General features: G+C 37.8%; 1 protein-coding gene across 2 annotated transcripts; it reads right to left on the reverse strand.

Annotated features, from left to right (window-relative positions):
- Positions 1-10,078: 10,078 nt before the first annotated feature.
- On the reverse strand, positions 10,079-41,077 carry LOC142344368 (RAB11-binding protein RELCH-like). Of its 2 annotated transcripts, XM_075395961.1 has the most exons (10): positions 40,723-41,077; positions 40,353-40,538; positions 39,734-40,287; positions 25,355-26,492; positions 16,083-16,267; positions 15,200-15,600; positions 14,296-14,536; positions 11,590-11,947; positions 10,948-11,408; positions 10,079-10,684 (listed from the first exon to the last, which is right to left on the reverse strand). In XM_075395961.1, exons 1-10 carry the CDS (start codon positions 40,979-40,981, stop codon positions 10,130-10,132), a joined length of 4,338 nt encoding a protein of 1,445 aa, XP_075252076.1. In that variant the 5' UTR covers positions 40,982-41,077; the 3' UTR covers positions 10,079-10,129. The 2 variants fall into 2 exon arrangements, with proteins under 2 accessions (XP_075252076.1, XP_075252077.1); XM_075395962.1 differs by lacking the exons at positions 39,734-40,287; positions 40,353-40,538; positions 40,723-41,077 and adding an exon at positions 27,912-28,205.
- Between the last annotated feature and the right edge of the window lie 26,321 nt (positions 41,078-67,398).

A 67,398-nucleotide genomic window follows, 5' to 3' on the forward strand; every position in this document is an offset into this window, starting at 1 on the left:
ACCCGTTCAATTAAAATCTTTGGAAAAACGGCTTAAGAAAGACCAGCCTTTAAGAAAAAACTATTCGAATATAATCAAAGAGGAGTTAAACAAGTACTACGTAGTAAGGGTTAAAGATGCTCATGAGGTGGAAAGTCGCTTGTAACGAGAGCGCTACTTACCACACCATCCGGCTGTTAACCCAAACAAGGTTCATAGGGTACTAAACGAAGCAGCTAAAATCCATGGCGCATCTCTTGATAAGTCATTACTCACCGGTCCTGACTTGATATTAAACCATATCTACACATGCGGTCCAGACGACATCCATTTGCCGTATCTACCGACATCGAGGGAATGTTCCTCCAAGTTGGAGTTTCACCATTATCAGCCATCATTGCACTTTTTCTGGCGGGAAGACCCCACATCAAATGTTGTGGTACACCAGTATACATGCCACATTTTCGAGACAAAATTTGCCCACCTGCGCCAACTACGCACTTCAGCGCACGGCAAGTGATTAAACTAAGGAGTTCCGGCAGTGCTCAAATCCCAGTAAATGTAGTAAAAGGTGGTTGCAATATCTCCCATAGCAAACTTCTCCGTGGAGCTGAGAGGGCTTCACCATGTAAATCCCCTTCAATAAAAACGTAAATCATGCTTGCGCAATCAAAGTAAACTTTCTAGTGGGCAATCATCGAGTAAGACCACTAAAATGTCATGGAAGGCCTCCTACAGGTGACCGAATTGCATTTGGCTTATTCGTCGGGTAAAGATACCACGGCTTTGGTTTTGTGCGATTCCGCTTGTAGTCACTCTTGGGTGTCCAATAGTCTAGCGAAAAAATTTGGTTTGCACGGTACAGCATTGAATCTAAGTCAAGGGTATAAATACCGAGGAGGTTGTCGACACTAAGTTGGTTGAACTGACCGCAACACCACGCGATAACCAAGCATTTGAAACACTTTAAGTCTGTCCTTACGTGAAGGGACATTTGAATGTAAATGCCGACGTGATAAACATTACAGGACTCCAAGAAACACCCGCACCTAGCAGTTCTAGACGCGGTTACATATTGCTATGTAAACATTGAGATGATACCTGGACAGGACGTATATCATGTCATCCTCCCGTTTAGAGTACTTCGCTGCCGACAAGAAGTGCTCGCGCTTCGCTTGCCCATAGGTTGGGTTTTTAGCTGCCCTCTACCGTCGTCTTCAGGGTCAGTCTCGACTTGTTTTAAAGCTTAAATAGAGCAGGATTTTGAACTCGCTAGTCAGGTAAAATCTTGGTACGACATGGAGCCATATGGCGCACTTAAGCATGTAGACCCACGATAAGCCGCGGATGCACGTGCGCATGATATTCTAATAAAAACCACAGTGCATAATGGACAGATATGATGTCGGAATGCTATGGGCCGAAGGTAAAATCGAATGGCCAACAATTATTTTTCAGCACCCGTTCAATTAAAATCTTTGGAAAATCGGCTTAAGAAAGACCAGCCTTTAAGAAAAAAGTATTCGAATATCATCAAAGAGGAGTTAAACAAGTACTACGTAGTAAGGGTTAAAGATGCTCATGAGGTGGAAAGTCGCTTGGAACGAGAGCGGTACCTACCACACCATCCGGCTGTTAACCCAAACAAGGTTCGTAGGGTACTAAACGAAGCAGCTAAAATCCATGGCGCATCTCTTGATAAGTCATTACTCACCGGTCCTGACTTGATATTAAACCAATCTACACATGCGGTCCAGACGACATCCATTTGCCGTATCTACCGACATCGAGGGAATGTTCCTCCAAGTTGGAGTTTCACCATTATCAGCCATCATTGCACTTTTTGTGGCGGGAAGACCCCACATCAAATGTTGTGGTACACCAGTATACATGCCACATTTTCGAGACAAGATTTGCCCACCTGCGCCAACTACGCACTTCAGCGCACGGCAAGTGATTAAACTAAGGAGTATCCGGAAAAGCGAAAGCCGTTCTTGAACTTCTACAGGGAGGACTGCTTAGATTCATTGGAATCGCCCAAGGGGGACCTCATTAGGTCGAAGTAATTGGTACATCTTCTCCATCTAAGTGGGTTTAAGGTTACTAAATTTGTTAGCATTGTGCCAGATCTGACTGACCGAATTGACGGGTCTGCTCAATCCACAGAACCGAAAGTCATCGTTTCATCCAAGGAGGAATCAACGCACGTGCTTGGGCTTAATTGGAACCACAACAACGATACTCTGTTGCGAGCAGGTGTACTAACAGCGCCATCACAAAAAGTTTAACACAGTTCTTGGTCTTGAGTCTCGTGTCAAAGGTCGACAACCTAATTGGTCTTGTCGGACCGTTTATTGTGGGTGCTCGGTTAATCTCGAAAGACTTTTGGCGTGTCAATGGACAAAGTTGGGATGACAAGTTACCCAAAGTCACAGTTGACAGATTTCATCCATGGTGTGTTGAACTTCCGCAGTTGGCTAAGATCACTATACAAAGAAATTTTTCAGGCAGGTCGGTTTTTTTCATACAAACAAAGATCACCGCACAATCAACTAAAGTCTCCTCAACTGGGCTGCCCACCCAGAGTATTTCAATACAAAACCTGCCTATTTCAACAAACTTGAAACCCAGTACTGAATCATAATTTCATCAAAACAGTTGGTCATTGTTACCGAGGAAATAGCAAAATGAGCAACGCTCTATTTGAAATGAGCAATCTATCCAACCAGAAAGAATGCGTAATTTTTTTTAACCATGTAAGCCTTATATCCGTTCTATTATACGTAGAGAGCGCAGAAAAAAAATCTTATAGACTAATTTTTGTTGAACCTACTAAAACACCAAATAGATTGCGCTCAGTTTAGGCTTAAAATTTTTATGTTTCAAAAATGCTTCTCGGTAATCAATCTTAGACTAAGACCTGCCAAAACGATGTTACTACATCAGCCGGTTTGAAGCACATTGCTTGACTTTACGTTAAACACAGTAGACTTAATCGCGGCTTACTCATTGAATTAAACAATGTCCCATTAGACCGTTTTCAGCTAGTCATGTCCGGAAAAAACCCAGAGCAACAATTCAAACCATTCAGAGTAACTTCATAGAAAAACAGTACAATGAAACTTACCAGAAAGATTAAACTACCTAAGCATGTCAGAAAAGCATGCATTTTATAAAGACACTAACAGTTCACAGCTACATACATACTGTTGATACTGGATAATGACATGAAGTAATTGCGGTGCTTACGAGGTGCGTTTGGGTCCCCTTTCGGGTGCAACGTGGGCATAATTGTATAATCAGAGCAAGTGCATTCTCCACCTTCCGGGTCACTTTAGCAGGTGTGTCATAGATCTCTTGGGTCACTCAGCAAGTGTACTCACGATCACCCGTCCGTGTCACTTAGATGTATTCACGATGTGCCGGGTCACTTAACAGGTGTATTCTTGACCTTCCGGTTACTTTACGAAGGTGTGTTCACAGTCTCCAGGGTCACTTGAATGCAATTAGGTGTATTAACGATTTACCGGGTCTTTTAACAGGTGTAGTTGCGATATTCCGTGTCATTTTTCAGTGTATTCACGTTCTCTCGGGTCACTTAACAGATGTATTCATGATCTCTCGCGTCACTTAACAGGTGTATTCGCAATATCTCGGGTCACCTGATAGGTGTATTTTCTTAGCAGCTGTATAATGTATAATAAAATCTGACAGGTGTCAAGAAATAATGATCCTTTACATTGTCTTAAAATGAAAAGTTGCGAAGAGCTGCATACCAGCTTACCCAAAATCAAAAACCAACACCAACGAAAACGAGGAAGTTCGTTATGAACACGTTGCCAATCCCTGCTCCCAACCTCTAGATGACACAGGAAAAAAGTTGCCCCGTATGCTAGTTACTATTGTTTGAGCCAACTAGGGGGCAAAAAAAATCAATTAACTATTAGAAAAGAACTGTAGTTGAACTGCATCACAGAACATGAACCAATCCATTTGAATGTTATATTTTGCAATTATTCGAGACATTACTATATGACTAAACTATGGGCCAAATTCAGCAATGAACTTTTAATTCAGCATTCTGAGAATCAATGAAACTTTTATGTTTACAATTTTGTGTTCATCATTTTGCCATTATTTAATACTATTGCTGTTGTTGTTTCAAATTTATGTAGTTTTATCCGTATACTAGCATTCTGCCATTATTTGCAAAGTCTCGCCTTTCCGCTGATTGTACCTCTATTCGATGTATATTTACCTCTGCATCGTTGTTTCAATTAGCAGTAGTGTGGCGTAAAGGTGTGAATATGACTGGTGGGATGTAGTATGATGTCAATATGCCTGTGGCGTGTAGTATGATGTGAATATGCCTGTGGTGTGATATGTGATATGCGTGGTGTGATGTAGTATGTGAATATGCCTGTGGTGTGATGCAAGTAGCACTGAAACAGGTTAAAAACAGCCTATCATAGGTTGCCAATCAGAGCTGAAACACAGTAGGCTGATAATTGCACAAACAATTCTGAACAGATCGAAATCAGAACTACAATTTTACTCCAAAAAGACTGAGGAGTGTACATTTTTGACATGACCAGAATTTGTACAAGTGTAAAAAGGTTTATATAAAGTTCCTGGATTTAAAGTTGTTCAGTACTGAAAAACTGTGCGTCCTCAGCCGCGGTAGGCACTACCCAATGTAATGCTGGTCCCGCAAAAATTAAACAAATTTAGGAATAGAACAAAAAAATCGGGATTCTTAATTAAACAAGAAAATACCGGAAAACTCACAGATCTGAAAAAACCCATAACCCCCCTTAAATTTTCCCCAACCTGTCACGGTAAAACGCACCATTTCTCAAAAATGAAAAACGTTCTCGGGAAAACCCGAGCAAAAGATACCAAGTCCAAACGCTAGAAAACAACAAATTTTGCCAGAAAGGCTTGATATATCTGGCTTTAAACATAAGAAATTGTTACTTCATTACAGATCTCTTCATCACGCACTTCTCCATCATAGTCATGTGCTTAATAAAAAGAATCTTTTCCCATTCTTATTTGTGTCACCTGCTTATAAAAAACAGAGCTGGGGGTTACATTGACGAGGGTCCACAAGTCCCTGCGGGCGTGTTGATCTCTTCATCAAACCAAAAAATTGCTTGCGAAGAAAACTTCTTTACTCATCAGAGGATACGTGAGATGTTATATTCTTTACATTACCGTAAAAAAAACTGCCAAAATTTTCAAACAAGTGAAAAATTAGATTGAAAATACAGTCTTTACACAATTACTCTCCAAGCGCTTAACCTCAAAAAATTACCGTTTGCTAAACTCCATTTCCTCTTAAAAGCGGCCATGAACCATGAATGAACCATGAACTTTTCCTACAGAACGAAATATTTGAATAAACGAATAGAACGAAAAAATTCTGAACCTGCCTATTTCAATATTAACTTGTAGACAGAAGTATAGAGTACTGATAGAGAACTAATAGAGTACTGAAACAGAATATTTAGATCAAAAATTGGTTATGTAAAAAAAACCGAGCAAAAATTCAAACTGTTTAGAGTAATTTCATAGTAAAAACAGCAGTGAAGTCTTCAAAAAAATATGAAACTACATGAGCAATTCGGAAAGCATGCAAAATGCATGCATTTTGTAAAGCCACCTTAACAGCTAACAGCTACATAAGTACATACTGCTGCTGATACTGGATACTGACACGGAGTGATTGCGTTGCCTACGGGGTGCGCATGGGTTCCGTTTTGGGTGTAAAGTGGAGCGTGAGTTCACATTGTAAAACCAGAGCAGGTGTAGTATCGACAATTCGGGTCATTTTAGCAAGTGTGTTTACGATCTTCCTCGGTCACTTAGGTGCATTCACGATCTTCCGGGTCACTTAGGTGTATTCACGATCTCCCGGATCACTTGACAGGTGTATTCTCGACCTTCCGTGTCCCTTTAGCAGGTGTGTTCACGATCTCCCAGGTAACTTAGGTTTATTCAGGATCTCCCGCGTCATTTAACAGGTGTATTTGCGATCTTCCGGGTCACTTAGGCGTGCTACCTATCTCCCGAATCACTGTACAGATGTATTCACGATCTTCCGGGTCACTTAACAGGTTTATTCATGATCTCTCGTTTAACTTAACACTTGTATTCACAATATCTCGGGTCACCTGATAGTGTGCTTGCTCTCTAAACAGTCGTATTATGTAATATAAATTCTGATCGGGTGTCAAAAATGATCTTTTTAGTGTCTTCAAAACGTGGCTGATCCCTGCTCTCGACGTCTGGCACACACAGGAAACATAAGTTGCATTGTACATGGGCCACTCTTATTTGCGCCAACTAGGGGCCAAATTCAGCAATGAACTATTCGAAATGAAATGTGGTTTAAGTAAAACTGTGTATTTCAGAATGTTTCATTCGAGTCACTACCATTTGACTTAACTATGGGCCAAATTCAACAATGAACTATTAGTTCTGCACTCTGTGATTGGATGGAATTTTTTGTTTAAAAATTTTGTGTTCATCATTTTGCCGTTATTAAACACTGTTGTCGTTGTGGTTTCAATTTTTTGTTTTATCAGTATACCTGAATTCTGCCACTATTTGAAAAGTCAATCGCCTTTCTGCTTATTTTACCTCTATTCGATGTATATTTACTTATGCATCGTCTTTTCAATTAGCAGTAGTGAGATGCATTATGTACAATTTCTGGATTTACAATGGTTCAGTACTGAAAAGAAGTTGCGATCTTTAGTGTCTTGTTAGCTTCTAAGGAAAAAATGTTCTAATTTTTGAAGATATTGCGAAACACTTGTATCAGTTGGTGTATAAAACTACGACATTCCATTAGACATTAGAATGCCAAAAGGCTTTGCAAGAACTAAAAACAGCGCTAGTATCCGCTCCCTTTTTAAGGTTACCAAATGAAATGGATCATGTTGTCCTCTGTACTGACGCATCGCTGTGCTATCGCTGTACTGGCATCGGAGCTGTGCTATCTCAAAAACAGAAAAATTGAGAAAATGCATATGCTTAGAGAGCTTTGCATCAAGGTCGAAGAAACTACTCTGCCACAAAATGTTTATAATTGCTGCGTGCTGTGTTGTTTACATCATATTTCACAGAACTTCTTTTAAAGGAAAACTTTCAAGATAACTACTGACCATCACGCCCCAGTATGGCTTTGATTGATCAAGCAAGATCCCGGTGTTTTCTCTAGGTTATTTTGAGTAACAATTGAAAAATCTTGTATAAATTAGACCATGAAGCAGGTAATGAGCATTTGTGTAGATAATGTAAGCATCATCGTGATGTTTGCAGAGTGATTTTTACGCAAAATCAGGAATAAATGAAACTATTTTTTAGACGATTCCATAACGAGCTAAGCGAAATTTGAAAAATGGTCTCCAAGTGTTTGCTGGCTAGTTATGACGCTTCCATTAACTATTTAATGAAATGTGACAGAACAGTTCATCATTTCTATTTTCAAAATGGGTTGTGCGTAAATAGAGTGCTACGTATCAGCATGAATAATGTTCTGGGCCACTATTGGCTTTTAAAAAAATAGTTAAATTCAAGTGAAATGAACAAAGTATATTTAATGGTTCAGTGCTTATTCCATCTTCCACTTTTTGTCTGGGGTAGAAATAAGATAATCAATTCCTTCTGAGTTCGTAAGTGCAACCATTACTTTTGCCAATCCGATGAAACGACGCCCACGATTTACTGTCTCAACTTGTATTGGCGTAACAGAACATTCAAATACGCCTCCATTGGGCTATTGTTCAACTAGCTGTTTTTGATCAATCTAATTGCGTTCCCAAAGCAGTCTCGGTGAGAAAATGGTATTGTCCATCAGCTTCAGAGTCAAGACGACAATCTGTTAAGTTTAGTGAAGTCCACTAATGTCTGATTAGTTAGGGAAATATTTTCTTAGAAATAGCTAAATAAGAACGGGCAGTGTCGGTCTCGATAAATTCATTTTTAGAGGAGTCACAAATTTTTTTTAAAAAAAACACACAAGTTAGTGCTTATTAAACTGACATATTGAAGAATTAAAATTATAGGTTCTTTGTCCACTACTGAACTCTTCCTCATTTCTATTTCATAAATCTGTCTGGAAAGTTCGTTGAGTTTCTCAAAGAAATCATTATCGAGCAGTTTGCAGAATGCTGCTCCAGGGATCTATTTAGTTCGACTATGACAACTCCTGTCCACATTTTGATACCCGTACGCTCTATTCCCAATAAGTTTCATGGTCTCAGCAATCACTGTAAAGATTTTGTTCTTGTCTCTTTCACGCCAAGCAGTAACAACCGATTGCACAGAAGACTCAAAACTCTTAACTGGTGTGTACTGTAGAAAGAAATGAACCTTCTTCAAATTGAGCCCATGTTTCTAATAGAATAGAAGCAACGGCGTTATGAGAGAAACACGCTGTAATTTCATGCTTGAAATTAATATGAGACTTGTTTGGGACATGATTTTTATCCATCGCAAAATTGAGCACATCTCAAACATCGCCCAGGGATACGTAAGGTTTTAAAAAGGTAGAAACTTTGAGAGCTTCTTCAAATGATCTGGTACTTCCTCCTCACAATCTACTACACCAAAAAATTGTTTCCTTAAAATCTTGATCTTCTCGCATGGGAGTAACAAATGGAAAATTTTCAGACGAAGTTTTCCGCATCATTCCTATTTCCGCGAACTCATGTCCACCAAGTAGATTCCCAAATCTCGATATCCCGAATTTTTTATGTAATCACGTCCATACTCATCCTTTGCACGTCTTTGCAATCCATTTTCAAAATCTTCAAGTAAAAGGTTCCACCGTTTTTGACATGCACAGGCATCCCAGTGCCTCAACTGTACCGCAGTGCGCACAGACAACAACTTAATAGGACCAATTTTTTTTCTGCCTGGCAGTTAACGAATGAAAAGAATTCTTAACTGAAATTGATATCGCCCAAAAAGTGAGGAGAAAGTTCATTTCAATCTCACGTAATTAGAAACGAGATTTTATAAATCGTTTTAAGCCGACACTAGAGTGAACGCAGCAACTAAAATTTCTTTCAGTGATACAAATGCGAGAAGAGTAAGCCATATTATTTTTTGACAATGAAGCTGATAATTATGCCCGACATAGCTCAAATTAATTATGACCAAAAACTTTGCGCTCAACGGGATTTCTGATTAAATCACTCATTTGTTTCTCAAATGCCAAATATATCAATTAGCCAAAAAAAGACTGCATAAAACCAGTTGAGTACAGTCCCTCTATCCCAACCTCCATTGAGATTAATTCCATTATCTATTAGCTTAAAATATCATCTTGCATCGATGCCTTCAGTGATAAAGGCCCGGCAAAATACCGCTGTTGCTAGGTGTGAAAAAAAAACCATGAGTTAATTGCATTAAACAATAATGGGCAATTTTTCTGTAAATTGTGAGAACTATACTGTGAATGTCAATAGAATGTGTGATGGAAACTTCCCGTTAACATTCTTGCATCACCTCGCTTTTTACATCTCCCAAAAACAATGCGAAGAGAACTCATTTCATTGAATATAACTTTGCTTATAAAGTCGAGGAGCAAGAATATTAACAGAATGAAATAGTTAAATATGATATGCTTCAAAGAATTGATAAACTAATTATATCTACACACTTTTAGCTGCGTTGATTAAGAGTTTCGCTAAGGAGTCTGGCATCAGTACGGAATGTAAAATAAGATCAACGAATTAATCGCTAAATTTAAATGAAAATTTGAAATGATGAATATGATGAAATAAACAACTCAAAACAGAATGAAAAGCACCAGAAACCGTTTAGGATCAACAGCATACTATATTACATTAGGATTGGAAAATGTTTCCTTCCCCCTATTTCTTTTCAATAGCTAACTTTTGGGAATACACGAGGCTTCCTAATTTTTATAGACCAGGCGGGTAAATTATGATACTTTCTCTAACCTAATTCTGGTCCATTGTCGCAGTAGCTGCACCTGGTTAGACCTTCGAACCTCCTCACCTAGAGCTCAGAAAACACTTTCTAGCCATGACAGGGTATGTATCATTATCAGGGCGTAAAATATAACTTTACTGTGGAAGGAAACAATTCCAGGAAAATAAATTACACAAAATTACTTCGCCAAGCCTTTCAGCTTACTGAACAGATTGCTGCCTTCGGACTTGACAGTACTGGACGAACTGGCTGCTTTGCCACTGTTGGCATTAGACCCAGACACTGGGATTATACCGACCTGGATCTCCAGCTGACGAATCAAAGCGTTGAGAGGTTCCACGTGCTCATTCAGGTTGAAAGAAATGCATTCCAATTTGAGCTTTGAAAGTGCTGGCAACAAACTGGCATTTATAACTTCGTTTGGGTATTCAGAGCACTGCTGGCACACGGTTGAGTAAAAGTTGAAAAGATGCGCACACAACCGGCTAACTAGGACACGTGAGGAGCTATCGTTGCTTGATTCCTTTGGACCATCAATGGATGTGATTGAGGAACTGTCGCTGGAAGCATTGCCAATTGTATGAAGTTGTTGCACTATATGCAGCACTCGAGTGAATATGTAGTCGTATCTGATAGACTCTCGTACTGAACTGTGTGCTATTCTACTTAATGCACGCACTGTTTCCGCTCTGAGGGAGACATCGTCTATCATACTGTCAAGTTGCATACACACCTTGAAAAATAATTCACGTTTGGTCTACTCCATTGATACTAAAATCAAGAACATTTTTAAGGGAGTGCAGCTTAAGTTCAATTTAATTCTCAAAACACTTTAGTTTTAAACTTCTGCTGTCTTGAAAAATTTTTACTGTTTCATTCTCCATGTTGGATGGTATTACAATCAAACGGGCATTACTTCCTCTGAAGAGGGAAGGTAAAGTTTTTATGCAAATTTTATTATATTATACAATGGACACTGAGGACAGAACTCCTCACCTTGTCTGTATTTTCGTGTGTAGTTGTCAAAGCTAAAACACTGCAAAAGCAATTGACAGTTGCAACTCGAATCGTCCAATCAGCATCACCTGAGAGTGTAATCAGTGCCGGTATCACTCTCTGCGTCAACAGCAAATCATCCACTGTCCGCGTGAACAACTCCAGCAAATGACATACTGTCAATTTCATCTGTGTCGAGGCATTTATGATCGATGAACAAACTGACTCGGTCAGAGCAGGTCTGTAAGAGGGATTAGATAGCAATGCTATGGTAGCAGCACGTAAGCTCAAGAGAGGCGCTCTGTTGACTGAATAAATGAAGAGCATCTCAACTAAAAATCCTCCAATAGTTTCTTTCAGTTTTTCACCTTCACTGCCGTCGTTTAGCGTTGTGGCTCGATTGGTATCCTCGTCTATAATTGTTGATAGGACTCCCGCGGCGTATACAGGCACAAGAGATCCTGTAAATCAATAATCACTGATGAGTTGCCATGAAGCTACGCTGGAAAGTATCCAGATAACGTCGGCAATCAACGACCGATACCGCATACACCAAAAAGCTCCAAAATAAGCAATTGGAATCGTGCAGTGCACGTGCACATATTTTCTTTTGTCAGAAACCCTCATACATTACATACTTACCATTTAACACAGAGATGAACTGCGAGTTATTGAAGTCCTGGCCCTCAGTAGCAGTTATATCAAAACTGAACTTCGACTTGAACAGAGGCACAAACTTAGCCACGGTGAACGGTCTTCCAAACACAGTTGATAGTGAGTAGCAAACAGTAGACATGCTATTAACACAGGGCACAGCATTCACATCCAAAAGTAGTAATATCTGGACAAGTCTGGGCAACAGTTGTGTCTGGACCCAGTCCAGCTCCGGCCACACAGGATGTGTAGTCTCCTTCAGGTACTCATCAAATGTGTGAACAAGATACGCAAGATGAGACGAATCCGATACCATAGATCTGACATCTTGCGCAGAGATTGCAGCCTAAAATAGGATTGTGTTTCTTAGAACGCGTACAGGTTTCCTCTTAAGTTGTACTTTTTTTTAAAAAAAACGTGATGAGTCAGCAACTTGCGTGGTTATGACTCTTGGCTAAGTATGACCTCAGTCACGCCATTTCAAACTTCAGGTCATTCTTAGGGTGGATGTCGTCAAAAAAACAAAGCCGGCATATTGCCAGCAAAAAGCCGCCGTTAACGCGCTAGACGCACATCGGGATTGAAACAAAAAAGAAGAGATTGAAATTAACAAAAAATTTTCCTAGTCTTGAAAATGTTTCTAATTCAGTGCGCAGTTTCAGTTAGATTCTAAAACTAAACTTACCTCAGCTTCTAAATTTAAGGGTATTAAGCTTGATACTAATATCAGCTTTATACTAATATCTTACAAACTTCAGCAAGAGATTGAATATAGATTATCATTGAGGATTTTCTTAACTTCAATCAACAAAATTAAAGTTACAGTCCTTTAATCCGTCCGAGCGACTAATTGTTTCGACGAGATTATTAGTCAATCGAACCCTGTGAAGAACCAGGCCGGCGTAAAGCTCGAGGACCAGGCTGTGATATTTCGGTTCCTCTGAGATTCTTGAGCAGCCGCAACAGCCTTGTTAGGGCCAGGTTTGAGCGCTTTTTGCACTATCATCCTCCACTAGGCTTTTGGCGCAGATTCTAGGTCATGTTTTGCTCTTGCCTTTGCGTGCAAACGTTTTAGGTGTGAGGTCTTTCTGCCGGTTCCGGTTTTTCTTGCCCCTTTTTATTCCGCAGCCCCCCTTATGTGCTCGGCACAAACATTAGGTTTTGGTTGTTAGGGCTTTGCTTTTGCCCTGGTGTGCTTGGGCTCGAGGTTGATGGTTTAGTTAGATCATTTCATACATTTCTTTGCTTTTGTGAAGCTCTCCGTTTTTTGTATATTTAAATTTCAAGAGTATTTGTGTTTGCATAGGATAAGATGCGTTTCTAGGCTCTTGCGCTTTTTAGAGTTCAGGTGCTATTAATTAGCGTTATTATTCCGCTCATTTGCATTTTTTGCCGCTCATTCCTCAGGTTGAGCTCCAGACCCAAACTTACCTCTGATCAGACTATAATGCCCCAAAGCGGTTATGATCAAACTATCATGCTCTCGAAGCGGCTGTGATCAGACTATCTTGCGCTCGAAATGGCTATGATTGGACTAACCAGCACTCGGAGCGGTTATAATTGCGCTCGAAGTCGCCTCTGATCAGACTCAAGTGCGCTGGAGGATGCCTCTAATCAGATCCAAGCGCGCTCGAACCCGCGTACGATCAGACCCAAATGCGCTCCAATCGCCTATGATCAGACATTCCAGACCAAAGTGGCCATCTCTAGGAGGAAAATATTTGTTCTGTACCTAACCTGGGTACTAACCTGCTCCTGATACAAAGCCAATTGTTACGCGTAGAAAAACGTAATACCTCAGGATGTGTATATTGTGACACAACATTTGAGTTATTCAAGTAACCGTCAGCAGCAAAGTTTACTTCAAAAGGTCGCCAAAATCTTTTATATTAATATATTAAAATATATTAATATATTAAAATCAATTCGTCTTTAGAAAATATCCAGTACCCCATCTTCAAGCCCTAAAGGTTTATTGTCCCTTACTGCTGACAGGATGTCAAAAAAATTTATAATTGTAGATTTTATTGAAAAGTCGCTTAACTTCTTGATATTCAAAAATTCGGGTGTAAGTCTGCATCAACACATGGCAATCAGAAACTGTTAAGCACAATTTTTGTAGCTGTTCTGCTAAAAAACAGAGCCACCTAAATTTCCTTCTGCTCATAAACCACGAGGAGATCAATAATAGCCCTCCTTTGCTACACATCTAAGATTTAAGAATAACATTAAAGCAGAAATCAATTCAAGCTATGTAAAAACAACATTACCCATATTATCCTTTGTCTTCGAGAATATACTACTAAGAAATGAAATTTCGAAGATCCGAGAAACATGAACGGTGAAACACTATACAAATTACTTATTTTGCTAATAAATAATGCTAAGAAGTTAAAGCACAACAGATAAAAACTCTGCATACTGTATAGTTGCGATGACTTTGCAATTGCAGAGAAATTTTCTGCTAGATTACAGCTCTGCCGTAAGGACCAAATTTTCTCCACTTAATTACATTACAATTCTATGAATCAAAGTTACCTTTTCCTTTCATGCTCCCCAAATTCGTTAACATAATTAGGCCACTTACAAATTGGGTTGCTATATGCGAATTATTATGTTTATCAAGTCAGCCTATCATAAGATAACACGTTCAACCGCTGATGAAAAAAAATTCAACCAGTAATTATTCATCACCTGAGGAAATCTCGAGAAAATCCTCAGCTCTTCTGACTGTGACAGAAGCAACTCTTTGGCTGGTGGCGGTTTGCTAGCAAACGGCGAAGTTAGAACCACTTGTAGAAATAGGAATGGCATGAATGCTTCCACAGTTGCACAATAACAGTTGAACTTCGTTTGAAAGTCGGGCGAAGATTGAAGCCCATTTGGAGCAGTAGTGAACGCTGTCTGATTCATTGACTGTCGCGAAACCCCAGACCTAAAAAAGACTTCACTAAATTTTTGGAATAATTTCATTTAATTGATTCTTCATCGCATAGATATTGACGTGTCATTGACATTGTCAACTACGACTACGTAACAGAAATCCAGTTTGACTCCTTCAGCTCATTTAGAGCAAAATCTAAGTACTGCCGTTTCTGTTGGTGGGACCGAGGATACATCAGATAAAATGTTTCCAATACAAGAGCCATAAATTGTTTAATAATCACAAGCAAATAAAATGAACTAATCTGTTTTTTCTCCTCGACAAGTTTGTCATGAGACTGTGTTCTTAAATAATTATGCATCAATATAGCACGTTCTCTTCCAATAAAATGCACCAACCGCAAAATCTCTGAAGTAATGGTTAAGTGACTCTGCTTGAAGTCACTGAGAATTTCTGGTGTTTATCGAGAACCGCGAAGCGGTTCGAGATATTAAGTCAGAATTTCGAAGCGACTTCTGCAGAGTCACTTAACCATGCTTAAAACACGAAACGCGCACGCTTTAAAATAACGAAAGTCAAAGACATTCATCTTCTGGCTAAGTAGCAACTTCTGGCATTTTAACTTCTGGCACTGCAGAATTTCGGAATTTTAAAATGCGCACGTGAGTGTTTTAATTATAAATACCGAGGAAGGCAATTACACTTTGCACTAACTCTATTGATATGTTGTCTTCTGTTACACTTTCTTGGTTGAGACTAGTGACTGTCTCATTTAGTAGATTGTGCATGTGTTGGACCACAATGAAAATGGCACTCTGTAGAAGTTGCTCATCACTCGGTTTCCCTTTCTCCTTTCTTAACTCAGAATCCCTCTCTACATGGTTCTCCCTGTCTTCAGTAATGGATCCCTCGCTTTCCTTCCTTTTCTCTGAATTTGTGCTTTTTATGGCCCAGTAAGCAAAACAGGGAATGAGGAAATGTCGAACCGCAGTCTGTTGGGTCTCCATTGATGATTGTATGTGCGTGAGAATGAGCCGGAGATAGGAGTCGAACTTGTGTTCACTTTGCATCAGGCACAGAAGAAGAGCCAGACCTCTCAGAGCGCAGGACACCACCTACGAATCAAAATCAAGCCTTCCTCATATAGACAAATCAACACGTGTAATACTTATAAGTAAAGAGCTTTTTCTAAATTTCCGGCCAAGTAGCAAGATTAGCTCTGAAATATTCAGTTGCTAAAACAACGCAAACAATGAAACTATCAGAAAAGTTGCATAATTCCAGGCTCTCATTGTCTTTCACACTCCATACTGAGACTCCATGTCAACAATGCAATAACGCCTCGTTATGGATACAAACGATTTGCACCAGCTAACGTAACTCTACATTTCAATCATACGTGGTCATAACTATGGCATCCTATCTAGCCCAACCATAGACGCTATATGTTCTGAATTTTTCAACGAAACCAGAAAATAAATGTAATAGAGAACAACTCAAGGGTTTTCTATAGATCGCCAGACAAGCAGAGTTTGCCTCCTTTTCAATAGGTTTCTTTAGCAATTCTCAAGGGAAATGTTACAAATATACTACCAACCATTTGCTCTTTATCTTCCAGGAGTTGTGTGAGGATAGAGTACACGAGGCTGCATGCAATGTCCCTGTCCATATATGGCAAGAGGCCAGAGGCTGTCTCGGCCACCAGGATGCGTCTCTCAACATGCTTCTCACTCAGCTGACCCCAACAAAGAGGCAGTAGTTCAGACTCCACACGGGCTGCGCCTAATCATTCAAAAATTGATTCTCCATCTCTATACATATTTACTACTCATGATGTGAAACTTTATTTTCGTTAATAAATGGTCCCCCAAACATGTGCCTTTAAAGTTAAAAAAACCACTGGAATTCCAAAGACAGATATAGTTAGGGCGAAGGGAGTGTATGAGCAATTTAATGAACGATGAGTTAGGAAAATGTATCAATAAACGTATTTAAAGTTGGGTAACATTAACTGAATCTCTCCATGATAGGCTCCCATAACATATGAGAAGTTGGACTTAAAGAAATTGGCCTTGATTTTTTTCACAGTTTGAAAGTTAAGATTATTACTAATTGGATCGGATAAGACAAAGTCATTCCAAGATTTTATAGCTCTGGCGAAAAAAATTCTGAAGGTAATGTGATTTGTATTTGACGTCGAAATGGCAAAAAATCACCCGTGTTTTTTTGGTATTGCAGTCTATGAGCCACTGCCACTAAGGAAAACTTGACATATGTTCGAGAAAGTGCAAATAAGTGGCCTCATGAAACCTCAAAAGTTATTCAACTGGAAGTGAGATGTGTCATATTTTCTACTGCTGAAGACTTATTACCCAGTTTAACTGTTTCTTTTAAGAAAATGCCTTATGCTACTCAATGAGACATCACAATAGCAGAAATGACTGACAACTAGAACATTTATAAGTCCAATTCTTCTATGAACTGGGAAACAGCTCGATTGCATAACCTTTTCTTAATCCACACGGCATTTTCCGCTAACCATTTTTCCATTCCTCTGGGTAGTCTAGATCTTTGTCAACCAAACTTCCGATTTCACTCCATTTTTCATGGTAAAAATTTCACCACTACCAGCTATAGAACAAGTGTTGGTTAAATAATTTGTTCGATTTTTTTTTAAAAATTGAAGGACTGCTTATATGTTTAGACTTAGAAAAGCCAGATTAGACAGCCACTTTGATAGAAAGCAGCTGGCTAATCTTTCAACAGAATCGTCAACCTTTTGTTTGCTATTTCAAGATCTGTATTGGAAGCTAAACCAAGGCATCTTGGTACTGAACACAGTTGCATTGATTATTGATGTGATTACCCAAATCAGTGACGTAAAAATTGAAAGTAAGGGGTCAATAGAGTCCCTGATGGGCACCCTGGTAGACCGTCCAGTCAAATATTTTTAGCAAAACTTTCTGCAGTCGGTGCCGAGTAAAGCTCTATCAATTGAAGAGCACTCTTTTGAAAACCTTATGACAGCATTTTTCGGTAGCAATTCTTTCTGTGCAAGACAGAAAGTTTCACATAGTTCTTTCCTTGGTGGACAAGGGTTCGACAGTGTCTGATAGATCACTATCATGAGGCAAAAAGACGAGAAAGCCATTTATTGGCTGTATTTTCAAAACTCATACAGTAAATGACACGGAGACGCAATGATAATTTTGCACAATGATCTGACACTCCGCATTGCAAAATCAATTATTATTGACTTAGTTTGAAACTTAAAATAGCAAGTCACGCACCTTAAGGTTACCGTTTTTGCAGCTCGATAATTAGATTTTATTTTCTCAACCAGATATTTCAACGGAAAATATGAAATAGCTCGCAAATGCCTGAAAATAGGCGCCGTTGATTTGGTCGACACATATCGGGATTGAAACAGAAAGAAGAATAAAATTGACTGCATTTATTTCAAGTATCTGAAATTGTTCAAATTTTGTAAGCAGTTTCAGTTAGATTCAAAATATACCTAATATTTAAATTAAAAGCCATTAAGCTGAAAACCTAATGCACTATGACAATAACCACACTAGACAGATTTATCCCGTTTCTTTTGATTTTTTGACATCGACCGAATTAACTTTACTACAAATTCAACGCGTGAAACAATTTTGAATCCATTCACTTGAAACAGTGAGTGAGGGGTAAGTCTGGAGCCAAAAGTGAAAGACTTAAAAACGTGAACGAAACGAGCATTTTTCTGCAGCAAGCTTGATTACAAACTTCGTTAATCTGAAAAGATCAGAACTCACATTTTGATACTATCTCAGAGATGCAAAACCACATGCAACGTCAATTAAGTTTCCATTTAAAACAGCTTTCAAGAGTAATTAATCGCAAATAAAATTTATCCTAGTCAAGTACAAGACAGTAATTAGCATAAAAAACTGCGACGATAAGTTTACACGCTATGGATTTAACAAGATCCAAAGTTTTTCCGCAGGGAATTTGTTTCAACCTAATCATAATGTATCCTAAATTTGTACGCTTTCCAAATTTGTACAATTCGAAATGCAGTTTCAATTTTGGCGAAACAATGGAATTTGACATTTTTCGAACTAAAATACTGACGATTTTACTTGTATACAAACTCACTCAAGAGAGTTTTGAAATTTGATGATTCAACCGGTAAACTCAAATGAAGAAACTATGTTAAAGGCAACCAAACAAGATCAGAAGAACCATGCAGCGCTGAAAAACACTTTCTGAAATGATTGTTTTGCTGTTCCTCTACGGAGAAAAATCCATGTGATGATTTCAAACTTCAATTTGGCTAAATTGCAGCAAGTTTAATTATTTCAAGCTCAGTGATATAAAGGACTAATTTAGATTTGCCTAAAAGAACCTGTTCTATTACTTTAAAGGCATATAAAAATCTATAAAACGAGGAACAATTGCAATTTGTATCGCTTACAAAATTGTGATTGCCTACTTCATATAAGTTTTGTAGGTATAGAAATTTATATAAATCCAAAAGGATCCCCAACTGCAGATCAACAGAGATTAAAAATGATAGTTTTTTGAAGCATCAAGAAATATCAACAGAATATAGAAATGATTAAATTTTGCGTCTTCTCACAAAATTGGTTTGTTCTTGCATCAAATATTTCAAATTCTGTCAATTCGGTGAAATTTCAAAATTTCATCAAGCGCCAACTTCAGGTTTAGCATGGGATTTGAGGTGTAGGGGTTTCATTTTTACGCCAACTACCATCACAACTTAAAATTGAGCCTTTCTTCTTAATCATTCTTAATGGAAAGTTTTATACTGTTCATCTTTTTTTTTTCGCTGAACAAAACAGTCTATGATATAGAGGCACTAACTGGTACGCAAAACAGTTTGCTTAAGGGGCCAGAGAAACCAGAAAGAAAATCGTTAAAATCTTGGTCCTTTTTCTGGAAAAATTGTTTTCTTGTACATCGAGAGGAGAGTGCCAGTTGTTCGTTTAGATATGATTTTCTTCTCCAGGCTGAGGCGGCTGGACGAAGGGAGTGTTGAGTGGTCTGATAGGCGTGGGAGGGGGCGTTAGTGTGATCGAAGATTTTGTGAACCACACTTTGTAGATTAAGAAGGTTCACGCCGTGAATTTGTCTCCACAAAAAAGTTTGAGTGACTTGCATACGCAGAGACTAGAATAAGACTTTTAAGAGCAGGCACTTGCTGTCCTCCTGGCTTTACCTTTTTCCGCTTTACAGGACGAAAGTTAAGGTCAGACAAAAATCGGTAAAGCAAATATCACAAAAAAGACCACAGGACTAACACAATTGCTACAAACTTCGTTTGAGAGCATTAATCATTTGGATTGACAAATTAAAAATGCAGAAAGACCAACCAACCAGTAACGCAAAAATACAAATTGAAAACATAGCCGGCAGATTGTCAGATACTAGCTGCCATAGCCCTTCGTGGCCTGTTGTCTCAAAGAATCAAAGAACAGGCCACGACTGGGAGCTATTAAAAAAGGGTACATAGATCTTAAAAAGACAGTGCACCAATACAATTCAAGTTTGTTGAATTTCATAAACATAACCGGCTATCTTTGGGCTAATTGCTTTCAAACGACCAGCGAGCGGTTCGCTTAGTAGCTGAATTGAGGCTTCAGGGATGCCAGAATTAGGGGGCGGGAGAGCTGATTGGGGATTAAGCGTCGGGGGGGGGGGGGGGGGGGGTCCAGCGCCGTGAGGTAGGATTGGGAGGGGGGGTCAAACTTATTCCATTAAGAACCGCCATTCGCAACATGAAGTTGTCACAGTTTCGGAGAATCGCCTACTTAGACTAATAAGCTAACAAGGCGAAAGGCTTTAAGAGAGCTGCTTTGTCACTTTATACCCTCCGGGCTTTAGCTGTTTATCCCAAGCAAAAAATCGTATTAAAAAGACCATAGGTTTGAGAGCAATTTAAAATTTAATACTACCCCCATCCACAAAAAATTCTTTTTCCTCTTTTCCTTTTCCCATTTTCCTCTCCACTTATGGAAAGCTCCCCCGTTTTTTCAAACTTCGATGAAATTTGTTTCATTGGTTTCTGAAAATCAAAAGTAGCCTTTAGGAGCTACCAAATGATGTTACTTTCGTCTCTAAGACGCGTATAAAAAGTGACCGAAAAATTCAAGAAAATCAAGAAAAACTGTTGCGGGTTTGCATTTCTGAAGATGCATTTGAGAATAATTATCAGATAACTCTAGTCTTCTCGATAAAGCTTAACTAGTTATTTTGCGAGTGCATTGTCTTCGTGACTTGTAGCTTCAATTACGCTTAAAAACTCAATCAATGGAAGATTACAGGTTTCCTATAACTTGAACAGGGCGTTGAGCAAACTTCATTAGTACAAAAAAATTTTGAAATTGACAACTTCAATATGTTCGATAATTGGATTCATGTCGAACGAAGTAAACTAACCAACTGGAGACTTAAAACTAAAACATTACCCCAGAGGTTGAGCCTCCACAGTCTATTGATGGCTAGATCTTAAAATTTTGCTAAAACTGTTTAAAAATTTTCTATTCAAATAAATGAGGAACCTTCAAAACGACCAACAATTTTCTCCGATAACAGCTAAGTTAACTTCAAATTCAAAACGGTCGTAAGCCGACTGAAATTGAACCATAAACAGTCAACTGAATACCTATGTATTTGTGAATAGCAAAAGTAACTGTTCAAAATAATTTTTTATGTGCAGTCAATACTAAATATCTTTAGATTTCTAAAGCCTCCTGTGTAAAACGTATAAAACTTAAAAATTCAGATTATAACTTAGAAAAAAATTCCTTTCCCGACCCCTGAAATTAAACAACGCTAAATAGGCTGAAGCAACAAGAAAAATGGTACGAAAAAAAATGTGAACACATCTTCTTAAACGACTTAAATTCCTGAAACCTAAAATGTTCAAATAGTCAACCTTAAAGTCTCAAAAATCAAAACGCAAATTGAAGTCAACAGTGTTTCATTCTTAGTCAAACAGTTCTTGTCTAAAAACAGACATCTTACAATCATTTTATCGACTTTTTAAAGAAATTTCTTTTGCCTAGTTATAGTTAAGGTTGAAGAAAAACCAATTAAAAATTTTTTAATACTTAAATACGTCTACAAAATTGAACAGAATTGGTGTTGGAACACGCTGGTTGGTCCAAATTTTTCCCTTTTAACATACCTTAGAAATAAATTCTTAATATGGTAGAAATATTAGTTTCACTAAAAATTCTCCAAATCAGAACAATTTACCACATAGCTGGCATATTTCCAGAAAAGCGCTGCGACCATTTCCCGAGTCTCAAAAATGAAAAATAAGACAGAAGAGATTTCAGGTTTTGAGCGTTCAATTTTGATTTGGAAGAAATTGTACGTAAAACTTATGTGTTGTTTCTATTAGAGTCACTGGTAATTGGTATCAGTAACAAATTTGAATGACACTTCATCGGTCCAATAAAAAAAATTAAAGGTTAAAAACCAAAAAGTAAAATAATTAAAACAGAAGCACATAATTCAGTAGGAGGCATCCAGAACTTCTGATAGATTAATATTACGGCTCAAAAGTCTAACTACGCTAACAACATCCAATCAAAAAAAAACTGAGGGTCAAAATATTTTGAATATCTTTTAATATTTTTGAAACAGTTCAAAAACCATTAAACACCAAAACGAAATACTTAGAATTTTAACTTCTGCCACCTTATAAAACAAATTGGACCAGTCAACAATCGGTAAGTGATAATACATTAAAAAACAAATATTGTCAAAAGACAAATTAACTACAACTGTAAACAAAATTTAGATTGACGTATGCTTCATTAATTATCTACCAAGACTTCAATTACGGCGATCAAAGGGCAAAAACCACAAAAACAGGTCAAAACTCAAAAATCACAACCAAACAGTCACAGTCAAGAAAACTTAACTATGAGCTCAAACCTCTAGTTAGGGTCAATTATGACACTGTAGCAATGAGTCATACTCATACTGATAAAAACTATTGAAAACAACAACCAGTCAAAACAGTACTTCACTAAAATTTTAGGAGTAGGTTCAAAGTAATCAAAACCATGAACTATTATAACCGATAACCAAAACACTTTCTAGGTTCTTCTCGTTAGAAATTACACGAAACTCATTAAAAACGCACAGAGTTTTTAAAAAATCATTAATTGCCCACAGACCAATTGAGACAAAAAATATACGCATCTATGCCACATTAAAACAAGCATCTTCCTTTGTAAAACGAGAAAGCAAACAGAAGTCGAATTGCCGTACGTAAAAATATAACAGAAAATCCATCCTCAAATCCAAATCTGTTAAGCCACGGTGAGACCAATAATAGCCTGGCATGGCTTCACGGCTACCAAAACAATGAAACGTATTGAGCCAAAATAAAACAAAAATTGCCATAAATGTTTAATTAGTAACATAGCGGGCAAACTGAGCTAAAATAGCCGCAGAACGGGACCAAAACAAAGAAAAATGAATGGCAATAAATGTTCTAATTTAGTGTGCTGTTTCAGTAAGAATTGCCTGACTATTCGGTCAGCATAGACTCAGTTAGCTAAAATAAGCACCAAAATACCACATAGCCGTTAAATTGCCGGAAGATAGCCGCCGTTGACACGGTTGATGCACATCGGGATTGAAACAAAAAAGAGATAAATTGACCGAATTTTTGTCTTTTTTTCATTGTTAAAAAGTGTTCTAATTTGGCGTGCAGTTTCAATTTGATTCTAAAACTAAACCTAATTCAGCTTCTAAACTGACAGCTAATAAACTTAATACCAATGTCAGCTAGCACACACTCAAATCACCTTTGATAACCTAATGCTCGTTATGACCGGTTTTTATCGTTTTATCCAGTTTCTTTCGATTTTGCTCTTTTGATTTTGACCGTATTCACTGCATTACGTAATTCAATGAGTAAAAGAATTTAAAATCCATTCACCTTAAACGGTGGGTGAATTAAGTCGGGAAGTTCAAACGTGAAAATCGTGACTTATGTAAACGAAAAACGTGATCAAAAGGTAGAAAAAAAACATAGCAGGACAAGTCCTGAAATACAATCCAAAGAATTGAATGGAAAACTTAGAAGTACTCAACCTGACCAGCAGCAAAAACAAAATCATCTCAAAAACAAACAAATCCCTTTAAATATACCTATTTCAAAATTATGTTCAAAACCAATTTTTGCCTCTGAAATCGGTCCAGGACTAAATCTTCAATACCTGAAACAAATTCAGTAGCCCTTTAAGATCGATTAACTTAAAACAAAAAATTTTAAGAAATCAATTGCAAATTTTAATGAAATGTTGATATATATCTTTAGATATTGATATTGTTATATATCTTTAGAATCATTTGTGTCTAGAGGCTATCCAGTAGCCCAATTCCAAGCCTTAAAAATCTATTGGCTCATAAAGATTGATAGGCAACAATTACACTACCTCCTAGCGACTACGTAATAACCAACTATATAACCCTGGAGGAGGTTACCTGGCTACTGAGGCAAGAAAAGCTGAATAAAAGAATGTTTTAAAACTTGAAATTGCAAAATTGCAAATTTTATAAAACTTCTAAGGGTCGAAATGTTAAATTTTTGAAAACAATTCCATTGACACTAACCATGCAGTTATTTTTCATCAGACAGTGGGATAGGTTTTCTGGCACTTGAGAATGGACAAATATCAAAAATTGAAAAAAATTTTAGGAAAACTTAAAAAACAATGCAGATTTTATCAAATGCTAAAGTTTGAGACATTAAAATGTTGAAAACCATTCCATTGTTACTAGAAACTATGCAGTGCCCTATTATTAAACCTTAAAGGAGATTTCCTGGCCTCTGAGGCTGGAAAAACTTTAAAATGATTAAAAATTTTCAAAATCTTGAGAAAAATTGCAATAAGTAGTATCGTTTTGCATGTTTATGTCTGTAGTACCAAAACATATAGCTCATAAAATGGCTATAACAAGCACTTTTGACTCGAAAAAGACCTTAATCAACTATTAAAAAAGACTTCAACCTAAGACTAATCAAACAAAAAACTCGAAAAAACCTGAAAAAAACATGAATTGCACACCGTTTTGAGCCTAAAAACGCCTAAAAATGCCCCAATACAATTCAAATTCTTTGAATTGTATAAAAAGGAGAGCGCCTAAATAATAGCCGTTGAGAGGCTGAGATCGTCTATTAATAAGTGAATTCTAAACTGAAGGCTATTAAGCTTAATACTAATACCAACGAGCGATCGCTCTGATGAATTTTGATAGCCTACTGCACTTTGGCTTAATGACTGGGCTTCATCGCGTTTTTTTACCTGAGCATACTCACTACAGTGCAAAATTCAAAGAAAAAGAATTTAAAAATCCATTCAATTGAAACAGTGAGTGAGGCAAGTCATGCGTCATACGTGTCATGACTTAGAAAACGATAAACGTGATCCAAAAACAGCGAAATAAAGAACACAAAGCAGGACCAGTCGAAACCTACAATTCAAAGTATTTTCATTGACTTAGCCTAGCCATAAATGTTAAATACGTGCGCGTTTCAAAAATCAGTAAGCAGAGTTCAAACAAAGCTCAAACTGAAAATATGTAGAAACAGCAGATTAAATGTAGCTCAAGACGCTCAATTGACTACATTGCTCGCTCAAGTAACAAAGATTTCTGCTATCGCAAAACTTGACTTTGTTTGTTTTGATTCTCTGTGCCCTTAAGTTGACAATGCCTGGATGCAACAAAAATATAGAACTTTTAATGACAGCTGACTTAGCCGCCTGATAAAACGGCAAAAAAAATCACAAGATTGCATCAAATTTAAAAAGTATTTGGCTAGAATATATGTACCGGCTCTTCTGGCGTAGGTCAGGCAACTCTGGCAAATAACGTGCCGCTGCCGCATATCCGGTTTTTTCACCAGATTGAAAAGCAATTCCAGTAGCTTCATTCTTGCATCCTGGTCTGGATGCACAGCCACAGTTTCCATAATCAGAGGAATTGCTTCAATCCTGTGCTGTAACAACACATGGGACACTAAATTCGGCAAACTTTTTGCACAAACATGAGCCAAGTCTTTCTCTGGTTTGTTAACTCTGTCTAGAACACTTTGATGCTCTTGATCGAGATTGGCTGCTGTCAATCCAGAGCTGGAACCAGCGGTGCTGTTGAAAATTGCGTTTTTAACCAGGACTAAGTAGCGATTGGACAATAATGGTTCCGGTTTATCGAGATTGTCAATTTTTACACTTTCAGAAACTAAATCAGCAATTCCCGGATCGTTCGCGTCTCGTTCACTGGTATTGTCTGTATTTTTGCGCGAAATGGTTGCAGCTTTGATATCAAGATCATTGCCATATTGTTGTTGCCATTTGGCAACGTTAGCTTGCAGTTCTATTACTTCATTTTCCAAACCCACGTTTTTGTTGTTTAACAGGTTGTTTTGACTTTGCATTTGCTGAACTTCACTTTTCAGAGATTCAATTTCTTTCTCCAACTGGTTCACCTGGTCACTCATAGAAGCGTTGTGTTCAGTTGACGTTTCGCCATTTACATTGATACGATCGGTGCTCTCATTTCGGATACCAGTTGATTCTGACGTTGCTTTGGCTAGAGAATCTGTATCTCTGTTGGCATCGGGATCGAAAGCAGAATCGGACTTGGAAAGCAAAGACGTTTTTTCCCCGCCAGCATCAATCTCGTGACTCGCATTTGTCTCAGAGCCAACTATAGCTTTTATCTCTGCGTCGTCATTTAGATTGTTAGAAGTCTCCGATAATAAATTGCACTGTATCTCTTTGTGATCTGTATTCGCACTCTGTATTCCACCTCCTTTTGAACTGTCATTTGCGGTGCCCTCTGCGTACCCATTTGCAGCTTTTGAACGTGATTTTCCATTTGTACATTGGGTTGTGTACTTCAGATAAATCTCTTTCAAAGGGGGAGGTCTGCTCGTGTTTAATCCTACGTCATCCCAATCTTCGAAATCCTGCAGAAAGACAATAACAGATAAAAAGTTAAATATACTAATAGTAACCTATTAATTGCTCAAATCAGGATGATAAATGAAGCTCCTGCAAAACTGCATCATTTTAAAATTTGTAATGGTTAATTATAAAATATGAAACATTTTATTCGTTTCGGAAAAAAACCACGGAAAAAACCCCAAGTTGCCTTTTAACGAGCTGCCCGTGGTTGGCGTTCATTTCCTAGACCCATTTTATTAGTTCAATATGAATTGAATCGAATCAACTCGGTTTCTTCGTTTATAACTATTGGTTCATTATGGACAAATGCGAACCTACAATACCTTTCCTTAGTCCCGTAGTCTGTCCCATCAATTTCAAATCTATGAAGATATAATATAGCGCACGTTTGAAACGTAAATGCACATTTTTAGAAAATACTGGACACAATTCGGGTATAGTCTGTCTCAAAGTTGTAACGACAAACGACCGTTTCAAAAGCTTCCAAGTTGAGGTCAAAGTTCAAACATGGAAAAAAGCGAGATATATTAGTTGAATGCAAGCGAATTATTATTGATTTTCTCGGCCGTTCACTTGCGTTGCAACTTTACGGGACTTATTCTAGCCTGTCCCATAAAGTGTCTTCTTATGCAAGGGAATGTTCGTAAAACCCACGACATGCAAATTAACAACGAAATGCGTGTTTTAAATTTGAACTTTGAAACGTTCGTTAGCGATGCAACTTTATGAGACTAACTATAGTAAGTCCCATAAAGTTGCAACATAAGGGAACGTTCGAAAAATTTTGGGGCATGCAAATGGGCAATGTTTTGCTAGATATCTGAATGTTTTTGAACTTTGACACGTTCGATAGCGCTGCATGTTATAGTAAGTCCCATAAAGTTGCAACTCAAGCGAACGTTCGAAAAACTCTTGACATGGAAATGAACAACGAAATGCTGATGTCTGCATGTTTAAAGTTTGAACTTTGACCTTTGAAACGTTCGATAGCGTTGCAACTTTATGGGACTGACATGAACGCGTTTTATACAATAAAACTCAGCAACGCAAAATACACCGACATGCAAATGCGCATACCAATGTCAAAAGATCGACATAAAATAAACTGGTGAAAAAAGCGACAAAATTGCATGTAGTTGAATACTGCAGGAGTAACTCCAGGGGAAAACGTTGCGCTGAAATCCCAGTTTGCTGACCATCTGTTGATAACAAAACAAACTCTGTTCTTGCAGTAGCTTCAAGGGGTCGCAGAAAATTAAAGCGTTCACGTCTCGTAAATTTTGAGTGAAAACATAATTTTAAGTTTTCAACGCCGCCGTTTGCTTCAATTTAAAACAGTGCACTCAAAAGACAATCGTAGACAATCACCAGTCGGATTTCAACGTTCTAACTTAGCTTCTGAACGGTATCGAACAACTTACTTCTTTCGAGTTCCCAGAATTTTTTGACTCTTCATGGAAATCTATAGTGAAATTTACCCTAGAAATTGATAAATAATATTTGATAATAATAAGGCAAAAATATTTGATAATGTTGATGAGCAATTTCAAATTATACAACATAATTGGGATAAACTTAAGCTTTAGCGGATGAAAATGAACCTTAATTTCGCAACAAGTGACGCAAAATAAACTGCTTAATTTACTTTTTGTACTAAAAATAAAACTTGAAAGCAGTTTTTAAGTATTATATGGCATCTCGACATAACTACTTTAAATTAGAGATAATTGATTTATTTTAAGAGAAGCCTATTTTAGTCGTATTAAAAACCAACTTAATCTTGTAGTCACCATTACAGTGTTTCACATCGACACACACAAACGAAAATCAAGTTCAGTTCGATATATTTTTTGTTCAAATCAGATATTAGACCACAAAATATCAAACTATCAATAGAACTCACAATATCAATCAAAAAGAATATCTAAAAATTTAAGAGTAAGCGTCTAAACCCATTTGACAGGATTGGTGACTTGATTTTATTAAAGATTTTGTTTATCGCACGAATTGTTTCCAAAAACTGCAATCGAATAACTGCCAATTGGAGTAGGGTAACTTTGGTTGACAAACACCTCTCGAAGTACGCAATTTCTTTTGGTAGCGTAGCGAGGAAGTCATGCCACAATCAAATATTTAACAGAATGAAAAACTTAAGTCAAACAATTTAAAAAGGCATGAAATAATGAAGGAACAGAAAAGAGAGCATGAAAAAACAATAAAATTGACGGCTCTTTTCTGTTATGGCCCCCACGTCCATTTGCACCCCCACTTATATATGTTATAGCATATTGGTTTCATTTCATACACTAACAAATACAATTAAATACAAAAGGCATTTACAATTTAATTGTGCAGCCAAGTTTTGAAATTAAGACGTATACGGTAATCAAACTTTGCTTATAATGTAAGCAGACAAAGAATAATCGTGTTTTTAATATTTTTCGCTTTTCTTTTGCAGGAATAGCTCTATGGTACTAATTTTTTTGACAACCGGAAACAAAAATTCATCCATTCGTCTACAGGTACTGGCAATTTATTATGACTAAAAAAGAATCTCTAAGGACCAAAAAGAACATATTTGGGGGGTGCAAATAGACTGACTATACAAGGCTGGGCGCACACAAAGGAAGCCGAAGTAAAAGTAAGCCGACAGAAAAGCGAGCCGAAAGTTATGTAATAGTTAAGTAATTTATCAGAAAAAAATACACTGTTAGCCGTTACAACCAATATTGCGCGGAGTATTATAGTGCATAATTTATTCCAATGCACCAAAGAAACAAAAATACGTCAATTTTTAGACATTTAGTGGGTACGGGCCTAAGCGGACCGCTGTTCATGGCCATGCCTCTCATCAGCTGTGGGATGTAATCCGGAAATCGCGCGCCGGTTATCCCCACCTGCCCGCTAGGGGCAACTTAAAATACGGGTATCCCAAAATTTTTCGGCTTACTTGACCTTATTTTCAAAATTCGGCCTGCTTGCCTATCGGCTTGCTTGACCGCCACCATAAGGCTGGGGGGCAATAACAAAAGAGCCAAGTTGACCACGCAATAAATGAGCGCCAATATTAATTCGCAACGCAATCGCTTTTGCTGAAAGCCAAAACAATTACAAACATACCCGGCAGATTGCCGGAAAATAGCTGCCGTTGATTCCAATAAGCATGATTGGGATTGAAAGAATTGAAGATATTGAAAAAAAAAGATTTTTGTACAAAATTTTTTTAGTCCGATTTATTTTGATGGCATTTCGTAGTTGAACATACTTCTGTTTCTTAGAGAGAGGCTACAGGGGCTACTATCAATACCAATAACCATTAGAGATGGTAACTAAGACATACAGGAACTACGTTCAAATAGCGGGCATCTAAAATTGGGCTTTGTGGGTTTATCCCGTTTCTATTTCTGACTTCAATTTTTTATAATGACTGTTCATTTTGAATTGCTTTGCTGAGCAACTGATGTTCAAAATCACTTTTAGCAGAATGAGGGAAGAGAGAAACTAGCCTAGAGAAGTCAAAAAGATTTTACGCAAAATATTGAAAAAGCGGCAAAATGAAGTAAAATGAAACATTTTTTTTTTGTTCGATGAAGGAAAAAAAACATAGCAGGACAAGTCCTGACGTACAATTCAAACAATTTTCATTGACTAAACGGAAAACTAGACCTTGAACGGACTATGAATGGATTGGGAAAACCATTTAGAAAAAAATCCGATCCAAAAAATTGAAAAAAACAGTAAAAATCAAAGTGAAATTGCCGCATGTGAACAAAAAACCACTAGCGAGAAAGCGAATTTTTGTTCAAACACCGTTTTCTCGCTCTACTTTAAATTTAGAGCAAAAAATTTCACGCCGCAAAACCACTTGCTTTTTCGCTCCACTTCCTGTTTCGGCGTGACCAAAATCACTATTCCAATTTGACTTCAAAAATCACGAAAATGTGTGAACAGATCTTAAAAAAAAACATAGCCGGAAGAATTCCGGAAGCGACTCGAAGCGTCAAAACTTCAATAACAAAACCGTGATTGCAGCAGAAGCCACTACCTTTTGTATTAAACCATTAGCTCACTGCCTCTCAAGGTCTGTTCTAAAAATTGGTTAAACTTGTCTAAAAACTTTCACCAAGAGAAACAAAACGCAGCAAAACTTCATATTAATGAAAACGTTTGGTAACGTTAAAAAATGTGAAATCATTAAAATGGTCAAAAAACTGATAGTCTGAAAAACCTGACAAGGTTATCAATTGCCCTCAAGTAACTCATGATTCCAATCTGAAGATCGCGAAAACAAACGGCAGATATATCTTAGAAACTAAGTTAAATCTTTTCAAAAAAGAAAGCTCAAATTTCAGAATCAGAAAACACCTATATTTACACTTCTAATCACTGCAATTAAGACAAAAAACAACACACACTTGTTCCTTGTTGTACATATGCTGGACAACAAGATTTCATACTGACTCAAAAATTAAATTGATGGTAGAAAAGACATAAGCAGCAGAAGAATATTCAAAGGCAAAAAATCGTTTAAATTAATACCAAGGCCGGAAGAACGTTGCAGTAAATAGTCATAAGTGGAAATTTTGGAAAATGCTTGCTATTAAGCTCTCAGTACTGCCTTATGTTGAATGAAATCAATTGCAAACCAAAGAAATGACGAAAATCTAAGAAAAAGCTGAAATCGTTCATTTTCAACAACTGAAAAAATCAATATACCGAAACAAAATATAGGTGCTGGGACAAAACTAGAATTATACTAACTAGAATGTGAAGACTATGGGCACAATGTAAGGAACACCGTAACAAAAAGACATTCTTGATTTTTGAAAGTTAAAAATCAATTTTTGAAATTTAAGAAAAACGAATACATTTCATTGTTCACTTTTCAAGACAGAAAAGATAACTAGTCATCCGATACGAAGATCTATCCTATGGAAGAGAACCAATAAATAGGAAAAAGCAATATGCATAAATACGAAACATTGAAACATTTTGCAAAAACATGGTCAAAAAATTTTTAAGACTGCATTTATGAAAAAATTGTAACCGTTTTTCAAAAACTTAACACCAAAAAATGATTGAATTTTTATTGAATTGAAACTGAAGTCTCTCACGTTGCACAAAAAGACTATTTCTAGCAGTTACAACCAAAATACAAACAAAAAACTGACGAAAATCGGAAAAAAACTACCAAAATCGGATTAGCATATGTACAATTTTATAAAACAAAATTACATCGAGGTAGAAAGAGGCGTTGAGTATATGAAATATCAATGAGAAGCTGCCATATTAACTGACTTTTGACAAAAGACGGTTAAAAGATCCAAAAATGAAGAAATTAATAGAAAAAAAACCAAATATTAACAAAAAAATCAAGAAAAATGTGCCAATTTTCAACTTGAAACGCATTTTCAGGCTCTGCAAAACACTGTGTCATCAATTTCCGAGGTTGACATTTCAAAATAGTATCAAAACCAATTTATTTCTACACGAAACCAAATTAAAAGCAAAAAAATTGGGCCACTTAGACGAAAAAACGGCTAAAAACGGTTATCTATATATATGTGCCATTCAGTCAAAAACTACTTTTCAAAGTCAAAAAGTCATTCACTAAACGCAGCGCATGATCAAAAAACTTCTCTCGCTTAGCAAAAATCTGTTCACCAAGACAGCTTTTCTCACTTTCGCTTTTAGGTCGAAATGCCGCGTGAACAAATCTACTTCCTGTAAAAAAAAAGACCGAGAGAAAACCAATACTCCTCTTCGAGTCGTAAAAAAAGACAGCACCCCAATACAATTCAAAATCTTTGAATTGTAATTAGGAGCGCTATAATAGCCGGCTGAGAAGATGATGGCGGCTATTAAACTTTTTAGAATAGATTTGCAAAGTGTTGACTAAAAACAGCAATCAGATTTTTTAGATTTGTAAAAACAATAACACTTGTGTTTTTAAATAGCTTGCTTTGCAATTGACACTTGTTCTGGAAAAAGTTTCGGGAGAACAGTTCCAGGAACCAACGAAATTTGATAGATGAAAAACGTCGGGTTTGAAAGATGGATTTTGTAGAATGGCCCACAAAACCGTTTTTTGTACCACTCTACCTTTAGCGGCTTTGGTGTCCTATATGCTGCGATGCGACAATCTGTTCTTAAGTCTGCCCCAAACATTTGTCAGCAGAGGACGGCCAACTAAATTTTATTCGGGTCTTTCCCATCATACCTCCCCCCCTCCCCATGAAACTATAGCCCCCCATTATGGTATAATTACCATGATTGGGGGCTATAGGTTATCTGACCACTAAGCTGGGGTGGGGGGGGGGGGGGCTATAATGGGAAAGACCCTTTTATTCTATGCAATTCAACAACAACAATCAAATAGCCACCATAATCCCTGGTCGCAATTGGGATTGAAAGATGTAGAGAAATTGCGTCAAAAGTGTTTAATTTCGTCCGCAATTTTATTAGATTCAAAAAAATATGGCGATTTCGGCCTCTTACGGGACAATAGGCCTGATACCAGTTACTCCAAGAAAAACTTCGATAACCTAATGCACTAAGTCTTAATGCCAGGGCTTCATCGTTTTATCCCCGTTGGTTCTGATTTCGTTTTTTAACTTGAAAAGTATTCGGTATGTGGCGTAAATTTATTGAATGAATACAGAGTCCATTCAGTTGAAACAGTGAATGAGATAAGTGAAACGTCAAAAGTAAAAGATTTGACTTCTGTCAAACAAAAATGTGGAATGAAAGGTAAAAAGCCAAATTAAACAATCGACAGCTCTAAAATAGCCAGCATTCATTTTTGAGTAGCTAACAGCGCCAATTAAACAATTCAAGTATGATTAAGAGGTTACATTTTGAAACTTTCACAGGACAAGGGCGGCAATAACGAATGAATGAAATCTCATTCGTGTGGTATTGCAGCCACCAAAAATATTTTGATATTCTATTGTTAAATGCAATGAGTCTTAATTAACTTTTTATTCAATGAAATAATAACTGATCTCAAAATCATCAATGTTTATTAAAAATTCGGGTTTCAAATTATCAACCTCCTGGGAAATTATCAACCAACCAAATAAATTAAATTAAACAAACCTGCTAACGTCAGACAAAATGCGCTCTAACGACAAGTGTGGTAATTTACTTCACTTCAGGGGCTCTAGACTAGAAACAGTTTTATTTATGAGTGCCGAAGCATTCCGGCTACGTAGGGACTCGAACCCCCGAACTCCAGAGTTCTCGACAGAATCATAAACCTATCAGATCTCTGTGATCTCCAATCTTCGAGAGCAATTTAACAGCAAGCAAAATGAGAACTCCAACTGTTGCAGTAAGTCCAAAGAATACGGGTACGAAATATTGATTTTTCATAATATTAAGTCAAGCAGTTGGTTTCAAACACGATGCTTGTTTTGTAGTATTCACATCTATTGAATAATCTTCTCTTTCCTTCTGGAACCTATCAAGTTCAACGTTCAAGATAATTAAATGATCTTATTATGAAATACGCCTTTTGTTCTTTTTCGGAAAAGACTACAGAAAGGGTTTCAGCGACTATCATGTGCAAGACAACACCGGAAAAGTTCCACCGGCCCCATAAAAGGATCGCAGCTGCGACCAAATTCTTCAAATTTATAACATTAGCCACTATTTAGCCGCACGATACCTCACTTGCCGCTACAGAAATTAAATCATTTGGATTGACAAATTAAAAACGCAGCCGGCAGATTGTCAGAAAATAGCTGCCATTGCCCTTCATGGGTTGTTGTCTCAAAGAATCAATGAACAGGCCACGAAAAGAGTAAGAAAAGATAACTGTGCTGTCAACTTGAAATAGACTAACTGTTGTTTTCAGAAGCTACTCTGAAATAGATCCATAGACGCATCCTCATTTGAATTCAGTCAATTTGGTAGCGAGAAAGTCACTATGAGAGTGAGGAAAGTCGTGAGTAACCAGAAATTAGTTAAATCAAAAAATCGCACAAACGCGTGAACGCATGAGCAAAAAAACTAGCTCCAACAAAAGAATAAAATGACGTCACGCAGACAATGCAGTCAAAACATCTTAACGGCGTAATCAAAATCGTTAAGACAAAATAAAACAAACCAACTAACGTCGGACAACTTAAAACGAAAAGCAAAAATTTAGCATGAAAAAGACACACGTTTAAACCAATTGCCTCAAACTTCGTTCGAGAGCAATTTGAAATAAAGTTACATTTGTCAGCAGAGGACGGCCAACTAAATTTTATTCGGGTCTTTCCCATTATACCTCCCCCCTCCCCATGAAAGTAAAACGAAAAGCAAAAATTTAGCATGAAAAAGACACACGTTTAAACCAATTGCCTCAAACTTCGTTCGAGAGCAATTTGAAATAATGTAACATTTGTCAGCAGAGGACGGCCAACTAAATTTTATTCGGGTCTTTCCCATTATACCTCCCCCCTCCCCATGAAATTAAAGCCCCCCAGTATGGTATAATTACCATGATTGGGGGCTATAGGTTATCTGACCACTAAGCTGGGGGGGGCTATAATGGGAGACCCTTTTATTCTATGCAATTCAACAACAACAATCAAATAGCCACCATAATCCCTGGTCGCAATTGGGATTGAAAGATGTAGAGAAATTGCGTCAAAAGTGTTTAATTTCGTCCGCAATTTTATTAGATTCAAAAAAATATGGCGATTTCGGCCTCTTACGGGACAATAGGCCTGATACCAGTTACTCCAAGAAAAACTTCGATAACCTAATGCACTAAGTCTTAATGCCAGGGCTTCATCGTTTTATCCCCGTTGGTTCTGATTTCGTTTTTTAACTTGAAAAGTATTCGGTATGTGGCGTAAATTTATTGAATGAATACAGAGTCCATTCAGTTGAAACAGTGAATGAGATAAGTGAAACGTCAAAAGTAAAAGATTTGACTTCTGTCAAACAAAAATGTGGAATGAAAGGTAAAAAGCCAAATTAAACAATCGACAGCTCTAAAATAGCCAGCATTCATTTTTGAGTAGCTAACAGCGCCAATTAAACAATTCAAGTATGATTAAGAGGTTACATTTTGAAACTTTCACAGGACAAGGGCGGCAATAACGAATGAATGAAATCTCATTCGTGTGGTATTGCAGCCACCAAAAATATTTTGATATTCTATTGTTAAATGCAATGAGTCTTAATTAACTTTTTATTCAATGAAATAATAACTGATCTCAAAATCATCAATGTTTATTAAAAATTCGGGTTTCAAATTATCAACCTCCTGGGAAATTATCAACCAACCAAATAAATTAAACAAACCTGCTAACGTCAGACAAAATGCGCTCTAACGACAAGTGTGGTAATTTACTTCACTTCAGGGGCTCTAGACTAGAAACAGTTTTATTTATGAGTGCCGAAGCATTCCGGCTACGTAGGGACTCGAACCCCCGATCTCCAGAGTTCTCGACAGAATCATAAACCTATCAGATCCCTGTGATCTCCAATCTTCGAGAGCAATTTAACAGCAAGCAAAATGAGAACTCCAACTGTTGCAGTAAGTCCAAAGAATATGGGTACGAAATATTGATTTTTCATAATATTAAGTCAAGCAGTTGGTTTCAAACACGATGCTTGTTTTGTAGTATTCACATCTATTGAATAATCTTCTCTTTCCTTCTGGAACCTATCAAGTTCAATGTTCAAGATAATTAAATGATCTTATTATGAAATACGCCTTTTGTTCTTTTTCGGAAAAGACTACAGAAAGGGTTTCAGCGACTATCATGTGCAAGACAACACCGGAAAAGTTCCACCGGCCCCATAAAAGGATCGCAGCTGCGACCAAATTCTTCAAATTTATAACATTAGCCACTATTTAGCCGCACGATACCTCACTTGCCGCTACAGAAATTAAATCATTTGGATTGACAAATTAAAAACGCAGCCGGCAGATTGTCAGAAAATAGCTGCCATTGCCCTTCATGGGTTGTTGTCTCAAAGAATCAATGAACAGGCCACGAAAAGAGTAAGAAAAGATAACTGTGCTGTCAACTTGAAATAGACTAACTGTTGTTTTCAGAAGCTACTCTCAAATAGATCCATAGACGCATCCTCATTTGAATTCAGTCAATTTGGTAGCGAGAAAGTCACTATGAGAGTGAGGAAAGTCGTGAGTAACCAGAAATTCGTTAAATCAAAAAATCGCACAAACGCGTGAACGCATGAGCAAAAAAACTAGCTCCAACAAAAGAATAAAATGACGTCACGCAGACAATGCAGTCAAAACATCTTAACGGCGTAATCAAAATCGTGAAGACAAAATAAAACAAACCAACTAACGTCGGACAACTTAAAACGAAAAGCAAAAATTTAGCATGAAAAAGACAAATTTAGCATGAAAAAGACACAATTTAGCATGAAAAAGACACACATGAAACCAATTGCCTCAAACTTCGTTCGAGAGCAATTTGAAATAAAGTAACATTTGTCAGCAGAGGACGGCCAACTAAATTTTATTCGGGTCTTTCCTATTATACCTCCCCCCTCCCCATGAAATTAAAACGAAAAGCAAAAATTTAGCATGAAAAAGACACACGTTTAAACCAATTGCCTCAAACTTCGTTCGAGAGCAATTTGAAATAATGTAACATTTGTCAGCAGAGGACGGCCAACTAAATTTTATTCGGGTCTTTCCCATTATACCTCCCCCCTCCCCATGACATTATAGCCTCCCATTATGGTATAATTACCATGATTGGGGGCTATAGGTTATCTGACCACTAAGCTGGGGGGGGGGGGCTATAATGGGAGACCCTTTTATTCTATGCAATTCAACAACAACAATCAAATAGCCACCATAATCCCTGGTCGCAATTGGGATTGAAAGATGTAGAGAAATTGCGTCAAAAGTGTTTAATTTCGTCCGCAATTTTATTAGATTCAAAAAAATATGGCGATTTCGGCCTCTTACGGGACAATAGGCCTGATACCAGTTACTCCAAGAAAAACTTCGATAACCTAATGCACTAAGTCTTAATGCCAGGGCTTCATCGTTTTATGCCCGTTGGTTCTGATTTCGTTTTTTAACTTGAAAAGTATTCGGTATGTGGCGTAAATTTATTGAATGAATACAGAGTCCATTCAGTTGAAACAGTGAATGAGATAAGTGAAACGTCAAAAGTAAAAGATTTGACTTCTGTCAAACAAAAATGTGGAATGAAAGGTAAAAAGCCAAATTAAACAATCGACAGCTCTAAAATAGCCAGCATTCATTTTTGAGTAGCTAACAGCGCCAATTAAACAATTCAAGTATGATTAAGAGGTTACATTTTGAAACTTTCACAGGACAAGGGCGGCAATAACGAATGAATGAAATCTCATTCGTGTGGTATTGCAGCCACCAAAAATATTTTGATATTCTATTGTTAAATGCAATGAGTCTTAATTAACTTTTTATTCAATGAAATAATAACTGATCTCAAAATCATCAATGTTTATTAAAAATTCGGGTTTCAAATTATCAACCTCCTGGGAAATTATCAACCAACCAAATAAATTAAATTAAACAAACCTGCTAACGTCAGACAAAATGCGCTCTAACGACAAGTGTGGTAATTTACTTCACTTCAGGGGCTCTAGACTAGAAACAGTTTTATTTATGAGTGCCGAAGCATTCCGGCTACGTAGGGACTCGAACCCCCGAACTCCAGAGTTCTCGACAGAATCATAAACCTATCAGATCCCTGTGATCTCCAATCTTCGAGAGCAATTTAACAGCAAGCAAAATGAGAACTCCAACTGTTGCAGTAAGTCCAAAGAATATGGGTACGAAATATTGATTTTTCATAATATTAAGTCAAGCAGTTGGTTTCAAACACGATGCTTGTTTTGTAGTATTCACATCTATTGAATAATCTTCTCTTTCCTTCTGGAACCTATCAAGTTCAATGTTCAAGATAATTAAATGATCTTATTATGAAATACGCCTTTTGTTCTTTTTCGGAAAAGACTACAGAAAGGGTTTCAGCGACTATCATGTGCAAGACAACACCGGAAAAGTTCCACCGGCCCCATAAAAGGATCGCAGCTGCGACCAAATTCTTCAAATTTATAACATTAGCCACTATTTAGCCGCACGATACCTCACTTGCCGCTATAGAAATTAAATCATTTGGATTGACAAATTAAAAACGCAGCCGGCAGATTGTCAGAAAATAGCTGCCATTGCCCTTCATGGGTTGTTGTCTCAAAGAATCAATGAACAGGCCACGAAAAGAGTAAGAAAAGATAACTGTGCTGTCAACTTGAAATAGACTAACTGTTGTTTTCAGAAGCTACTCTCAAATAGATCCATAGACGCATCCTCATTTGAATTCAGTCAATTTGGTAGCGAGAAAGTCGTGAGTAACCAGAAATTCGTTAAATCAAAAAATCGCACAAACGCGTGAACGCATGAGCAAAAAAACTAGCTCCAACAAAAGAATAAAATGACGTCACGCAGACAATGCAGTCAAAACATCTTAACGGCGTAATCAAAATCGTGAAGACAAAACAAAACAAACCAACTAACGTCGGACAACTTAAAACGAAAAGCAAAAATTTAGCATGAAAAAGACACACGTTTAAACCAATTGCCTCAAACTTCGTTCGAGAGCAATTTGAAATAATGTATTAGCAAAATATGATGAATATCTAAAGACCATCAAGTTACTCTGAGAATATTGGCGCGAGGAAAACAGTAATGTTTAAAGAGGCTACACTCACACAGATAAAGGGGGTGAAGTGATAATTTTCTGCATTTGATTTAAGTATAAAAATTACTCCATAAATTAAAATTTCACGCTCATCAAACGATTCAGTGCCATGTGAACTACAGAGGCACGCAAAGATCTACAAGACCGACAGGGTCCAATTAATTGCTTCAAACTTCATTGAGGACTAAAAAGAGCGGTTTTCTAGATTTAAGATTTTCTAGTACTCAACGTTTCAGGAAAAGAAAAAAACGGAAGCAGTGAACGCCAATAGCCTTTATTCAAGAATCTCATTACGCTTTCGATAAAAATTTTCTTTCAAAAAATAGTCAAACGACAGGCCTTAAAAGCCGAGAAAAAAAACGATACAAAAAAAGAAGTAAATAATCATTAACTTATAGTTGAACTTAGCATTCAAAATTGTAACCATTTCCTGTTGCAGTTTTGAATAGAATGAAATAGAGGCAATAAATTCGCTATGAAAACCATTTGCCTTAGGCCTGAGCCCCTACCTGATCTGGCAGTTCGTCTGCTAATGATATAGCAGTTAAACGACAGCCACTCGTCTGAAGGTACTCGTAAACAACAAAATTTAGGGTTTTTGAATCCAAATTACTAAAATGGGATACGGCATTGTTGATATCTTCAGTTTGAAAACCACTGTCATCTCCCGTTTCAAGTTCTCCACTTTCTGTGATGTAAATTGATTCCTCGTTGTCAATAGCTGTTCCTGATAAAGACTGCCTGTCCCTGAAAACTTCGTTATCGTTGAATTTTTCTCGGGTTATGGTGCCCCGCTTATCCGCTGAATCGCCATTCTCGTTAGTGGTGTCATGTCGATGTGAATTACGCCCCGAATTATTAACTCCGCTTCGCTGCTTGCGACTAGTTGAGGTAAGAGCCTTTCTAAGCTTATGGATAGTCTCGTTGGCTTTCCGCAATTCAAACTCCAGAACGGCGATCCGATCACTGGATTGTTCATTCTCACCCGACAGATGAGACCAGTCTAACGAGTCCAGAGTTGAATAGCTGTTCGTCCTGGAGAGATTTGTACCACCTTTGTCCCCTAAAAAGCGTCTTGTTATGTTTCATTCTGATTGCGAATTGCCGTTCTAAACAGCAAAAACCTACCCAAATACTCCCCCAAAGAATTGAAGCTTGGTCTTTGTGTAGTCGAAGCGTAGCTCGTCTGAGGCTTGGCAGCGGCCCATGGTTCAAAGTTGGCCGGATTTGAAAAGTAGTCACGCAGTCTTGGCAATTCTTTCCCTCTTTCAACAATTTCTGTATGAAGTTCCAAAGCAGTTAAGAAAAAGTTTCCTGAAATGAAACGGAATCGTAAACTAAATTTTCCAAAGATCAAAAGCACTCAGATCTATCCACTCGGTCCCCTTATCGCTTACTTATACGTTATGTTAATGTAAAATAGCAACAAAATAGCCCTCAGGCTTTATAAGCATGAGGGTCGCTGGGGGGGATAGACCCGAATAATCTTATCTTCTACCTTCGAGAAGGCTCGCTGCCACCTCATCCATAGCTCTGGCCGACACCCGGTTTCCTCCGCCTCTGCGTAATTTAGTGTCATTTGGACTCGATTCAGAAACGGCATTACAATCGCCACCGCTTAGAGGAAAGGAATGACTACTGCTCAAGATTTCCTTGCTCAACTTCAAGTGAGACTCTCCGGTGTCAGTTACTAAGTCAACATCGGATAAGTTATCATCTTCAAATATATTTGGGTCTTCTTCGGTAAACGGATTCATTCGGTCGCCTCATTTAGTTCATAGAAGTCTGAAAAGCAATATATTACCAGAATCCAAATAGAGATTGGCTCAAAAAGTTCTAGCACCTCGGATCTATTGTCGGTCCAGAGTGTTTTTTGAGCCCATTCCAACTTATGAGTTATTTAGAACATTCAGAAAGAAACAGCACATGCTCTTGAGGCGTACAAACTTTTGGATTTATTCTGCTCTCCCAGCTTTGTGGGCATACAACTTTCACGCCTCCCCAGCGCACTTGCCATTTAAAAACCACCGTGGAAAAGAATACACTTTCTTAAACGTGGTGCTACTTATTGACAAATTATGCTACTCTTGACATCCTATCGTTGGGACCTAAAGACCCTGTGAGAGACAATTTTAATGAGGTGCACTTCCTTGCAGACGTAGACAAACTTGTACGTGAGTTACGCGAGAATAACACTGAGGCTGAGAAGCTTTGTGAAATTGAGGCGTCCGCAAAATGATATGCAAAAAATGTACGCGAAACCCCAATGGATAGAGGGGTCAAAAAAGTGCATGATTACCTTAAAGCCAATGATTTGCTGGCAGCGCCATTTGACAAAGGCTGCGGTTTCTGTGTGATGAAGAAGTCAATGTAGAGGGAATAACTTGAACTCAGATCAGTTTCAAAAAATCAATGGAGGAAAAGATGATATTAAGATCAAAAATGAAAAACAGATCCAAAACAGCCTTCAACAATTAATGAAGCAAGGGAAAATTAGTGACAAAATTTATCAAAGACTCAGGTCAACAGTTTCACAACCAGCGAGGCATTATGTCCTGGCAAAGGTAAATAAAAAAGATACACCTCTCCGACCTGTTCTTTCGATACCTGGTAGCAGCTACGAAAACTTAAGCAGATTTCTGACACCATTTTTCCAGAAACTACCGTGCGCAAACATTGAAACCAACACGCAAGATGCTAGAAAGGCCTTAGAGTCTCTCACTCTTGAAGATGACGAGCAGATAGTATCTCTTGACGTAAAAAGTTTGTACGCCAACTTTCAGTTTGGAGAGGCTATAGAAATTGCTCTTAGAGAACTCTATTTAAGCAACCTAGCTCCAGATATCCTAAGATCTGCCCCGAAAATCTTGCAGAAGCTTGCGGTGACGAATGTTCATTTCAAATGTAATTAGATTTGGTATGTACAATCAGATGGTCTGGCTATGGGTGCATCACTGTCTGTAATATTAGCAAAAAGTGTGGATGAAATTATTTGACGCATCACAGCAAAAACCAGAACTCAAGGAAAATATTTCCAGATCCGACCAGAACGGGAAATGCAAAGACTCTAACCGGAGAGTGACTTTCCGAGGAAGAGGAGTAGAATGTGCTTCATGCACAAACTGGTTTCGTGCAAGATGCCAAAAGATATCAATTGAGGAATACGCCAACATGCAGGTTGTTGTTTCGATTTGTATTATTGCAGCAACCAACAGACAGTGGGGCTATATGAGTAGATGAAATTGTTTAAAAGGTATGTGGATGATATCATCTACACGGTTTGTGGTGACCCGGAAAAATTTTTAAAATTTGCAAATTCATCAAAAAACAACCTGCAGTTTACCTTTGAAAAAAAATAATAAACATAATGATAAACCTTTGATAAACAGGATTTGTTTTTTTCTTGACATTAGCGTAAATGTGAGCAGCAAAAGTAATATCACCTGCCATTGCTATCAAAAACCAACTGACACTGGAAAAATACTGATTTTTTGCAGCTGTGCACCGCCTCAGCATACGAAAAATGTGATTCAAATACGGCTCATAGGAATTTTAAAGCAACCTCCAATTAGTTGGCCTTCGATGAGGCTCTTGAAAAGAACAAAAATTGCGGGGCCAAAAGTCAAAATCCGGAAAAATGTCTTCAAAAATAGTGAACCAGACTCTAGAAAAGATAATAAGTGGCGGTAAAATCCAATTGAGAACAACACTAACAGAGCACCAAAAAACAAGACTAGTTCTTATGATAAGCTAACTATTTTCTACAATACAGAGGCAACCTTACTCAAAAGTTTGCAAGCAAATTGAAGAAACTATGAGAATTGCAAATAGCTTTTACAACGCGGAAATTACGATTGGGCCTCCCCACCCTGAAATGATCTTTCGATTGAGATCTGAAATCCCACGTGGTATATGAGATTTAATGTAAGGGATGCAGATCCATCTATTTTGGCCAAACAAGCCGGCATGTTACCACAAGGATAACAGAACATCAAAAAAAGGGTTCACAGGTGGGTCAACATCTGGTTGAATGTCGTGGCGCCGAATGACAATGAATGGAAAATTCTGGACGCCTGTTGGACAGTAGAAAAACTAATGATTATCGAAGCTATATACATCAGCAAACTGAAGCCGGCACTAAACACACGCGATGAATATAGGGGGCGGGAACTCACGTTAAAATATTAGTTTAAATTATTGTTTTGACTAGATGAGGATACATAGGGCAAAAAACATTTTGTGCATGACAAAACGAAATTGGCAAAACATCCACAAGTGAGATACTTAAGCGTAGGGCAAATTCGGATTAACCCTAACAACACAAGAGCATTGCCAAAATAGAAAAATCCGGAATAGGAATGTTTTTTAAATAAATTGATAACAGATGTCAATATGAGTTGTAAATAGGCTAAATATTGTATATAAAGAAAAATTTTTGATTGAATTTTTTAGAATAGTTCCTAGAATTGTTTTAAGTGTGGTCTGAGACAAATGTAAATACATATTCAATTTAGCTTTTAACGATTTGTAGAACAGTTTTAACCTGACGATGAACGTAAAGCTAGGTTTAAGCAAATTCTCTTACCTTTGTAGGCAAATTCTTTCACAGCTGTGCATCCCTTCAACATAAGAAAATCATAATACAGGGAACAAAACACCGCCTGTTCTGAGCCACAAGCAATTTGGAAGCGTTCCATGAAGCATGGACCAAAAATGAAGAAATTTGGGAATTTGAGAAGCAACAATTTGTATTACAGCTAGGAGACAACATCTCTAATGACTTTTTAAAGAAGCTGAACAAAATTAATCCTGTACAGACAATTTTTACAAATTGGAAACATAAGAGCTCTTTACATAGCCTTAAGTTAAGCTTTGATAAAGACCTCAAGTCCCACGTGGTTAATGAACTCACTTGTAATGGATGCCAATCCATCTATGTAGGCCAGACAGGCCGACATATTACCACAAGGGCTGCAGAGCATGCCAAGGTAGACTCACCGATGAGAGTACATGCAATTGAGTCTAACGGCGATAAAACAGCTTTCCAGTTGAAGATATTAGAACAGTGCTGCAACCAATCTAAGTTAATGACAGTAAAGGTGCTCTATATAAGAACACTGAAACCAGCCATCAACACGCGCGACGAATACCGAACACGAGAATTGACCCTGAAAGCTTAGTTTGGGGATGAAATTTCAACTTGAACGAAAGACACATTATGAAGTGAAACCTTTAACTTTACAAATGAACAAAACCAAAGTAAGTTTAAATTTTTTATATAGGTTTCTTAATAAAAAACATGTCGATATGCACCGGCTACTTCCAATCGAAAATGTATATTTACTAAGATGTAAAGTTTTGTAGATACGACTGTAGATATGTAAGAATTCGTTTTAAAAATCCTTGAATGAGTGAATTTAGTGATTTAAATTTTTTTTCCGGCTTTTCATGTGAGTTTTTTGTATTGTTTATAAACTGAATATGAACTGAACTCAAAGTTCGAAAACTTTCGTAAGAAAATTTTAGGTTGACAATCCGTTTTTAAATCAATTTCTCTATTCAAAAACTTAAAGTTCACTTTTGAGAAACCCAAAGGTAATGGACACCTGGCATTCCTAGATCTGATTATAAACGTAAAGGATGAAAGCAAAAATGGTTGTCATTGGTATCAGAAATCGACTGATATCGTGTTTATCCTAAATTTCAGCAGCTGTGCACGTTACCAAGCAAAATAAGTGATTCAAAGGACGGTAGATAGGATTTTCAATACAACCGGTGACTGGCAATCCTTTACTGTAGCTCATGATAAACATCAGGAGATCTGAACTGAAATCAGTAACTAACTGAGTGGATTTCCAGTGTTGTTAATGAAACGTTTGATAAAACTGTCAAGAAGGAAAAGGTTACAACGAGACCCCCGAAAACGAACATCATCTAAAAAGACCTACCTTAAACCAATTTTTTGTGTTCGATACAGAGGAAACATCAATCAAGCTCATAAGCTCATTCAAGTAGACCAAAAAAATTGTGTGCTAATCAAATAATTTTCACAACGAGAAATTTAAAAACTGGCTTGCCCACCCTGTAACCATCTTTTGATTAAAAAATCTGAAATAATATGTGGCAAAAAAAATTACATAAAATGGTTGTAAATCAATCTAAGTTGTCCAAAACAGCCAACATGTTACCAATAGAGTTTCGGAGCATCAAAGGAAAGATAATCTTGTTGGTTGTTCGCAATTCAAACTCCAGAACAGCGGTCCGACTACTGGATTCCTCCTTTTCACATAACAAATGGGACCAGTCTAACTAGTCAAGGGTTGAATAGCTGTTAGTCCTAGAGGTATTTGTCGAAATTTGTCCCCTAAAAAGTGTCTCGTTATTCTATCCTTCAGATTACGAATTGCCGTTTCGAAAAGCAAAAACCTACCGAAATGCTTCCCCCACAAAATTGAAGCTGGTTCCTTGTGTAATTAAAGCGTAGCTCGTCTGAGTTTTGGCACCGGCCTATGGTTTAATGCTGGCTGGATTTAAAGGAAGTCACATAGCCTAGGCACTTCTCCCCCACGTTTAATAATTTCTGTATGAAGTTCCAAAGCGGTCAGCAAAAACTTTGCTGAAATGAAACAGAATCGTAAACTATATTCTTCAAAGAGCAATGGCTCTAAGATCTATCCTCCTGGGCCCTTTATCGGTTTTTATACGTCTTATACGTCAAGTTAATGAAATACAGCAACAAAATAGCCCTCAGGTTTTATAAGCAAGAGGTTGCTAGGGGAGAACAGTCCCGAATAACCCTATTCTTTTACCTTCAAGAAGAACCTTGCCAACTCATCCATGGTTCTGGCCAACAACCCGCTGCCTCCGCCTCTAGGTAATATAGTGTCATTTGGACTCAATTCAGAAATGGCATTACAATCGCCAACACTTACAGGAGAAAAACAACTACTGCTTTAGATCTCCTTGCTCAACTTCAACTGAGTTTCTCTGGTGTCAGTTACTAAGTCAACAAGGGATAAATTATCATCCTCAAAAAAATTGGGGAATTCATCGCTAAAAGGATTCATTTGGTCGCCTCATTTAGTTCATGGAAGTCTGAAACGGTATGAATTCCAAAAAATTCTATTATCTGGGACCTACTGCCGGTCCAGATTGTTTTTTGAGCTGAGCCCGTTTCAACTTATGAGTCATATAGAACATTATGAACAAAAAAGCTCATGCTCTTTAGGCGTACTAATTTTCATTCACTTCTGCTCTCCCAGTTTTGTGGGCGTCAGTTTTTTAAGCCCCCCGAGCGCACTCGCTTTCTAAAAAACACTATGGAAAAGAGTACACTTTCTCAAAAAAAGTGCTACTCATTGACCAAGTAGTCACAGTAAAACAAAATTCCATCACAAGCCCAAATATCTCATATTTATATTAAATTATTTTGTTCTATTTAAAGAAAGACCCTGCCTTAAAAACGTAAAGTGTTAAATCGAGGGTAGCAAGTCAACTCGTATAAAGGTAATGTGCATGAAGGGAAAATACATTGATTGTTATCAACGCGTTACTATCCAAGAAAAAAAGAATCGTGTGAATCATGCAAAGAAAGTTTTCATGCGAAATCAGACAAGGTATCACTAACACGGAGCAAAACAATTTGCAGTAAATTGTATTGATCTTTACAAGTTGTGCGACAAAAGGTAAAACAGGGCACACTCAGGAATTGAATTTACTCAAGAGGTATGTAGATGACAGTGTGCACTGTCAAAGGGAACCCTCAACACTACCTTGAGTATTCACAATCTCTTCAGAAAAACCTAAAATTCACTCTTGAGACAACCAACGGTAATGGAGACCTGAGATCCGAGATCTGAACATAAACGTAAAAGATGAAAGAAGAAAATGGCTGTCATTGGTATCAGAAACCGACTGATACCGGCTTAATCCTAAAATTCCGTAGCTGTGCACGTTACAACAGAGGAAAATTGTGATTCAGGGGACGGTGCATAAGCTTTTCAGGGCAACCGTTGACTGGCAATCCAACGATGTAGCTGTTGATAAAAATCAGGAGATCTGGACTGAAATCAGTATCCAATTGAGCGGTCTTTCAGTATTTTTTAATGAGATACTTGAGATCTTACATAATTTTGGGTTACATTTAGCTTGGATCTTACGCACTTTTTGTTCAATTTAGAGCAGACATTACATATTTTGCGTTGAATTTACCTTAGAAATTTCATAAAATTAGCGCATTGAACGCCAATCTAATTTTTGTTGGTTTGAATTTAGCGTAGATCTTAAATTTTTTACGTTCAATTTAGTTTAAATATTACATGTTTTTCCTTGAATTTAGCGTTTATGTTAAATAAAATGATTACATATTTTGCGTTGAATTTAACGTACACCTTACATAACTTCAACAAAATCAAAGCCAATCTTACAAATTGGGCGTTGAATTTATGCAAATCTTATGTAAAATCAACGCATTCAACTCCACTTTCACATAATATGCCTTGAATTTCGCTAAACTTTTACTTAATTCACGTTGAATTTATTGAAGATCTTACAAATTTTGGGTTGAATTTAGCGCAGATATTTAATATTTTGCGTTGAAATTAACAGAGATCTTAAAATAATTCAACGCATTCACCGCCCTTCCTACATATTTTTTGTTGAATTTATCGTAACTTCAACACCAAATCAACGAATTTGACGCTATTTTCACATAATATGGGTAGAATTTTAGCGCAAATTTAACATATTTTGCGTTGAATTTAGCGTAGATTTTACATATTTTGCGTTGAATTTAGCGTAGATTTTACATTTTTTGCCTTGATTTTGGCGTAGATGTTGCATGAATTCAACGCATTCACGCATTGAACTTCAATGTCACATTTTTTGCGTTGAAATTAACGTAAATCTCACATAATTTTGGGTTAATTGTAGCTTAGATCTTACACATTTGCGTTCAACTTAGCGTAGATATTACATACCTTGCCTTGAATTAACCGTAGATCTTAAATAAAATCAACGAATTCAACGCCAATCTTACATATTTTGTGTTGAACATAGCATAGATCTTACAAATTTGTCACTGAAATTAATGTTGACTTTTCATAAATTCAACTCTTTTACCAGTTTAACATATTGGGCGTTGAATTTAGCGTATATATTACAAAAAAATCAACGCATTCAACAACAATCTCTCAAATTCTGCGTTGAATTTAGCTTAGATCTTACATATTTTGCGTTGAATTTAACGTAGACCTTACATAAATTCTACGCATTCACTGCCAATCTTACAAATTGGGCGTTGAATTTATGTAAATCTTATGTAAAATCAACGCATTCAACGCCACTTTCACATAATATGCCTTGAATTTCGCTAAATTTTACTTAATTTACGCTGAATTTATTGAAGATCTTACAAATTTTGGGTTGAGTTTAGCGCAGATATTTAAAATTTTGCGTTGAAATTAACAGAGATCTTAAAATAATTCAACGCATTCACCGCCCTTCCTACATATTTTTTGTTGAATTTATCGTAACTTCAACACCAAATCAACGAATTTGACGCTATTTTCACATAATATGGGTAGAATTTAGCGCAAGTTTTACATGTTTTGCGTTGAATTTAGCGTAGATTTTACATATTTTGCGTTGAATTTAGCGTAGATTTTACATTTTTTGCCTTGAATTTGGCGTAGATCTTGCATGAATTCAACGCATTCACGCATTGAACTTCAATGTCACATTTTTTGCGTTGAAATTAACGTAAATCTCACATAATTTTGGGTTAAATGTAGCTTAGATCTTACACATTTGCGTTCAACTTAGCGTAGATATGACATACCTTGCCTTGAATAACCGTAGATCTTACATAAAATCAACGCATTCAACGCCAATCTTACATATTTTGTGTTGAACATAGCATAGATCTTACAAATTTGTCACTGAAATTAATGTTGACTTTTCATATATTCAACTCTTTCACCAGTTTATCATATTGGGCGTTGAATTTAGCGTATATCTTACAAAAAATTAACGCATTCAACAACAATCTCTCAAATTCTGCGTTGAGTTTAGCTTAGATCTTACATATTTTGCGTTGAATTTAACGTAGACCTTACATAAATTCTACGCATTCACTGCCAATCTTACAAATTGGGCGTTGAATTTATGTAAATCTTATGTAAAATCAACGCATTCAACGCCACTTTCACATAATATGCCTTGAATTTCGTTAAACTTTTACTTAATTTACGTTGAGTTTATTGAAGATCTTACAAATTTTGGGTTGAATTTAGCGCAGAAATTTAATATTTTGCGTTGAAATTAACAGAGAACTTAAAATAATTCAACGCATTCACCGCCGTTCCTACATACTTTTGTTGAATTTATCGTAACTTCTACACCAAATCAACAAAATTGACGCTCTTTTCACATAATATGGGTAGAATTTAGCGCAAATTTTACATATTTTGCGTTGAATTTAGCGTAGATTTCACATATTTTGCGTTGAATTTAGCGTAGATTTTACATATTTTGCCTTGACTTTGGCGTAGATCTTTCATGAATTCAACGCATTCACGCATTGAACTTCAATGTCACATTTTATGCGTTGAATTTAACGTAAATCTCAACATAATTTTGGGTTAAATGTAGCTTAGATCTTACACATTTGCGTTCAACTTAGCCTAGATATTACATACCTTGCCTTGAAGTAACCGTAGATCTTACATAAAATCAACGCATTCAACGCCAATCTTACATATTTTGTGTTGAACATAGCATAGATCTTACAAATTTGTCACTGAATTTAATGTCGAGTTTTCATAAATTCAACTCTTTCACCAGTTTTACATATTGAGCGTTGAATTTAGCGTATATCTTACAAAAAACCAACGCATTCAACAACAATCTCTCAAATTCTGCGTTGAATTTAGCTTAGATCTTACATATTTTGCGTTGAATTTAACGTAGACCTTACATAAATTCTACGCATTCACTGCCAATCTTACATATTGCGTTGAATTTAGCGCAAATCTTACATAAAATCCACGCATTCAACGCCACATTCATTTATTATGCGTTGAATTTGGCTGAACTCTTACATATTTGGCGTTGAATTTAGCGTAGATTTTCCATATTTTGCGTTGATTTTGGCGTAGAACTTGCATAAAATCAACCCATTCAACGCCAAACTCACATATTTTGCGTTGAAATTAACGTAGATCTTACAAAATTTTGCATCAAATTTAGCTTATATCTTACATATTTTGCGCTCAATTCAATGTAGATTTTACAATTCTGCATTGATTATTGCGTAGATGTTACATAATTTGGCGTTGAAATTAGAGTAGATCTTTTTTTATCTTGCGTTGATTTTAGAGTAGATCTTGCAAAAAAATCAACGGAGGGCTAACGTGATGGATTCGGGGGGTACATAGTGTAAAATTTACGTGGCGGGTTGAGTTATATGTGGGGCCGTGGGAGACATGGGTCTGAGGTACATTAGGCTGGTTCAAGCGCTTAGTTACAGGCGCATACCTTAAAGTGTATTCCGACAAGTATTTTCAGTTTAAAGAATAAAACTTTAATGGTTCAACTAATTGTATTCTCGTGAAAAAAAAACAGGATTTTCACTCAAAATTACATTAGACATTAAATTGTTAATCAGGGGACACCTCAGGAAGGTCAGGGTGACCTGAAGTTAGGTGTCGGAAAATTTTGTACTGTGTTACATTAGATTTTTCCCAGCGTTGGTAACAATTTGCGTTGTAATAAAACAACTCTTATAATCTCGATTTGTTTTATTTCATCAAGTGATAGAAAATTCATCACATGGGTTGGCCAGATTCGCAAATTTCTGTACCCCTCAGGCTTTAAAACGTACTTTTTTTTACTGTGTTTACTAAAAAAACATCACTTTGCAATATCCATGTTTGTCTCGACAACATTGACAGAAAATAAAAAGACCTGTTCAAGCTTGCGTCAAAATTGCAAATATCCTTAAACCTAAGTCCAAAGTTAAAATATCTAATTTCCTCTCGCTTACTAGAGAAAAAACAGCTGATTATTAATTACATAAAATAACTCAATTTGTTGAAGAAATAGTCTAACCTATCGAAAAAGATTAATGCAAATTTTCCGTCACTGCTTTCCAAAGTTAGCTAATAGTTTTCAACCATTACTTCATTGATTTCTGTCAAATACTTCAAGTCATTCGACGTCATTGGTTTGCGGACTAAAAAGATTTGACGGTGCTTTCTCTTAACTTAATTGACTGCTCTTGCTGTGCATGGACACCAGTTCTTCTATTATGGAAGTCGAGCAGACCGTTTCTCGCTGTGGAATGGCTAGCATGATATGGTCTGGTATTGTTACTACCTTGTGGTAGCGAAAAATGAGCTACGTGAAATTATTGAAAAAGGAACACGATTAACATTGCCTCACAATTTGTACACAAACGAATTAAGTGAAAATTCATTTCACCCAGCGCGCCACACCAAGGTGGCATCTGAAAGAGGCTTTCTCGGAGTTTCAAGCGCATACCCTACAGTGTCCGCGGTTTCCGACGTCTCACTGACGAAGTTCAGAACATCGCAGTTGGTCTTGTTGAATATTCCTTTTAGGAGCAACCGTTAACGCCCGTAAGCACCAGTCCGTCCAATCGGAGCGCAAACACTCTAAAACAATATTCATTATGCAGCCGCTCCACCGTTATTCCATCGATTACTGGTAATGACGAGTTTGATTTTCGAAAGCGCTGAGTACGCCCGTGCACAGCATCACGCTAACGGTATTGGCCACTTTGAATCAAAGTTTTAAAGAATGCAAACCAAAGTGTTGCGGCTGCTCAAAATCTCAGTGGAACCGATATATTACAGCCTGGTTCTCGAGAACTACGCCGGTCTGATTTATCACTGAATACATTTATCCCACAGAAAAAATTAGTCGCTCGGACGTATGAAAGGACTGTAACTCTAATTTTGTTGATTGAAGTTAAGAAAATCTTTAGTGATAATATATGTTCAATCTCGTTCTGATGTTTGAAAGGCTTCAGCCAGTAGCTAGTATCGTTGCTAACTCTTCGCGAAGTAAGCTCAACTAATTTAATACTTGCAAGATCTTGAGATCTAGCAAAACTTAGCAAATTGGGCGTTGAATTTATGTAAATCTTATGTAAAATCAACGCATTCAACGCCACTTTCACATAATATGCCTTGAATTTCGTTAAACTTTTACTTAATTTACGTTGAGTTTATTGAAGATCTTACAAATTTTGGGTTGAATTTAGCGCAGAAATTTAATATTTTGCGTTGAAATTAACAGAGAACTTAAAAAAATTCAACGCATTCACCGCCGTTCCTACATATTTTTGTTGAACTTATCGTAACTTCTACACCAAATCAACAAAATTGACGCTTTTTTCACATAATATGGGTAGAATTTAGCGCAAATTTTACATATTTTGCGTTGAATTTAGCGTAGATTTCACATATTTTGCGTTGAATTTAGCGTAGATTTTACATATTTTGCCTTGACTTTGGCGTAGGTCTTGCATGAATTCAACGCATTTACGCATTGAACTTCAATGTCACATTTTTTGCGTTGAATTTAACGTAAATCTCAACAAAATTTTGGGTTAAATGTAGCTTAGGTCTTACACATTTGCGTTCAACTTAGCCTAGATATTACATACCTTGCCTTGAAGTAACCGTAGATCTTACATAAAATCAACGCATTCAACGCCAATCTTACATATTTTGTGTTGAACATAGCATAGATCTTACAAATTTGTCACTGAATTTAATGTTGACTTTTCATAAATTCAACTCTTTCACCAGTTTTACATATTGAGCGTTGAATTTAGCGTATATCTTACAAAAAACCAACGCATTCAACAACAATCTCTCAAATTCTGCATTGAATTTAGCTTAGATCTTACATATTTTAGCGTTGAATTTAACGTAGACCTTACATAAATTCTACGCATTCACTGCCAATCTTACATATTGGGCGTTGAATTTAGCGCAAATCTTACATAAAATCCACGCATTCAACGCCACATTCATATATTATGCGTTGAATTTGGCTGAACTCTTACATATTTGGCGTTGAATTTAGCGTAGATTTTCCATATTTTGCGTTGATTTTGGCGTAGAACTTGCATAAAATCAACCAATTCAACGCCAAACTCACATATTTTGCGTTGAAATTAACGTAGATCTTACAAAATTTTGCATCAAATTTAGCTTATATCTTACATATTTTGCGCTCAATTCAATGTAGATTTTACAATTTTGCATTGATTATTGCGTAGATGTTACATAATTTGGCGTTGAAATTAGAGTAGATCTTTTTTTATCTTGCGTTGATTTTAGAGTAGATCTTGCAAAAAAATCAACGGAGGGCTAACGTGATGGATTCGGGGGTTACATGCTGTAAAATTTACGTGGCGGGTTGAGTTATATGTGGGGCCGTGGGAGACATGGGTCTGAGGTACATTAGGCTGGTTCAAGCGCTTAGTTACAGGCGCATACCTTAAAGTGTATTCCGACAAGTATTTTCAGTTTAAAGAATAAAACTTTAATGGTTCAACTAATTGTATTCTCGTGAAAAAAAACAGGATTTTCACTCAAAATTACATTAGACATTAAATTGTTAATCAGGGGACACCTCAGGAAGGTCAGGGTGACCTGAAGTTATGTGTCGGAAAATTTTGTACTGTGTTACATTAGATTTTTCCCAGCGTTGGTAACAATTTGCGTTGTAATAAAACAACTCTTATAATCTCGATTTGTTTTATTTCATCAAGTGATAGAAAATTCATCACATGGGTTGGCCAGATTCGCAAATTTCTGTACCCCTCAGGCTTTAAAACGTACTTTTTTTTACTGTGTTTACTAAAAAAACATCACTTTGCAATATCCATGTTTGTCTCGACAACATTGACAGAAAATAAAAAGACCTGTTCAAGCTTGCGTCAAAATTGCAAATATCCTTAAACCTAAGTCCAAAGTTAAAATATCTAATTTCCTCTCGCTTACTAGAGAAAAAACAGCTGATTATTAATTACATAAAATAACTCAATTTGTTGAAGAAATAGTCTAACCTATCGAAAAAGATTAATGCAAATTTTCCGTCACTGCTTTCCAAAGTTAGCTAATAGTTTTCAACCATTACTTCATTGATTTCTGTCAAATACTTCAAGTCATTCGACGTCATTGGTTTGCGGACTAAAAAGATTTGACGGTGCTTTCTCTTAACTTAATTGACTGCTCTTGCTGTGCATGGACACCAGTTCTTCTATTATGGAAGTCGAGCAGACCGTTTCTCGCTGTGGAATGGCTAGCATGATATGGTCTGGTATTGTTACTACCTTGTGGTAGCGAAAAATGAGCTACGTGAAATTATTGAAAAAGGAACACGATTAACATTGCCTCACAATTTGTACACAAACGAATTAAGTGAAAATTCATTTCACCCAACGCGCCACACCAAGGTGGCATCTGAAAGAGGCTTTCTCGGAGTTTCAAGCGCATACCCTACAGTGTCCGCGGTTTCCGACGTCTCACTGACGAAGTTCAGAACATCGCAGTTGGTCTTGTTGAATATTCCTTTTAGGAGCAACCGTTAACGCCCGTAGGCACCAGTCCGTCCAATCGGAGCGCAAACACTCTAAAACAATATTCATTATGCAGCCGCTCCACCGTTATTCCATCGATTACTGGTAATGACGAGTTTGATTTTCGAAAGCGCTGAGTACGCCCGTGCACAGCATCACGCTAACGGTATTGGCCACTTTGAATCAAAGTTTTAAAGAATGCAAACCAAAGTGTTGCGGCTGCTCAAAATCTCAGTGGAACCGATATATTACAGCCTGGTTCTCGAGAATTACGCCGGTCTGATTTATCACTGAATACAATTATCCCACAGAAAAAATTAGTCGCTCGGACGTATGAAAGGACTGTAACTCTAATTTTGTTGATTGAAGTTAAGAAAATCTTTAGTGATAATATATGTTCAATCTCGTTCTGATGTTTGAAAGGCTTCAGCCAGTAGCCAGTATCGTTGCTAACTCTTCGCGAAGTAAGCTCAACTAATTTAATACTTGCAAGATCTTGAGATCTAGCAAAACTTAGCAAAAGAGACTAAAGTTGTTAAAGAATCAAATTTTAGTCAATCTGAGAGCCAACTGCTCTGAATAACAGTTTCTAACGGTTCTAAATACAATTTGGTTTCACTATTCCAACAATTGAAGTAACAATAAAGATCAATTATTTATCATTTATAACATCATCGCTATTTGCTTCTGATTGGTTAATCAATAAAAAGATTTAGGTCATTGTTTACATAGTGAATGTCAAATTACGGCAATATTTAATTTAAATGGACGTAAGCACGGATGGTTATTACGTGGCTCTAATTGACTCGAATGTACGGTATTTGACCTTTAATGGTCACCTAAAGTATCATTAAATAAAAACTGAAATTTAACAATAAATAACAAAATATCAAAAAATTCCACATTTGCACCATATAACTGCTAATAGCCACACTTTTGTGTATGATGCGATAACTCTCGTTGGGTCCATGAGTAGCTTAGAGTTAGCCCTAACTATGTGCCATAGTCTAGGGTTGCTCAAGTTTTTCCTTCCAAAAATCGGGTGATGCACAAGAATTCGGACCCAGCTCGTAAAAATTTTCAGGTTTGACCATTTTTGAGTTTTGACAAATTCAAAGTTTCTTCAGTTTCAAAGTCAATATCTTGCTGTCTGATGGCTTTTGTAGCTGTTTTGAAGTGATGCCATTATCGCAAGTCCTGTTTTCGATCTCGGAAACACCATTGTAGAATACTGGCGCTAACTTCACGACTGGCAGGTTTAGCTCTCCACGTGCCATTTTGACTCTCGGTCATCTCACAAATCCGTCGTTGCCAGTGAAGATCTCAATGATTCGTCCAAGTTTGTACTCACAGCGTTTCACAGATTCATCTACTAGCCACACTAACTCGCACTAACCCTTCTTTCAGGTTCTTTTGACCACTTCGATATCTGGTTCTCTTGTGGAAGGTATTCACGAGTCCATCTTTTCCAGATCCTGTCGGCATATGCTTGAGCCGTTCTGAAAGATTTTTTGAGGTCATAGTGGCGTTCACTGGATGGCATAAATGGAGGCTTCGCGTTCTCTTGTCCTAGCAAGGAATGATTTGGTGTAACTTCTGACAGGTCTTCAGGGTCGTCACTTACTGCTGTCAGGGGTCTTGCGTTGAGTGTTTGCTCTACAAGCCACATTGTGATGCTGAGTACCTCATCAATGAGGCTTTGGCTGTCCAAGATTGCAACCATAACTTTCTTGCAACTTTGAACCAGTCTTTCCCACATTCCACCAAACTGTGGTGCTCCAGGTTGATTGAATTTCCAAACAATCTTTTTCTGTGCTAAGTCACTTTCAATCTTAGCTTTGGCCCATTCGTTCATGAATGCTTTCACCTCATTGGCTGCACCAGCGAAGTTCCTTCTGTTGTCATTGATGATGGTGTTCGGATAGCCACGTCTTGCGATGAATCTTGTCACTCCAGCTGGACATTACTCGGTGTCCAATGACTGTGCGACTTCGATGTGCACTGCTCTCGTTGTTAGACAAGTCAGGAGGTAGCACCATCTCTTCAAAGTAGGTCGTAGGGACTTGAATTCGAAGGGTCCGAAGTTGTCGACGCCAGAATGGGTGACTGGGAACACATGTTCATCAAGTCGTTCTCGAGGTAGGTCTGCCATCAGTGGATGAATCGGCTTGGCGCTTCTGTGGCTGCATTTGATACATCTCGAGTTGATTTTCCTTAATGCATTTCTTAATCAGAGGATCCAGTACTCCCGTTGAAGCATGTTTTTCTCACATATTCTGTGCCCTATGTAGGTTGTCACGATGTGCTTTCTCCAAAAGAATTTTTACGACTGGATGTTTTGCTGTCACCAAAATTGGATGCTTTGCATTGTAATCGAGATTTGAATGTTCTATTCAAGCTATCCAAATATTCCGCTCTGAAGGGTGACAGTTTGGCGGTGTTCGATGTTTTGAAGATTTCTTTACTGTTTGCTATCGACTTTGAAACATTCGGGAAGTTTTCGTTTTGAACAAATCGAAAAAGTATTTGCTCGGCTTGATGAATTTCGCCTGCTTTAAGGGGTCCCTTCTGCTTCTTCTGAAAACTCATGCAGTAGACAATGAAATTTCTAATTCTGTTGAAGATACTGTTGTGTCTTCAATCGATTAGTCGGTCTAGTTTAGTTTCTGTGGCTCTACTACTGGTAACCTGCTCAGCTTCAGCTTCGTTCACTCGGCACTACGGCTTTGGCCACTTTTCTTCATTTTTCTGGAGCCATGCCGGCCCATTTAACCACCCGAACTCTTTGGTGCCTTCGATGGACATCCCTCTTGTGTCAAAATCTGCAGGGTTTTCGATGCCTTTGACATGTCTCCATTGATCCAAGGAAGATTTTTTCAGTATTTCTGCTGCCCTGTTGGCAACAAATACTTGCTGTTTCTTCTGAGCTGACGGTAACCACTGCAAGATTGTAGATAAATCTGTCCAATAATAGATTTTTGTCAATTCTGACATTATATTTTCTCAATATCTGCCTCCTGAGAAGAACTCCGTAAACTGCGGCTTGAAGTTTTAACTTCGGAATCGTCGTGTGTCTGATAGGTGCTATATGCCGCGATGCACATTGCTTCTTCTGACGCGTCTGTAAAAACGGGTAGTCTGAAGTTTGTACATCCATTTTTGAATTAAAGCCGATTTATTGGCATCGTCCTTATTTCTCTCAACTCAGAGCACCATTCACTGAATAGATTTCCTTGTTTGCTCTACAAGCCACATTGTGATGCTGAGTACCTCATCAATGAGGCTTTGGCTGTCCAAGATTGCAACCATAACTTTCTTGCAACTTTGAACCAGTCTTTCCCACATTCCACCAAACTGTGGTGCTCCAGGTTGATTGAATTTCCAAACAATCTTTTTCTGTGCTAAGTCACTTTCAATCTTAGCTTTGGCCCATTCGTTCATGAATGCTTTCACCTCATTGGCTGCACCAGCGAAGTTCCTTCTGTTGTCATTGATGATGGTGTTCGGATAGCCACGTCTTGCGATGAATCTTGTCACTCCAGCTGGACATTACTCGGTGTCCAATGACTGTGCGACTTCGATGTGCACTGCTCTCGTTGTTAGACAAGTCAGGAGGTAGCACCATCTCTTCAAAGTAGGTCGTAGGGACTTGAATTCGAAGGGTCCGAAGTTGTCGACGCCAGAATGGGTGACTGGGAACACATGTTCATCAAGTCGTTCTCGAGGTAGGTCTGCCATCAGTGGATGAATCGGCTTGGCGCTTCTGTGGCTGCATTTGATACATCTCGAGTTGATTTTCCTTAATGCATTTCTTAATCAGAGGATCCAGTACTCCCGTTGAAGCATGTTTTTCTCACATATTCTGTGCCCTATGTAGGTTGTCACGATGTGCTTTCTCCAAAAGAATTTTTACGACTGGATGTTTTGCTGTCACCAAAATTGGATGCTTTGCATTGTAATCGAGATTTGAATGTTCTATTCAAGCTATCCAAATATTCCGCTCTGAAGGGTGACAGTTTGGCGGTGTTCGATGTTTTGAAGATTTCTTTACTGTTTGCTATCGACTTTGAAACATTCGGGAAGTTTTCGTTTTGAACAAATCGAAAAAGTATTTGCTCGGCTTGATGAATTTCGCCTGCTTTAAGGGGTCCCTTCTGCTTCTTCTGAAAACTCATGCAGTAGACAATGAAATTTCTAATTCTGTTGAAGATACTGTTGTGTCTTCAATCGATTAGTCGGTCTAGTTTAGTTTCTGTGGCTCTACTACTGGTAACCTGCTCAGCTTCAGCTTCGTTCACTCGGCACTACGGCTTTGGCCACTTTTCTTCATTTTTCTGGAGCCATGCCGGCCCATTTAACCACCCGAACTCTTTGGTGCCTTCGATGGACATCCCTCTTGTGTCAAAATCTGCAGGGTTTTCGATGCCTTTGACATGTCTCCATTGATCCAAGGAAGATTTTTTCAGTATTTCTGCTGCCCTGTTGGCAACAAATACTTGCTGTTTCTTCTGAGCTGACGGTAACCACTGCAAGATTGTAGATAAATCTGTCCAATAATAGATTTTTGTCAATTCTGACATTATATTTTCTCAATATCTGCCTCCTGAGAAGAACTCCGTAAACTGCGGCTTGAAGTTTTAACTTCGGAATCGTCGTGTGTCTGATAGGTGCTATATGCCGCGATGCACATTGCTTCTTCTGACGCGTCTGTAAAAACGGGTAGTCTGAAGTTTGTACATCCATTTTTGAATTAAAGCCGATTTATTGGCATCGTCCTTATTTCTCTCAACTCAGAGCACCATTCACTGAATAGATTTGAGTGTTCTGCTGACAACTCTTTGTCCCATGCTTGTCTCACTAATGCCCAAGTGCTTTTGAGTAGAGACCGCATTATTATTGTAAGGGGTGAGCATATACCATGTGGGTCGAACACTGCTGAGACAAAGGATAGGACAATTCTCTGAGTTATTTTTGCTGGAACTTCTTGCTCAGTTCCACGATATACTATGAGACTGTCTCTCTCTACATTTTAGTTTAGTACAAGGATTGCTGATGATGGTGGCTCCGCTTCGAAAGTTTTCAGAATTTTTGTTGATTTGTCCGCCTCTGGGATTTGTGACCCTACTTCTTTGTCACTCGTTATCCATTTTGTCAAATTGAATCTATCTTTGCTAAGGAGATTTCGAACCTTTTTATAGACTTCGATTGTTTCGTTGGGTGTTGCGACTGAATTGAGGAAGTCCTCCGTGTAGAAGTTTCGCAGAACATTTTTGACAAGATTTTCGTCATCTTTCGCGTTATCTTTCGCCCCTTGATGCAAAGCGTAATTTGCACAAGTCGGCGAGCTCTTCGTCCCAAAAACGTGTTGTGTATGCTCGTATCCTCTGCTCTGAATGTTCTCGGCTCAGAAATCTTAAGCATCGGCTGCCATTGCTTGGGACAGCAAATTGCAATAACATCGCGTTTCTATATCGGCTGTAAGCTCTATTTGTTGTTATCAGAAGCGAAAATTAATTCCGATCCGACTCTGCAACAGGTCTGTTCCAGATAAAAGTTTGTCGTTGAAGGCTACACCTTGGTACTTTGCTGCTGCGTTGCACACTCTTCTGACTTTCTCGAGTTTGTGAGGGTTGATGACAGGATGATGTGGCAAGTACCATTGAAGCCTGTCTCTGGTTTTGTTCAGTTCAACCTGTTCAACTCCGCGGACATAACCAGCTTTGACGTCAATGGTATCCTGATAACGCTTTCTTAACGTATCATCCTTTTGTAGTTGTCGTTCTAAGGACTTGAGTTGTCCCATAGCAGAGTAGAAGTTATTTGGTAATTTCACTTCCTCTTCTCGCCAAAGAAGTCAAACTTCGTATCTTTCACCGTTGAATCGAAATGTTTGCACTAATGTTTTGATTGCTCTCTGCTCATCTTTCGATTGACATCACTGTTTGAAGCGTAGGATTTGAAGTCCCAACATTCACTCAACTGGTTTGCTAACTTGTCATCTAATACTGAGGTTGCTGTTGTAGCAAGAGTTGCTGCTTGTTTCGCTGGTAGGCGACTACTTAAGGCCCATCCTATTTTCAATTTCACTGCCCACGGTGCAGTTTTGTCGTGTGACTTCTATCAAACATTGCCAGCACACTCATGCTGTGGTTTCCATTCAACAGTTTTTTACACACTACAAGGAGTCCTCCTTGTGTGATCCTTGTTGCTACTGCTGTCGTAGCGTCTGAGGCACTTGTTGCAGCCTCCTTCTTTGGGAAGTCACTGAGCAAAAGTTTGCTGTGTCGTCGTCCACAATTGAGCACAGTTAAGGTTCTACTTATGCAATCCTTTGACTGATGGCCAGATCTCAAGCACTTGAAACATAGTCTGAACTTCTGCACATGTTCCCGTCGTTCATTCAGCTTCATTCATTTGAATTTCTCGCAACTACAGATGGCGTGCAGTCCATCTTTGGACGGACTTTCTGAACTCTTTGGTTTTGTAGAACCATCAGTCTTGTATGCGGAAGTACTTGTTTTTGTTTTCTCGCGGTTTCGATATTTGGAGTTGGTCTGGGCTAACAAGTCTTCATGTATGAAAGCAGTTTATTCTAACCAGACTTTGAAAACAATGAAGTTTGCTGCTTGTAGCCAATGATACTGTAGATGTCGTAGCCACTGCTCCTTAAGCTGAGAGGAAGTTTTTCTGGTTGCTGAACTCAGAACTCCCTCCGATTCAAGGTCATGTTGAAATGCGAGTCAAGTCAAAACGTTAACTGTGTTTGTGACTACGTTTCAAAATCGAATAATGCCACAGGAATCTGGCAAAAATCGAACAATGCCTAACTGGCAGGTGTTTGTAAATCTTTTTGAGTTCAGATTCAACAAGGACTCTCGGTCTACCAAATTTTTGCACAGAATGTCCCAGGCTTGTTAATATGCCTGTGAGCTGAAACCCAATCCAGAAATCGTAGCTTTTGCCTGATCAGTGAGGCTAATCTTCAGATATTGCATGTTCTCAGTATCGCTGGCTTTCCATTGATCTGTTGCGAGAGATGTGCTTTGGGCTTTGGCTTCTCTGCCTGTTCTGGAACGCCGACGGTCCTTGATGCTGGAGCATCGTCTTGGGCAACAACGTTTGTGGTTCTGTTACCCTAATTGAGTTAGGGTTTCAGGTTTCCTGAGAATACTCGAATCTTGCAGTTGCGTTGAGAAAAGTCCTCCACCCAGCTGGAACAATGGGGTATTTTTTCGGGTAGGCGCTGAAACGTTTGTCTTTTCTCTCCTATTTGACATTCTTAGGAGAGTTTATCAAAACATTGGAGAAAGTGGTCAACTAGGGCCAGACTGTTGGGCCAGTGAACTTGCCCAGCCTGCAGTTCTCTCTAGATTGTGTCTTGAACCAATACTTTCTAATTCATCTGCCTGAGACCCAAATGCTCTTGAAATTTTGTTTGTCAGTTCAATTTCCATTCGCCTCTGCCCTTCGACGTCTTCAGTTTTCTTTCTTTCGTTTTCGAGCTCTCGTTCATGTTGTCGCAAACTTAGCTCGTCTTCTTGTTGTTGCAACTTCGAGACGTAATTCCTTTTGCCGACGACGCTCCTTCTCTATTTCCAACTGCCACTCTTGTAGTTGTTGCTCTGCTTCCTCTTAGCTCTTAGGTTTTCGAGCTCCTTTCCGTCAATCCGTCGCCTTCTCGAGGATGGCGAGTTGGCAATACTTAGTTATTTTCTGCAGAATGACTGGGAAAAACCTCGACGTTCTCTTCAGCGCTTTTTTTGTTCATTTCTTGTATCAATTACTGTTTCGTTTGGGTCTTTATCACCAGCCGTTGTGGATGACACTAAGGATGTTTGGTTCCCACAATCCTTGCTGCACTCGTACCGCTTGAACAGGTCTAGATAGTAACTTCTGCTATCGCTGAGATTCACAAACAATTTGGTGCAGTCTTTTGGCTCGACTAGTCGAATCATTTCTGCCTAATTCTCATCTAGTTTCTTTATTAGCTTAATTTAGCCGAATTTCCATTTGATTACACAGTGTCTGATTTTTGGAGTCGTTCCTGCGCTCAACTTTCTTTCCAAATTTGACAGTTCTTTAATTTTTGAGCAGCTTCTACTAAATTGTATGCTTATAGTGTTTCTTTGCGACAGTTGACGAGTTCTGTGCGGAAACGTTCAATGTCTCTGAAAAAAGGCACCTTTTCAACTACCTATCGCAAAACTTTACTCTTTTCTTCTAAGATACGCTTGGTGTCACTGTCGAAATTTTCGTATACTTTGGTTTTAATAGTAACCTCTGCTGTTGCATGTTTTCCTCAGGTTCATTGTAAGTTTGGAAGAAATATTGGTATGTTTTATCTGCCGATACTGTTTTCTTCAGAGCCAAGTGACTTTTCTCATCAGCAAGGTGTCCGTCAATTGTTTTGAGCAATCAAGCTTGTTCAATTTCTATTCTCTTGAATTGACCTGACATCTTGTAGTCAGCCGCTTTCTAATGTCTAGCAGGATTTTTCCCGTCATCGTAAAGATTTTGTTCTTGTCCACCAAATTGAATCGAAGATTCGTCGATGTTCGTGTTGTTGTCCGGGTCGGCTGACCAAATTTTGCGGCTGCTCAAGAGTCTCAGGGGACATATCCGACATAACCGACATATCACAGACTGGTTCTTGAGATTTACGCCAGCCTGGTTCTTCACTGAATCCAATTGTCTAATGATTTCGCAGAAAAACTTAGTCGCTTGGACGTATTAAAAGATGTTCAATCTCGTGCTGATGTTTGTAAGGCTTCAACCATTAGCTAGTATCGTTGCTAACTTCTCATCAAGCCAGCTCAATTAACTTAAAATTTATAACATCTATTTATCATTTTTAACATCATCGCTACTTGCTTCTGATTGGTTAATCAAGAAAGTGATTTAGGTCATTGTTTACATAATGTGTAAAGGTCAAATTACGGCAATATTTAGTTTTATTGACATTAGCATGGTTTTTACGTGGCTCTAAATGCCTCGGATGTACGGTAATTGACCTTAAATGGTCACCTAAAGTATCATTAAGAAAACAAGTTAAGAAATTTAACAATAAAATACAAAATATGAAAAAAATCAAATTTTGCACCATGTAAGTGCTAATAGCCACACTTTTGCGTGTGATGCGATAACGCTCCTTGGGTTTATCGGTAGCTTAGAGTTAGCCCTAACTAAGTGCCATAATCTCGGTTCGCTCAGCTTTTCCTTCCAAGAATCGGGGGGTTGTACAAAATTTCGGTCCCAACTTGTAAAAATTTTCATGTTTGACCATTTTTGAGTTTTGCCAAATTCTAAAATTTTTCCAATTCAAAGGTTATATCTTGCTGTCTGATGGCATTTGTAGCTGTTCTGAAGTGGCGCCAACATGGCGGCCCTTGTTTTCTATCTCGGAAACACCATCGTAGAGTGCTGGCGTTAACTTCACGACTGGCTGGTTTAGCTCTCCCTGTGCCATTTTGACTCTCGCTGATCTCACAACACCGTCGTTGCCAATGAAGATCTCAAAGATTCGTCCTGTAGCTGATCCTCAAGTGAACTTAACAGCGGTTGCGGTGAACTTTGAATTTGATGGCAAATTAGCCCCAGGTGAGAGGCAGCCTCACGACGTTCAATTGAAAGCAGTGGTTGACCAAAATTCAGTCTATTTTTCTGTTCACAAACGCCCACAATTTGACTAATTCTTGACTGTAGGAGCAGGCTGGGGTAGACGACACTTTGTGTGAAGATGAGTCTTTCGGGAGGACGAGCAAAAGTATACCTAGCTTTTGCTAAAAGCATTAGTTCTGACAAAACGAGAAACACATTGATGTAGACCCAACATAAATTCATTGCTTTCAACGCCAAGCTCACATAATCTGCGTTGAATTTAGCGTAGACTCTACATACTTTGCGTTCAATTTAGCGTAAATATTACATAGTTTGCGTTGGATGTAGTATTGATTTTACACAAACTCGACGCATTCAACACAAATCTTACAGCGTTTGCGTTGAATTTATAGTAGATCTTATATCTTTTTCGTTTAATTTGGCGTAGATATTACATATATTGCGTTGAGTTTAGCATGGACCATAGCTTAAACAGTAGATGATCTGAAAAAATATGCGATGAAATTAGCGTAGCTCTAAAATATTTTGCGTTGAACTAGCGTAGATCTTTTAAAACCCGTCAACGGGGGTATCGTGGGAGAAACGGGGGGCGGTACGTGTTGGAAATGTACGTGGGGCTGGGGTACTTGTGGAACACGGTGGAACGGGGTGCAATGGGCTGGTTTGGAGTTGCAAGCGCATAGCCGAAAATATATTCAGACAAGTATGTTGAAACTATATAAGAAGCTTTGCACTGTTTCAATTAATTGTCTTTTACTCATAATTCGGTGCTTTTTAATCATATAAAAAGACGGGATTTTTACTTTTTACAAAAAATTTCTAGACATTAAGTTGTTATTCAGGGGATACCTCAGGAACGTCAGGGTGACCTGAAGTCAGCTCGCGGAAATATTTGTTCTGAATTACTTTAGATAGCTCTAGCGTTAGTTACGGTTTGCGTTGAACCAAAAACTACTCTTATAATCTCAATCGACTTTTTATCATCAAATTATAGAAGATTCTTTACATTGATAGGCTAGATTCTACTGTTTTCACTGAGAGAAACAACATTTTGCAAAATCCATACTTATCTTGACAAAATTGACAGAAAATTGACAAGTAAAAATACCATAGTTCCACAATGTAATTGCTTTGAAAAGAATAGTTTACGTAGAAAAGAGACAACTGATTGTGAATTACAAACAAAAACTTTGTCTGGAGTACGAAATTGGTGCTAGATGATCATGAAAAAACAATTTTGTGCTGAGAAATTTCAGACAATACGAAAAATCATGTAGGAAACTTCTTGAAGAAGTAAACTAGCCTATCGAAAAACATTAGTGAAAATTTTCTGTGTCTGTTTTCCACAGTGATCGCATAGTCCTCAACCATTACTTGCGTAGTCCTCAACCGACTACTGTCCTTTACTTCGGCTCATTCTTCGTCACTGTTCTTCGGACTAAAGAGATCAGGTGGGGCTTCCTCATAACTCATTTGATTACTAGTGCCGTCCACTGACGCTAACTTTTGCATGAGGTGAGGCGAGCGGTCCCTGTCTCGCTGTGGAATGGCTAGCATGATATGGTCTGGGAATGGCACTAACTCGGTGGTAGCGGAAAACAAGCTCCGTGAAATTATTCAAAACTGTAGGGTAGTTAACATTGCCTCAGAATTTACACACAAACAAATTAAGTGAAAATTCAGTCTACCCAGCGCGCCACACCAGGATGGCATTTGGGAGAAGCTTGCTCGTTCTTTTGAAAGCATATCTTACAGTATAATTTTTTGATCATCATAGTTGGTCTATTTGAACACCCATTTTAATTGCGCCCGTCATCGCCCGTAGGTGCCGGTCCGTCCAATCCGCAGGAGCCGCTCCCTCCTCATGTGAAACAATTTTGACTCTGCAACTGTTCCACCGGTATTCCATCGATTACTGGTAATGACGAGTTTGATCTTCGAAAGCGCTGAGTACGCCGCTGATCGCGCTAACGGTATTTGGTCACATTGAATCAAATTGTTCAAGTCTACAATCCAAAGTATTATTGCCCTAAAGTTTGAATCACAAAAATACCTTACGGTACCGACAGAGTTGCCTGTTCCGCCATCTTTCTCACGCCCAGAGGGTTGCTCGTCCTCCCGTTTAATTACCTACAAACTCTCCAAACATCTTCTGATGGACCGGAGGCTAATCTTAGGTAGAAAAAGATAAACAAAAAAAAGACCAATCATATTTAAATTTTTCTAAACATTTGAATACGGATAAAACACCTTCTAATTTACATAGAATGCTCAAAAAAAATTGAAAAAAAATTTTATTAATCCTCATGATTAAATCTTTGAAATAAGGCTTGTTAGTTTATAGTTTTTAGCACGGTTTGTACAGAACAGCAACCGGCTTTGATTGCACTTATCAAAGAAAAAGATTGATACCCGTATAGAAAAGTATCAAGATATTGTTGCTTGCATTGTAATTGAATGAAAACGTTGCTATTGTCTGACGTTAATACAACTTTACACGTCCCGTTCCTCTTCATTATTATGAAGACATTTGATATGAATATTTTTTGGTAGATTGCTTTTCTATGAGGCTATATTATTTGTACCGCCACTAAGTATGATATGTTTCACAAATAGTGTATTGCGCCCCATGTAGCGGCTATTGCAACTGGGAAACTACAGGATAATAAGTACCCAAACATTTATCCAAAACATTAATAAGGATCGATTGATCGGAATATTAATGGTGTTGTATGGAGACGTGTAGCAAAAGCGTCTCACCTTGGAATTAACTCTCATACATTCTAAGGAACAATCTTTTAAGAGGCCATCTCGTATTAATCAGTGCGCTACTTATTTGATCCTTTATCTTGACTGTAAGAGCAAGCTGGAGTAGATAACTCTTTGCGCAAACAAGAGTAATTCGAAAAGACGAGCAAAAGCAAATCTGGCTTTTGCCAA

This window comes from Convolutriloba macropyga, chromosome 8 (assembly GCF_964194025.1).
Source record: "Convolutriloba macropyga chromosome 8, txConMacr16.3, whole genome shotgun sequence".
Lineage (NCBI taxonomy): Eukaryota > Metazoa > Xenacoelomorpha > Acoela > Convolutidae > Convolutriloba > Convolutriloba macropyga.

Excerpts from the sequence above, each read along its gene's own strand:
- LOC142344368 (XM_075395961.1), bottom strand. The coding sequence starts at position 40,981 with ATGAATCCGTTTACCGAAGAAGACCCAAATATATTTGAAGATGATAAC. Across the intron at positions 16,268-25,354 it reads GACCTACGCCAGAAGAGCCG|GCGCAGCCCGTGTGGAGTCT; the intron begins GTACATATATTC and ends TTGAATGATTAG. Across the intron at positions 14,537-15,199 it reads GAAGACAACATATCAATAGA|GTCTGGGGTTTCGCGACAGT; the intron begins GTTAGTGCAAAG and ends AGTCTTTTTTAG.